At 35.7% G+C, this 72089-nt stretch overlaps 1 protein-coding gene across 1 annotated transcript; it reads right to left on the reverse strand.

Annotated features, from left to right (window-relative positions):
• Positions 1-21847: 21847 nt before the first annotated feature.
• EGY1 (Peptidase M50 family protein) lies at positions 21848-48804 on the reverse strand. Its single transcript, XM_086425650.1, has 10 exons — positions 48162-48804; positions 41919-42383; positions 41648-41788; positions 35604-35705; positions 35069-35280; positions 25729-25779; positions 25574-25643; positions 23206-23274; positions 22275-22325; positions 21848-22129 (listed from the first exon to the last, which is right to left on the reverse strand). Exons 1-10 carry the CDS (start codon positions 48501-48503, stop codon positions 21971-21973), a joined length of 1662 nt encoding a protein of 553 aa, XP_086281776.1. The 5' UTR covers positions 48504-48804; the 3' UTR covers positions 21848-21970.
• Between the last annotated feature and the right edge of the window lie 23285 nt (positions 48805-72089).

Genomic DNA, 72089 nt, shown 5'->3' on the forward strand with positions numbered 1-72089 from the left:
AAAAACAATTCTACTTAAAACAATTTGAATTAAAACACAATTCTACCTAAAACAATTCTAATTAAAACACAATTCTACCTAAAACAAGTCAAACTAAAACACAACTCTAATTAAAAGATCTCTAATTAAACACTAACTCTATCCAAATCAACCCCTAAAAACATCTATAAATAGAGGTGCTCACACCCTATTTTCGTATCAAATAATAAACCCTAAGATAAGTAGGTCTAGAAGCTCCCCTAGCCCCCCATAAACCCTAGTTTTGGAGCCCCAACTCCTTACCTAACATCCCCCCTTCAATTTTAGTCTAGAAAATGCCTAAAAGCCCTCCAAAAATACCCCTAAATCCGCAACAAACTTGAAGAGTTCAGATCCAAAAGCAAGGAGATACCTCGGTCTAGGAGATCCGAAGTCAAATCCGGAAACAGAACGAAGCAAGGGAGCACAGTACAAAGAGCCCTTTTTGTCAGATCTGAGGGAGTAAAGTCCTTGCATCGGAAAGGTATTTTTTTTATTTTCTATTTTTATCTAGGTTTTAGCAATGTAATTTACTTGGGAATTTAGTAGAGACCGGCTTTGGCCGGACGGGATTGGTGCCTAACACCTTCCAATCCCGAAACATGATCCCCGAATTCAGTTTTCTTGGTTTTAGATTAGTTTTTATCCGTTTAGAGTCATTGAACGGTTCCTAGACCGTAATAACTAGGTGGCGACTCCCAAACCTCAAGGGTCAAAAGCGGGTCCGCGCACCCCGCGGATCGAGGGCGCTTTCACCATCCAGAAGGGATTGTGTGGTGCTGGAGCCCAAGCAGCTCGAGGTATTGGCGCCCAAGGGGCTTGTGGTGCCTGTGGCTTTTGAACTGGTGCCTGGATAAAGAGAGGTTGGCTGGGTTGTATATTGTTGACTTGAGGCTCATCTCTTTTCTTGACTAACGGCACTGGTTTCTTCACTGTCGATGTCCCTGCTGCTGCGCTTAGGGCTGTGAAATCAAATATCAGACCGGTTCGGATCCCGTCCTCGACCCGGTCTGCCACTTGAACCAAATTGGAGAAAGTGCCCGTGGTATGCCCTACCAGATGGGTGTAGAATGAATGTCCTAATGTAGAGATAAACGTGGTGTTCATCTCTTGTTCTATCATGGCTGGCCGTACTTGGGAAGCTGACTCTCGCCACCTCTGGGCATATTCTTTCACTGTTTCTTTGTGTTTCCTCGTCATTCGTGCTATGTCATTTCTATCCAAACCAACATCTGTATTAAACCTGTAGTTGTGCCAAAACATTTCAGCCAAGTCCTGCCAGTTCTTGATAAGTGGTCCAACCCCAAGAACCATTTGAGTGCTGGCCCTGTTAAACTTCTCTGAAATAACTATAATAGCAATCTGTTGTCCTCGCTATATTGGCACATCGATCCACAATACAATTTGAGGTGTGACAAAGGGCACCCAACCCCGTTGTACTTTTCAAATTCCGGACACTTGAACTTAGCCGGCAACTGTGCATTTGGGTAAAAGCAAAGGTCCTTAAATCTTGTCCCTCCTAAAGTATTTGTACCCTTCATTCGTCTCATTTCTTCTTGGAGAGACTCGATTTGTTGGGCCATTTTGTCATCGGTTGAACTTTTGGCTTCGGGAACCCTGAAGTTACACTCATCGTCTGGGATCACCACCGGAGGTGGTTGATTCTGTGGGATGTAGAGTGGAGGGCCCTGGTATACTGGTACAGCAGGAGGCGGGGTGGCATGTTGATCTAGTCGTGTTTGTTCAGGAAGTTCAGGGTTTGACCCAGATGCTTGGTGTTGAGCTGCCTGTGCTTGTAGAAAATTAGTGCTACTCAAAACGGCCGTCAAGATTTGTTCCTACCTTTTCGTTGTTTCTAACAGCTTTGCTATCATAGCATTAGCCTCGGCCAGTTCATTCGTAACAGGCTGTGGGTCATCTGAGTTACTCATTGTTGATGAAGATGATCGAAGAAAGTATGGAGGCTTCTCGGGATGTTTGTACTTTTTCCGTTTGGCCACCTGTGGGTACAGAAGACCAAACGTTATTATCTTACTTATCAAAAAGGAAAATGCATGATGTTTTATTACGTCCGGTAATTATTAGGGATTGTACATAAAAGTGAAATTTAGTTAGGTGAATTTGAAAATGTGGTTTGCCAGCGCGGAGCTGGATCGTTAGGGAGAAAACATTTTGAAAAAGAAATATCATCAGCACGGAGCTGGCATCGACACGGAGTCGGTAAAGCATTTTGAAAAGAAATTACTTCAGCACGGAGCTGGCATCGACACGGAGTCGGTAAAGCATTTTGAAAAGAAATTACTTCAGCACGGAGCTGGCTTCGACACGGAGTCTGTAAAATAGTTGAAAAGAAATTACATCAGCACGGAGCTGGCATCGACACGGAGTCGGTAGAACATTTGAAAAGAAATTACATCAGTACGGAGCTGGTATCGACACGGAGTCGGTAGAACATTTGAAAAGAAATTACATCAGCACGGAGCTAGCATCGACACGGAGTCGGAAGAACATTTTGAAAAGAAATTTACATCAACACGGAGCTGGTATCGACACGGAGTCGATAAAACAGTTAAAAAGAAATTACATCAGCACGGAGCTAGTATCAACATGGAGTCGGTAGAACATTTGAAAAGAAATTACATCAACACGGAGTTGGCATCGACACTGAGTCAGTAGAACATTTGAAAAGAAATTACATCAGCACGGAGCTGGCATCGACACGGAGTCGGTAAAACAGTTAAAAAGAAATTACATCAGCACGGAGCTGGCATCGACACGGAGTCGGTAGAACATTTGAAAAGAAATTACGTCAGCACGAAGCTGGCATCGACACGGAGTCGGAAGAATATTTTGAAAAGAAATTTACATCAGCACGGAGCTGGCATCAACACGGAGTCGGTAAAACATTTTAAAAAGAAAATTACATCAGCACGGAGCTGGCATCGACACGGAGTCGGGAAAGCATTTTGAAAAAGTAATTTATGAGATAAATCGAGTTAGAATAACCCCTATTTTTGGTAGCCTCCAATTCAGTTCTCTGAAATCATCGTCGGCCAGGCAGATCCCCAAGGAAGAGGCGGCGCACAATAACACTCTTAAATCACCTTGTTCTCTGAATAGACGTAGTCTATCCCCCTCGTATCAACATGGTAAGATCTTTCTAGGCACCGACTTTGATCAAGGACTGCAATTGGTGCTTTTTTTGAAATCTGTTTTTTTTTTTTTTTTTTGTTGAAAAAGTTGAATGTATTAGAGTTGATTGATTAGTTGTTATCTTTGTTAGATCATAGATGGATCATGAACTTGATTCGATATGGGTTGTGGACCCGACTTGTAATGGATTTGGGTCGTGGACCCAATTCAGGTGGGTCTGGGTCATGGACCCAAACGAAACGGATCTGGGTCAGATCCAGTTGAAACGGATCTTGGTCGTGGACCCAGTTTGAAATGGATCTGGGTCGGATACCCAGTTTAAAATAGATCTGGGTCGTGGACCCAATTGGAAATGGATCTGGGTCGAGACCCAGTTTGACATGGATCTGGGTCGGGGACCTAGTTTGGTTGGATCTGAGTCGTGGACCCAGTTGGAAACGGATCTGGGTCGGGGACCCAATTGGAAACGGATCTGGGTCGTGGACCCAGTTGGAAATGGATCTGGGTCGGAGACCCAGTTTAAAATAGATCTGGGTCGGGGACCCAGTTTGAAATAGATCTGGGTCGTGAACCCAATTTGAAATGGATCTAGGTCGTGGACCCAATTGGACATGGATCTGGGTCGTGGACCCAGTTTGAAATGGATCTGGGTTGTGGATCCAAACGAAATGGATCTGGGTCGTGAACCCAATTGAAGTGGATTTGGATCTGGTTTGAAATGGATCTGGGTCGTGGACCCAGTTTGACATGGATCTGGGTCGTGGACCCAGTTGAAATGGATATGGACCGGACCTAGGTCGGAGACCCAGTTTAAAATGGATCTGGGTCGTGGACCCAGTTGGAATGGATCTGGTTCTAGGTTGTGGACCCAAATTGAACGGATCTGGGTCATTGACCCATTTTGAAGTGAATACTCCACGAAGGACAAGTTTGATTATGACCGAGATCGATAGTGAGCCACGTTAGGCAAAATCCGTTTGGAGCGGGATCGATTTTGAGTAGTAGGCCCTGAGTTTTACAGTAAAGTGATTCGTTTAGTCATTTTCAAGCTTTAAAACTCAAAATAAAAAAAAAACTCCAAGAAAGAAAGTTGTCAGGACTGACATAAGGAACAAAATGAGCAAAAAAAAATTTTTTTTTTAGGGTCCGTTTTTCAAGTACGGACCTACCAATTTTTGGCTGGTCCGTGCTTCAAAAACGGACCAGAACATCAATTTTTTTTTTTTTAATTTTTTTGGGTCCGTTTTTCAAGTACGGACCTAGCATTTTTTTGCTGGTCCGTGCTTTAAATACGGACCAGAACCTTGAAATTATTTTTTATTTTATTTTTTACACTGGTCCGTGCTTCATGCACGGACCTAAGAAAATTTGCCCAGTCCGTTTTCTAAGCACAGACTTAACAATATTTCTTGAGTCCGTGCTTCAAGCACGGACCAGAACCTTTTCTGGCCTTCCAACCTTGCTCTGTTTTTTATCCTCATCCCATTTTGGCCCTGAATTTCTGGATTTTGAGGCACATAGCCTCTGTTTTTTGGCTTGGGCCACAAAAATGTCACTTTTTTTTTTATGATGCACATGATAATGATAACATAAAAAATAAAAAAAAAATAGATTTCCCCCTTTTACCTAGGGGGACATATAGACGAGAACAAAATAAAAATCCTAAAATCTATACAACTTACCTTCGTGGGCTTAAAAAATTACATCACATATGAACATGGGATGGATACGGAATTGGTTTTGTAAGCCTTAGTGTCCTTTGTCTATTAATTACGCTTCGATGCATGCGGTTTGTAGGTGGTTTTTCGGCTACCCATTCTTCAAACCTCGATGTACACCGAAGTGTACATGTCTTAGGTTGGTGAATGGGGTGGATGTTCTCCTCCCAGCCACCCAAAATAGCGATCTCGAGGGCTTGAGAGTACCGGCATCCGGGGTTAGAAATTTAAAGAGGAGGAGGGGTGGCTTATGCATAGGGGTATGAATCGCATGTGCATGTGCGTGCATTTTTTGAAATGTATCCATCCTTACATCCTTTGTCCAAAAATAAAAAATAAAGCAAAAGGTACATGTAAATAAACATTGAACCATTCCCATATGAAACTTGTGAAATAAAAAAGAAAGAAAGAAACAAGGCAAACGTTAGTAGATAAACCAAAAGAAAACAAACAAAAAGAAAACAAACATTTTTTTTTTTTGAAAATACCGAATCAAGGAAGAGGGTCGGACCTAGTAGTATGTACTCCCCGGTGGAGTAGCCAAGCTATGGACATAGGATTTTCAATGTTTTGAGACATCCCTCCACTTTGGGGTGTTTTGGAGTGGCCACTATTCATTTTCGGAAATGAGTGTGAATGGTCACCCGAAGTTGTATTTTTGAAAAACATGTCATTTTGACATTTTTTTGATGACTCTCGTAGGATAAGGTGCATGGTCCAACCTTGATTCAAGGTAAGGGGGTCCATTTATGGAGTAGGGAAGGTGTTAGGCACCCTACTCCATCCACGTAATGTGGTAACCTCGGATTCGGTTTTTTTAAATAAAAATAAAATAAAATCGAAAAAGGATTCAATGTGTGCCCTCAAGTGTGAGAGGCTTCGATGTTGGTTCAAATCGTTGAGGGCACCCTTATGAAGAAGGGGCCCTTTGGTGATTTAAACCATAGTAGTGTGTGCAAATGTGTAGGAAAGGGGTGAGTAGAGGAGGGGAGTTGAGGGGGGTGTTCCTTTTGTCAAAACCCACCTTGACCTTCCTTGACTTCTTTTTCTTTGCTTGATTTGTTTGAGAGAAGGTTGAGATTTGAGAGTTGTGAGATGAGTTTAGAGTTTTTTTGTCAAATTTTCATTAGTTGTTGTAAGAGGAGAATGGAGGGATTTTTATAGAAGTTGGAGGGTTATTTTAGGGGTATAATGGGGTGAAGGATTGGGAAGTGGTAGAATGACATGGGGTTTAAGAGAAGGGTGAGTGTAATTTGATGGGGATTGAAGGGTATTTGTGTAAGAAGGTTAAATGGGTGAGTTTTGACCAAAATGGTTTGGATCCAACCCAACCCATTTGGGTTGAGTGTTTGGTGAGGTGAGTTTAAGATGGTAGTTGTGATTAAATGGTGTTTGGTTTAAGAGAATGGATGATTTAATGAGATGGTTGATGATATTTTGGGAGGGTGAGGGAGATGATGACATGTGTCAAAGTAGGTAGAAATGAAGGGTGGAGATGAGTTGATGGGAAAGGATGAGTGTTTGATTTGAGAGGATGGGTGTAGGTGTAAATTGTAGAGATGGATTTTGTAGGGAATGATGGGGGTAGATTAGGGGAGGGTGATAGATTATAAGTGTTTGATTTGAGAGAATGGATAGGATAGGTTAGGGTAGGGTTATGTGTTGAATTAATTTTTGGAAGGAAGTAATGAAGTTGGTTGGTTGATTAGATGAGGGAGGTGGAAGGGGGTAATGACATGTGTCATATTAGGTGATTGGTTGTGATGTTGGGCTTGGGTAATGTGTTGGATTAAAGAATGGTTGGATTTTAAGTTGTAGGTTGGGCTTTGGTGTTTTGATGGGTAGGGTTAATTTAGATGGGCTTAGGTGATGGGTTTAGTTTGGATTGGGTTGAATAGGCTTGGACTTGGGTTGAGTTGGGTTTAGAAGGATGGTAAGGGATTTGGTCCGTGGGCCACGTGAGAGGCCTTGGGCCATTTATTGAAAAATAAATGATAAAAGTCATTGGATTTTTGTAGGTTTAGGCTTCGGAGCCCATTTTGATTTTTACGATTTTGGGGCATTTTACGTCGAGGGCCCGATCAAATTTGGGTGTCTACAGTGCCAAAAGTATTTGAGCGGGCCCATTGCCTTATTTGAAGAACTTCGCATTATTTTTGTAGTGCGATATATAAGCAACAGAACGAGTAGGGGAGATATCGATGCGTTACTTAGCATGAGGTTGGGATCTGAGGAGAGCCTCAAAGAGTTCACAAGGAGATTCAGGGAGAAATCAATGTCCCTAGAGAGCTATGATGAGAGAACATCTGTGGAAGCATTCAAAAATTCTTTACATCCGGCTTAGGGTTGTACATGTTGCTAGTAAAGAAGGGGCCGGAGACATTAAGTGAGTTGTTTGAAAGAGCGAAAAAGTACATCCGCTTAAAAGATGATCCTCGGAGCTCGGCAGGGAAGAACAAGGTTATATATGCTATGGAAAAGCCCAGTAAGCAATACCAGCCATAACAATAAAGTAAGAAAAGGCCGCTTGAGTAGGATAGGAAGAGAAGAAGAGGAGGGACGTATTTCACTATGCTTCCCAGTGAAATCTTGCCCCTCATCATGTATGAACTGTATTTCGAGTGGCCCACGCCTCTCCCTCGAGATTAGATAAACCAAGGTGAAAGATACTGTGAGTATCATAAGGTACGAGTGCACACCATAAATAGATGCCAGGCTTTGAGAAGATTCTTGTAGAAGCTTGCAGAGTAAGGCAAATTAAGATATTTTCCCAGGAGATACCCACCTCTAGATCGGAATCGTAAGACAGACCAGTCGCCAGTCGAGGGGCAAGATGGAAGGGCAGTAGTGATACACGTTGTCCTTAGGGAAGATGGTGGAAAGCCCAGGCAGGTCAGAATTAGCAAAAGAGCAAAGAGAATGAGGACTGAACACTTGGCTCACATTTTTACACTAAGGAGTGGACCTATAGAATAGATAGAACCCTTTGGGAAGCAAACGGTCGCGTTCACCGAGAAAAACTTGGAAAGAGTAACAATACCCCATTACGATATGTTGGTCGTAACCTTATGAGTAGGCACCTTCACGCTTAAGAGGGTGTTGATCGACAGCGGTAGCACAGTGAATATTTTGTATGTTTCGGCCTTTTTGAAGATGGACCTCAGTAGGAACGTGCTCGCCCCGACTGGAGCATTATTGGTCGGGTTTTATAGAAGATCCAATTAGTCGTGGGGGGAGATCGTGTTGCCGGTGCAGGTAGGACCGGTAACTTTGATGACTAGGTTCGTGGTTGTTGAGGTGAGTTCCCCAGACAATGATATCCTAGGGAGGTGGTAGACACATGAGATGTGAGCAGTCCCATCCATATATTACCAGGTCTTTCGATTCCCTACACCACAGGGAATGTGGGATGTATGAGGCGACCAAGTAGTAGCTCAAGTATGCACATTGAGTAAGGAAGAGTCGTTCGAGGATAAAGAACAACAATAGTAGTTTCAGTGGGGGGAGGCCAAGCTTAGTAGACCCCCATGCTTAAAGGGCATTTAGATGATAGATATGGGAGAAGGGAAGCAAATCAGAGTAAGGGTCGAATTGGAACTGGACGAGTTGGTGGAATTAGCAGAATCCTTGAAGAGAAATCAGGACGTCTTCGCCTGGTCAATCAAGGAGATGCCAGGGATCAGCCTAGAGGTGATTTGTCACCATCTAAATGTAGAGCCAACTTTCAAGCCAGTTAAGTAGAAACCAAGGAGATTAGCACCATGGTTTAGAGAGACGGTGAATGATGAGGTGAGTAGGTTGATCAAGGCTGAGTTCATAAGAGAAATGTAATTCTTGGAGTGGATAACGAATATTATGGGGGTGTACAAGAAGAATGGGAAGGTCAGGGTCTGCATAAACTTCACAAACTTAAATAAAGCCTGTCCTAAGGATAGCTTCTCAATGCCAAGGATAGACCAGCTTGTACATGCTACTTCTGGCCATAAAAGATTGTCTTTCATGGACGGCTACTCTGGCTACAATCAGATACAGTTCAGCTCGGAAGATCAAGAAAAACCGCATTCATTTCAGAGTAAGGGCTCTATTGCTATAAGGTGATGCCCTTTGGTCTAAAGAATACAGGAGCTACGTATCAGATATTGGTGACAGAACTTTTCAGAGATTTGCTGGGCAGAACAGTAGAGGTGTACATAAATGACCTGCTAGTCAAGATCAAAAAGAAGGCAGACCACATTAGCAATTTGGAAGACCTTTTCTAGGATAAGGAAAGTGGAGAAGAAACTTAACCTGAAGAAATGCACTTTTGCATTATCTTTAGGGAAATTCTTGGTTTATCTAGTTAGGAAAAGAGGGATCGAAGCCAACCCAGATCAAATCAAAGAGTTAGTAGAGATGCCATCCCCGAGAACCCAAAAATAAGTTCAAAAGTTGGTAGGAAGAGTTGCTACACTAAACCGTTTTATAGCCGGATCTTCTGATAAGTATAGGCCCTTGTACTAGTTGATATAAAAAAATTCTAAGTTTGAATGAACAGAAGAATGTGAACAAGCTTTTTCAGAATTGAAAAGATACCTCGGCAAACCACCCATACTTTCCAAGCTAGAATTAGGGGAAGTATTAAAGTTGTATTTGGCTACTTCAGAACATGCGCTCAGTTCAGTTTTGGTCAGAACTGGAGTAGCAACAGAGCAGCCTGTCTATTTTATAAGAAAAACCCTTACGGATGTAGAAATGTCTTATTTGAAACTCAAAAAATTGGGGGTAGCCTTGGTTTATATGACACTACGCCTACGACCATACTTTCAAGCACATCGGGTTCATATCTTCACGGAGTTCCCTCTAAAGTCTGTATTGGGGAAGGTGAAAGGATCAGGCAGAATGGAGAAATGGGCAGTGTAGTTAGCAGAGTTTGGGCTCAAATTCAATCCTTGAGTTTCGTTGAAAGGCCAAGCGGTAGCCAACTTCTTGGTAGATTTCCCAGTAGAAGAGAAGACGGATCTGTTAGTAGAAGAGTTAGAGCAGGCATACGATGAACAAAGATTGCAAGGCGACCGGGGTTGGAAAGCATACATGGACGGATTGTCCAATCTTGAGGGCTCAGGGGTCGGAATTGTACTGATCACCCCATACGGGGCAAGAATAGAAAAGGCGGTTACATTGGGGTTCAAGGCGTCGAATAATTTGGCAGAATATGAGGCGATGCTAATCGGCCTCGAATCCTTAGTAGGTCTAGGAGTATATGAGGCCACCGTCTATAGTGACTCTCAATTGGTGGTAAATCACATCAATGGGACGTTCGAGGCTCGAGATTCCTGAATGCAACTTTAATTAGAAAACATTAGGACCGCCATGCACCGTGTAGAAGATATCAAGGTCGAACACATACCTCAGATAGATAATAGGCATGCGGATGCTCAGGCCTACATCACTTCGATACTGGCTGGACAACACAAGAGAGAATTACCGTTACCACGAATGTCCAGCAATAAACGAGCCTGAATTAACCAGTTTAGTAATAGTTATGGGAGACCAAGGATGGATGAGTCCAATCCTAGCCTATTTACAACAAGGAGAGCTGCCCAATGATTCAAAGGAGGCCAGGAGGGTCAATACTAGGGCAAAGAAGTACACAGTTCTAGATGGGACTCTATACAAGAAGTTTCTAAGGGGTCCACTCTTGCGTTGCTTACCCTTGGAAGAAGCGAAAGAAGTGTTAAGTGAAATCCACGGAAAAACTGTGGAAACCATTCAGGGGGGCAATCTTTGACGCATAAAGTATTTTCTCAAGGTTATTTCTGGCCCTATTTGTAGAAAGATGCCTCACTACATGTCAAGAACTGAGATAGCTGCCAAAGACATGGGAAGATAATTTGACAACCAACAGTACAGCTCCACTCCTTTGTCAGCCCGTGGCCATTTGTACAGTGGGGATAGACTTAGTAAACATGGTACCCAGGGCATCAGGCAATTTGACTTTCTTATTAGTAGCAATAGATTATTTTACTAAGTGGGCGGAAGCCTTCCCATCAGCTGGAATCTGACAACAAGAAGTCTAGAAGTTCCTTTGGGAGAATATTATTTATAGCTTTGGTTTGTCACATACTATAGTCTCCGACAATGGAAGGCAGTTCACAGGAAATCAGATAAAAAAATTATGCAATGAATATAGAATAAAATAATTATTTTTCACACCGCAGTACCCCCAGGGTAATGGGCAAGCCGAGGCTACAAACAAAGTGTTGCTAGACACTTTGAAGAAGAAGTTGGGGGGAGCGAAGGGCAGATGGACATCAGTTTTACATAGAGTCTTATGGGTTTACAGGACAACGGCCAGAACTTCTACAGGGATGTCCTCATTTACCATGGCCCATGGAACTAAAGTCGTGATACCTACAGAAAATAATTTTCCTACTGTGAAGACCATGTTTGTTCAATCTGGTAAGAATAACTAATAGTTGGTTGCATAACTGGACCTGTTAGAAGAAATGTGTGACGCGACATTGGTCAGATTAAAACACTACCACAAGAGGCTGTAGAACTATTTTAGTAAGAAAATTCACCCTCAACAGTTTCAGGAAGGAGATTTGATAATGGGAAGAGTATTCCAAAACACGGAGGAACAGAATAGTGGCAAGCTGGGCATAAATTGGGAAGGGCCATATAGAGTGGCACAAGTGGGTCACAAATGAGCATATCATTTAATCACAATGTCTGGTCAAAAGCTGCCTAGACAGTGGAATGCATATAATTTAAAAAGGCATTATCAATAAATATTTTGCCTTAGTCTTTTCAAATCTTTATGTAGGGATAAACTGAGAAGGGGGGTCCACTCGAGATTCGGGCCTACGTGGGTCTTTTCTGCCTTCATTGGAAGAGTAACAAACTGGTCGGGACACCAACTCTAACACGAGTAACAAAAGGACTCTGTGGATCCAGTTGAGATCCGGACCTACATGGGTCTTCTTTGCCTTCATTGGTAGGGTAAGAAGTTGGTCGGGGTCCTACTTTATAAAATCTCGAGTTTTTTATTCGTATCTGAGGAATAACAAATAGTAGAAGTTTGATAAAATTCTAAAAGTGGGACTCAGGGTAAAACTTTATGATTTTGTTCTGATCATTTTTAATGAAATCTAACCTCACCATTGAATTCAAAATGGTCAGAAAACATACTTTAACCTATAAGCACGCTAAATGCGAGTCCGAACAGAAAAGTTGTAAAATCATCGATTTTCGAGTCGGACCAAGCTAAAATAATGATTTTTTACTAAACTACGAATTCTTAAAATTTGGTCATACCATTAGTTTCGTAACGAAAAATTATAGAAAATAGACTATTTACTTATATTTTTTGGAGCACAAAAAGTTAAATTATTGTCAAAAATGAATTTCAATTTAAATTATCTGCCAGTTGGGTTCTGTGCACTGCTCGAACCCTATTTTGATATAAGTTTTGTAAAGTTTCAATTTAAATAATAAAAATGAATTTCAAAGTGTGAAAAAAGAATTTGATATCAAAAAATGAAGATTTGAGTAAATGAATTCGGAAAATGAATGATGTGTTTAAAAACGTAAAAAAGTGTAAGAATTAAAAAAAAATGGGGGGATGAAACGGTAAAATGTGAGAGTCACACCTGAGGGGTGATATCTGTATTTTACATTTTAATGTTGTATGTAGGTTGGTGAATGGATATCCAGGGCTAATGATATTGGTTGCATGTTTATTTACTTTCTGTAACACGAGGTGCAAGTTATGTTATGTTCTGTTATTTATTTTTGACCACGTGGCCACAGTTGCATAGTAGGAAACTAGATATCTATTCTCAACTCTGTAATGTTAATTTCTCATTTGTTTTCAAATAAAGGAAATGATATATATATGTAGCTATTTTGTAAACTGTTAAAGAACTTACGAATACCTAAAAGGAAAGTCTGTCATATCATCTAAAGTGATATACTATCCTGGGATGTATGGTAGGGACAACCAAACTCATACATGGTATGGGACTCATATGAAAGTGGAATCACAACTAGAATCCGGGTTTATTCTTTTCTATCTTTGCTAGTGAACTTGTAATGCAAAGGTGGTCGTATACAAATGGTTTGTATATTTGAGAATCACATGCACGCCTAATAGGCATAGACGAAGATGATTAATCAGTGATCACTAACAATCTATAGTAGTCGAACATTCTGACATATCGAAAAGAGATCCATTGCTTACGGTCACGTCAAATGACCAACCTAAATGACCAGCAACAAAATTAGGAACTAATACTTTATTATAAAACATCATGTCCCAACTGGAAGGGATCCAATTGTGAATTCCAACTCTCTAATTCCACTACTCCACCATCGTGTATTATGTATATGTTACCTTATTTTGATATATAAAATGAAATGCATGTTTAATGTTTCCATTTGATCAAGTAGATTGGTATAAAAAGAAAATGTTATAGTAAGTACTGCTGATCGATGTAACGTGAGTTTTAAAATATTTAGTTACTCATCCCTAGATATATGTACTAGTTAATCATAGTTTCTTCTGTAAAACTTTACATATTTTAAAATGATTTAGTATGTTTATTCGTTCATGTTAGGAGAGATTATTGGCAGAAATTGTTTGTTTCCCTATTGGATAACCATTGTTACTCACTCTTTCTTTCTCTATTATTTTAGTTTTAGTTTCGGAGCTTGGCGAGGCAGGTGTAGAACACGAGTGAAGACTATTTGGTAGGTCAGATAGACAACCAGAATCTGTTACCTGGTGAGTATTAGGGCTATACCCCCTAGTGGTGTTAATTCGTCCAGATAGTATTATAGATTTTGGTTTTGAGCATTAAAAATTTTGTTAGAGTAAGGAGTTTCTGTATAATCCTTTATATAAATTTCTTTTTTTGCACTCTAATTTATCATACGTTATTAAATGTATATAGGCTTCCGCTATTATTCTATTTGGTATGTACATATGTAAGATATAGTGTATGTCATTTATTAGGTGCAGGTATTTAGTGTTTTGGAATGCTAACATAAATAAAGGAGACTATGCGAAAAATTTGAAACGCCACCTAATGCTTCGAGATCTGACATGGGATTTTGTATTAACATTTGGCGAGGCGTCACATACTTTGTCATGAGTTTCAAGATCACTAAAGTAGAATCCAGCCTGGATTCGGGCCTATGTGAGTCTTTTTTTCCTTTAGTGGCAAAGGAAGAAACTGGTCGAGGCCTAACTTTGGCATGAGTAACAAAAGCACTGTGTGGATCCAACTGGGATCCGGACCTATATGAGTCTTCTCTGCCTTCATTGGCAAGGGAAAAATTTGTTTGGGGTCCTATTATACCATGAGTTCACTAGTAGGAAAAGTTAATCGAATGTTATAGCCGAAAGTTCAAGCAAAGTTAGAACCTTTTCCAAGGACAGTGACTCGAATAGCCATTTGCAGAGCTAGCCTAGTAAAGATTCTACCAAAAGTAGAACTTACTTTAGGTGGAACTTGGGGGGAAATATGATAAAAGTAACAAGCAGAGCTGATCATTAAAACAGACTAGTTGTTAAGGTAGGAAAAAAGGAGCTCGTTACTAGAGCAGAATAACAGTTTACGCGTAAACAATACGCAATGGACATCATGAAGAATCTATGAGTAGCGTGCATGAGCAGTTTTAACTAGCGTACATAATATTACTAGTGTAAGCATAATTCCAGTGGGAAGGGGAAAGGCGTAATATAGAAATGCGCTGAACTAGAAAGCAGACTAGCAGAATGTATGCGCAGCATAAAAATGGTAAAAGAGAAGATAAGGTAGAATTGCAAAAATGACAGCAAGTGCATAAATACAAAGTTTTTCCATTAATAGTCAAGAAAAAGTATAAAGGAGAAACCCCAGAGTTGGGATAGTACAGAAAGCATAGCATAACAGTAGAGAACAAGTCATTGTCCAGTAGGGGGATACTGAATAGTAGAAGGAAAAGTCTGAGGAATAATAGTTGGGGGGTTAGCTTCAGCAGTAGTACTTGAAGGGTCCACTGCTTCACCCTAACATTCGCTTGGGATGGATGACAAACTAGAAGGGAGAGTAAGAGGTGTACTACTGACCTGGACTGAAGAATCCATGACTAGAGTAGGATTCAATTCTAAGGTAGCGCCAGCCTCCAGGAGATCGCCAAGAGTCTGATCAAGGATAACAATGGGGTTTCATTTCTTATCCAACTAGAAGGGGGGAATATGCTTGAGGCATTTGGTCTAGGGAACATTCTTAACATGAGACACCAAAGGAGCGTCATCCAGGTCCCCTTCGTTATCCCCTTCCTCCTCTTCTTCATACTGAAGCCAAGTAGCCTCCAAGCCTTTGTGGTAGGCTTTTGTAGAAACCTCTTCTACCAATAGAGTATATTGGGCTTGCAATTGCCCCAGAAGTTTCTGGATTTCAGCCTTGTCCTCTTTAGCCTGAGCAACCCTGGTTGAATCGATACTTGTTCTTAGAAACCTCAGTTCAAGCTCCTATTGATGCACATTCTCTTGGAGCTCCGCTGCTCTGCGTCTCTTTGTTGCACCCTCTATTTGTATCTAGCCAGTTCTAGTTGAAGGACACCTTGGAGATATGCCAGCTTCCTATTAGAGGCCTCCAAGGTTAGGCTGGCCTTGGAGAATTGGACCAGATTAGCCTTCATCTCCTCTTTAGCCTCTCGAGAAAATTGGCTAGAAAACCAGCCTCACGCCACTTTAGGAAGGCTAGAGTTCCATGGACATGGGCCTACAAAGTAAGAGAAGAATGTTAGAACACAAAAGTTATGAAATAAATAACTGAGCAGGAAGAGCAAAAGTTACATAGTGAAAACCATGGGCAAAGCGACCAAAGCTCAGGTCAGCATTGACCCGGTCAACAACATCTCAATCCATGGGCAAAATAAACTGGGAGAATAGGGAAGTAGCGGTTATTGGGTCTTTCACCCCGCAACCTTTATTGTAGACGTGGCAAGGGGGCTGAAAAATGTTGCTCTCATTCCCATCTTGGAGGAAGGCCCCGCGTCCCATCCAAGCAAAAGCAGCCTCCTTCAAAGGAGTCTTGTAAAAAGAAGGGCATTCATGCTTGGACACTCTGGGGGAAGACTCCTCAAGCTCTTCCTGATCAAGCGGCGCCTCTTCCGTGGCTTAAGATCAGGAGCAGGGCTACCGTCCCTGGCGGTGGCAAAACTCTACCTTGCCTACATCTGAGTTCCTGTAGAAATAGTTGCAGCACTTGTAGTAACATCAGTAGCAACCGTAGTAGAAACAGAAGCAAAAATAGTAGCAAGGGCAATAGGCTCCCCATGCACCATAGCCAATTAACCAGCCTCTCTAGAAAAGTTGGAACCATAAGAAGTCTGGCTCCTCTTTTTTCTCCGCTTCTTGGCTGGGACAGTGGGTGGAGTAGCACTAGTGGCAAGGGAATGTGAGAACAAGAACTCTGAGATGTTGATGTCCACCGCGTCGGAAGACCTTGGTAGAATCCCAGAAGGAGGAGAATGCCACTCAAAATGGATCAAATGACCCAAACCTTGCTCACCGAATAACTGGGATCCCGTCGTCAGGGAAAAGGCTGATTGGAAACATAATCGAGACGGGATGGATCAAGACATTCCACGGTTTCGCCCAACCCGACCAGAGAGAGCACGTCGTGTAGGTGGCCGAGGAACGTCACCTAGCAGATATTCCACAACTGCCTTTTCCGCAGCCCAGGTTTGGAGATCCACTGGCACTGGCCTATAATCTTTGGATGTCCTACGTTGCTCTCTCCTAGCCTTAGCAGCCATAAGAGCAGAAGAACCTGTGAAAGAAGCAAAGAAGCCATTAAGAGAACAGAGCGAATTCTGAACATGGTGAAAAATATAACACAGCCAGACAACATTACCCTGGAAGGTCTGAGGGACTCTAAATCCCTCATGAGGAGTGCCCGAGGCGAATTCCCAGTCCCCAAAAATGTAGACGGGGTCTCTATGCCACCCTTTATCAAAACTAAGGAGAGATGGAATCAGGGCCACCGTTGCGCTCTTTGAGGACAATGAATAGTATCCTGGTCGTTGGGGTATGGCTTTCAGGTTGTACAGGGAAAGGAAGTTGTTGGGAATGCCCATCTTCTCCGCAGCCTCTACCAGATGGTAGAAGTTCTCGGACATTTGGCCAAGGGCCCGATTTATCTTAATTAGTACCTCTCTAAGGAAGGCAGAGAGAGGGAAACTAAGGCCAACCTTAATTTGGTCGACGAAGATAAGGATTTCTCTTGGGCGGCATTCGCCGGGGGTGTCAGAGTCCCTGTCAACCCGAATATGTACAGAGGTGGGAATATACAACCTTCGCCGAAGTTGGGCCGTAGTGATAGCCATGGAAAAGTTAAGTATAAAAAGGAAATGTACAGAGAAAGAAAAGATTACCTTGGTATAAAAAAAGTAATTGAAGCAATGAAGTAAAAAAGATAGTAGAGAGAGCCTTCGTGGAAACGCACAGAAACAAGTCTGCAAAGGTTTAGCACGATAATAAACGAAGAATGTACTAAGTCCCCAATATATAGAAAAGGGTGAAGGAGCATGTACGCCTGAGAGGATGGCCAGAGCCCAATTGAAGAGTCGCAAGATTGGGGGTAGTGTGAAATACATCAAGACACGTGGATGGGTACAGATGAAGAGCAATCCATCTAGGCCGTCAGAAAAGACTCGAAGTGATGTCGCATTAAATGCATCGATTCGAAAATAGCAAACGCAATTATGAAAGAGCTAGGCAGCCAATGTCTCGAGGAGACGAAGAAACCTTACACCTTTTCGAGAGGGGGTAATTGTAAAGGAAAATAATTGCATGCTAGATCTAGGCCATACACGTGTCCGAATTAACTAAGTGATACCAGACGCAAAATAGTATACGGAAGCGCAGTCTTGCTAGTGGAGCAGTTCAGAGCAGAAACCTTCCTAGCCTGGCTGGTAGGGTAGCACAACAATAAGCTAGATCAGACCTGCCAAGCAGGGCAAACCAGATCTTAAGAAAACCATAAAATTGTTGCGTGTATGCCAATCCTAGAGATCACGGAGGAGATCTTTGCAAATAAGTATAATCAATCTAGAAGATCCCGATTAGGTAAACAACTCCGTAGAGTTAGTAAAAAATCCATCGTTATTGCCTATGGAAGAGGAAATCCTAGGGACAGTCGAGGGGGGATAAATAACACAATAAGCACTATAGAGGAGATCCTTCTGGAAAAGTGAGCGTTTAACCAGTACTAAAAAAGATTCCTCTTCTTTTCTAACTTGAGCGTTAGAGTGATTTTGGCAGGTACTACGCTGCCGTGAGGAGGGAGGTGCTAAGGATGACTTCATATCAGTACGGATGGATTCATCGTAGCTGTTCACCGAATTCTGACCACACAAGTGTAATTATATATTTATAAGGGTGTTCTGATCATTTTGGGTGCATTATAAACATTAAGGGTATTTTGGTCATTTTACCATAATACAGTAGAATCCAGTAGCTATATCAAATAATAATTATCAAATTCTGGTAAACAGCACAATACTTTTACAAGACTATCAAACAAGTTTTTCAGTGTTTAAGTTTTTTACAGCTGTTTCTGACAGTTACTTCTTACAAAAGAATCTGACAACAAATTTTGGCAACGTTATCAAACAGGGCCTAAGTTTTTCAATTTCTTTAGGTTTCCTAAGCTAGTGTGCCTTAGTCTAGCATGTCATAAAGAAATTGACTCAACAATATAAGTAGAATAAGATGCATTTTCATTCATAACATTGAGTACAAATAATCCACCATTACAATACCCTTTTCCTAGAAATACCCCATTCTTTGTCAATATAAGTTTATTTGACTCAAAAACAAGTTTAATGTCAGCTTGGTTCAAAAAAGAACCGAACGCAAGATTCTTCTAATGGCGGGAACATGGAGGACATAAGTGAATGTCAACATAATCCCAAAAGTCAGCTTGATGGTTACTTCACCTTTTTCCAATAACTTGAGATGTCTTCGAGTCTCCTAAGTAGACCACTTTGTCATTTACAAGATTGTAGGAGGTAAACATCTCCCTCTTTCCACACACGTGGCACCAGTGTCAACAACCTACTCCTTAAAGTTTTCCACAAGACTGGCCTTTGAGATAATTGCGACTATGCTCTCATCATATGTCTCTGTCAAATTCACATGGTTCCCTTTTGATTTTTCCTTAGTCTTTCTGAATCTACATTCAGTTGCATGATGAACAGGCTTACCACACACGAAAAAATTGTATTTTGGCTTCTTGAAGTCAATGGTGTTTTTTGTTCATGGTTCCTCTTTTTTTAACGTCTTCTTGATAATCTCCTTCAACGAGATTGACTTTGGTGATAAATTGTTTCACCTTATCATTTTTCTCTCTTTGTCAACTAGTGTCTTCTATGTTGATGTGGACAATGAGATCTTCAAGAGATTTATCTTTCTTCTTCTACCATAAATTAGTCTTGTATTCATCACAACTTTCAGGAAGGTTCTCAATTAAAGATGACACAACAAACTGTTCAAGCAATTAAACGCCTTCATAGGTTAATTCTTGAATAATATTTTGAAATTCATTCACTTGATCCATAATTAACTTCTTATCAACAGTTAAAAACTCTAGAAATGTTTTGACTACATATCTTTCTTCTTCTACCACAAATTAGTTTTGTATTCATTCTAACTTTTAAGAAGTTTCTCAATTAAGGATGACACAACAAATTGTTCAGACAATTTAATGCCTTCATAGGTTAATTCGTGAAAAATATTATGAAATTCATTCACTTGGTCCATAATTAACTTCCCATCAATAATTAAAAGTTCTAGAAATGTTTTGACTATATATTTTTTGACACCCGCATTTTCTGTTATATACTCCTTTTCTAATGCCCCCCTCCCCCCCGGACAATTCTTTAGAAGTCATACACATTAAATATCATACAAAGTGTTTACAAGACAAGATAAAACATATTTCCTACAAATCCCATTTACTTTGACCTAGTTTTGCAGATCATGATTAATTTCTACAGATTTTTCTCCCTTGAAAGCGAACAGTACATTTAAGGCTTTAAGGAAGAAGAGCATCTTCTAGCTCCATCTTTGGTAAAGCTTCCAATTAAAGGGTTCTGGTTTCACATGTTCAAGGTCTAAAATCCATGTTTCAGGAGGTAAAAATAGAGACAGAATACATATAAATTTGGTTTTAAGATTGTTATATATTTTGGTTCTCGTTTCAGGTTATGTGTTTTGGAAACAATAGATTCTAAACCATAGAATAATGTAAAAAAACACAAAGAAATTATCAATAACTGAGGCACGAAGAAACCACTATCTTTAAAACCAAATTTGTGCCCTATTAGGATTGTTCCAAATTTTGAGCCCCTTTAAGATCTTTCCACAATGCAAAAAAGCTCCGACAATTGGTTTCCAAGATTCAACAGTTACATGCTAACCGTGCACTCAAAAATAACAAATATACAACAAATACGATCAGTCTAATATGAGCAACAAGATTCAAATAGAATGGTAGAGAGATCATAATGTTGTAAGTTCTCCAACTCCACTTTAAGGCACTCCCTCTCTTATTGGCTTTGAGCCTAACAATATGAGGCTTAAATCTAAGATTTGCACCCTCCCTCCCTGCATGCGCATCACATGCTCACACACATACTAAGATTTTCTGATGAGTTGGCCTCGAACACAATGAGCTGCAACCCCACGATGCCTTGTGTCCGCATGTGCATGCATGGCCCACTCCTTTTCTCACTCACATCTAAACAAAAAAGAGAAAGGTGTTCCTTATTTGTTGAATATTATTATTGCATTTATCCAATGTGAGACTAAAGATTTGAAGAGTTGTCTCGACAACTCTCACAAATAAGAAAACTAAGAGAATCTTTGACTTCCAACTTATATAAAAGGGAAAAAGCTTTCTTAGCTTATATTTCACTAATTAAGAAAATCTCTACATTTTACAAATAACACTCAAGAAGTCTTAAATTCAAACATTGCCCTTAACAAAATACATAAATAAAACTATGAATTTTACAACACCTACGACATGGGCATCCTCTTTGGGGTTAACAAGTAAAAGAGGAAAAAAAAAAACTGGAGGGTCATAATGGAAAAGAGGGGAGAGTTGAAAGGGTAATATTAAAAAAAGGACGATAGAAACCAAATAATAAACCTATAGGGGTATTCCTTCAAAGAGTGGAAAAAGAAAGAAAATAAGCATTCTTGGAAACGATGAGAAAAGGAAAAGATTATAAAGTCAAAAGTGATTCTTGAGATTCGTGGTAAGATTTAATCTCATCCACTACTTATGTGAGGGATAAAGGAGTAAAACCCACCAATGTATTTTATTATATAGATAAATAATAGATTAGTTTTACTAAGTAGGGATCAGGACAAAAATTGTGTTGGATCATCAATCGTAAAGAAAAAATTAAAAAAAAAAAAAAAAGGAACCTTGATCTGTCTCCTAAAAAATTCATTTAAAAACTCTAGACTCTTACCGTTTGCGTGCCATAGCAAAGGAGGTGACCCGCTAGCTCAAGAAACAAGTTCTGTTTTATGTTTTGGGGGGCCAGCTCCGCTATGGTACGAGGTAAATCCAAATACAAGTGCTCTGAATCTTTGCCTTGAGCAGAATTGAGGACAATTTGGCACTGCTCCATGATAATAACTATTGTGCGAAACAGAAGATATCACGATTGGGGAAGAGAACAGGGAAATTCCATATGACCCAACTATATCCAACGGATCACACCTACCAACAAAAAGTATTTTGTTGGTTTGACTCGTAATCATGTATAAAGTAGCCAACTGGATGAATTTTGCAAGGATTTTCCCCAAGGATCTGTTGTAGGAAAGGGATAATAAGACTCTTTGCCAGATCAATTGTTTGAATACCACAGCATAATCTTGTACACTACCAACACAATGGAAATTATACTTAAAAAAATAATTAAAAGAAGGATTGCCTAAACTGAACAAGACTTCATTTGGAACATTTAAATTTGAATTTAGTCTAAATTGGATGCCTGAAATAAACATTAGGCTATGCGAGTATTGTACATCAAAATGTAGTTACAACGCCAATACCCAACTCCTCTGCAAGCTCATCCCACAAAGGAAGGAGTGTCAGCACACCAAGAAAAATGACAATTGTTAAAGCGGTTCTCCTCCACGTTCCTACCTCAGAAACATCATTTAAGCAAGGTTTCTCTGGAGTCCTCTGTGTATGTGAAATTACAGGATTAAAACTATAAAATAACAATAAAGGATGGAAATTTGAAAAAGATAAAAGATAAAAAAAAAATTATTATTAGATTTTGCTTTCATCAGCTATTAATTTAATTTCCTTTATAGGTTTTGTGTACCTGACATATAAGCACATACAGCCCCCAAGGAAGTGACAGCGGTCCGCCAAGCTGAAAGGAGTGATGAACGTCAAGTTTTTGTGAATGTTAAATTTATGTGCCATAAATAGAAGTGCAGAATTTAAGGAAGAAATGAAATCACATTCAACCCCAAGATGTCCCTCCATGAGGAGGTGTGACATCTTACTAGTTTATATGTCCATGCAAGTGTTTTCTCTAGAATTCAGATAAGCGTGATTACTGACACATTATTAAGCACAAAACAATACATGGTAACTAAATTAAGAACTCAATGTTTAGAATTGTAATATCATTTATTTATTAAAATCAACTTTTTTTAACATCGTGCTATTCGAAGTAGAAATAGCGCTTGAATATTTTTCAGTTAATAAATTTACCAAGTAAAATCTGCTTTTAAAATTTGTTGACAGTTAGGATTTTGGGTCATTTGCAGAGCAAAATCATCTTCCCAGCAATTAAGAAGTCATCCCAGGTTGGTTATTTTAGAGATTCAGAGGGCAGGCTGGATCTTTTTTAAGTGCATTGTAATCATTTCATGGAAGATGTTTCAACATTTTCACTAGCAAAATGTAAGTGCACGAAGCCTAAGTGATGTAATTAGTTAGAATATTGATTCATATACAATATGGAATACAAACTATGTGTGGTGGTGTCAATCAGCACTAAATTGTCTCTAGCTTTCTATTACCCAATTCAAGAATTATAGCCTTGGATCAATGTAAAAAAATGAAGGTTTTACATTCGACAATTAAACTTGAGTATTCTCATCATAGAAGTAACGATATCTCTCTCTAATATGTTCACTTTAAAAACAAAATAATGACTGCAACTAGGATGCTGCAACTTTATTGAGATTTATTTATATTATAAACAATAAAAATAAATGATTCAGCAAAGTATGAAGGTATACCACTCCCAATCCAAGCAATGTGTAAGTTGTCAAGCCGAACCCAATCAATGCATTTTTTCCGAAAGCACCCTGTCCGAACACATATTGAAATGTTTCATAAGTTAGGCAACATTTATAAACTAGGAGATCCTGTGCTTCAGAAATCTATTTAAACCACTACAATTCACATGGGAAAACTCTTCCTCTGTCATTGAACTTGTACAGAACAGAACTTGAGGAAATCTTCTTCATTCAAAAAGTTAATAATTTCCATATTGTTACCTATGAGCAAGGTCCTAAATTTTGGTTTTTTGTTTCTATTTCGGCCAGCATGGAAATATAAATATTTTGATCAGTGTGGAAATCAATACAATTAATGGAAGAGTCAAGTGGGAGTGACCTCAAGATTGTACCTCATATCACACATCTTGACGTGAAAGTGTGTAGGAACCATAGATACTTTTTATCGAGATATGAGTCAAAAAGCATCTACGGATCCTACACACTTTCACGTCAAGGTGTGCGATGTGAGGTACAATCTTGAGGTCACTTCAGCATTACTCTTAATGGAATGATGGAAATGTCATGGAAATGATGAAAATCTTAGAGGAAATTTCATTGACACCACAAGAAATGATAAAATAAATGTGAAAAAATACTCATATATTATCCAACTACAATAATAACCATAGAGTGTGGAAATGAAGATCATTGCATTTCGCTACTTGTATGTGATAGCCCGACAACCAAATCAACTATATTCTATATGGACATAGATAATATTTTCATATTAACTACATATTGCTTGAGTCAACAAACAATTAAGTACTACATTCACTTTTTATTTATATTATTATTTCAAAATATCTATGAATAAATTACTAACATATATAATTAGAACATAGATGATTGTATAAACATAGTATATCCTAATATGTTTAAAATACATAAAAATAAGACAATATATAGACAATAATTAACCATAAACTATTTCTACTAACGAAGGAATATTAGTATCTACCAGAACTTTGTCAATTTTTTTAATCTTATAAATTTTATCCATATTTTAGAATATTTTTCAAAACAGAATCTTTCAATTGAATTTTACTGTTTATTGAATATTTCCATTGAAATCTCCTATTCTTATTAGGGGTGCAACTTGGTCTAGTTCAAACCAAGAACCGAACCAAACTGAGAGCTTTGGATTGGTTTGGTTTGGTTTATAATGAACTTTTGTTCGGTTCCAGGTTAATAAAATAGAGAACCAACCAATTTGGTTCAGTTCTTGGTTCATGTCTTGTAAGAACCGAACCAGACCGAGAACTAAATCCTTCTATTAATACAATTATAAATAAATATTATTAATCTATTTAATAAACTATACCCTTTTTTATGAATAAATTGATTGTTTTTTTTTATGGATAGATTAATGACATTTTTTTGGATGGATGGGATTAATGACTTTCTTTAATTGATGAAAAAACTATTCAGACTTTTTTTGTTAATGGATACATTAATGATTTTTTTATATTTATTGATGGATAGATTAATGATTCATTATATGAGATTTCATATTCATATCTATTTATTTTTATTAAAAATATGTTGATTCAATTAGATTTTAAGTTATTGGCAATCCATAAAACCGAACCAAAGCAAACCGACCTTAGCTCGGTTCGGTTTGCTTTGGTTCAGTTCTGGTTCTCATTTAATGGAACCGACTTAGGTCGGTTCAGTTCTGATTTGGCCTCAAACCGAACCAAGTTGCACCCCTAATTCTTATACATGAAATTTAAGTATCTCAGGTAAAACTCACTGTTCGCCAAAAATTTTCGCAAATGCCAAAATGAATAGTGATTTTCACCAAAATATATTCAAAAAGAAATTGTCAGTAAAATTTCATGCTGAATATTGTAGAAATGAAAATATTACGTGGAAATATCCGAAATTAAAAACTATGCTTATGAATCTTAATGTCATATACATGGAGTAATTCATAATTCACAGGAAAATAACAACGGGGCCAGGCAACTAAACAAATGAGAGGTTCTATTATCCAAAAACTAAATCTGTGTTATGTAAACGTTAGGAGGATGGCTTTCCAATCATTGCATTGATGAATCCTCAAGCAATCAAGCAGGTACTCCTTAGGATAGAGGTGTTACTTTCTCTCTTACTAGATTATTATGGGCCAAAATCAAAACCAACCCTACTGAAATTATAGTTTCTTCATGCTCGTTTGTTGCAAAATTTTGTGAAATGTTTGTGCCAACAATTCAACAGCTTCACCTCCACAATGTGTGGGGTCCATGATCCATTAGGCCTCCATTGTAATTACCATAATTTCTAGCTCAAACAACAGAAAGAAAAAAAAGAGAGTAAAGAATACCTGCACGGCTCTTCCACCATCAAGGCAACCCACAGGAAGCATATTAAAAGCTGACGTAGTTAAACCACACCTACACTCAAAATTACATAAGATACGCATTTTATTTAAAACATTTTCTATAGAAAATAAGATGTCAAAACAGTAGAATACTTCACCAGCCTGCAATTACAAGAGGATGGATTGAAACAGTAGCAGCATGCATGGCACTGCACATAAATATTAGCAAATGTTAATTCGATCAAGTTTTTCAATAAATGTCAAGTAAAATTTCGAAGGAAAGATAAATAGAAGGTATTACAAAGAACTTTATTTATAAGAATCTTGAGGTATATGCAAATTTGCACCGTTATTGCCCAAGATGACAAGAACATTACTGTGTCATCATTGAGATAGGTCTATAGCATATTTGGATCGAGGGGAATTGATCAAGTTGATCGCCTTGGCCAATTTCGGTGTGTGGCTGTCCAATGTTGCAGTCTGGCAACTATATCAAGAGCTGTAAGTAGTTACAGTTTCAAATTGAATCAACCCCTTGGAAATGTCAACTCAGAAATCATAAGATTTGCGCCAATGAAATCACAAGCTACTCTCTCCCTCTAACTCTCTTCTTCTTCCAAACCCTCCATCCACCCACCCCACTAGATCTAAGTCTAGAACCCTCTATCCAAGTCTGGCTGTTATCTTTCATCCTTCATGTCCTCTTTCATAGATTAGGGTTTAAGGTCAGGAAGGAAAAAAAAATACGGCTTTATGTAGGTTGTGAAGATGCTTGCAGCAAAAGCAAAAAAATAAAAATAAAAATACATAAATTGTTGAGGGTGAGGAAGAAGATTTGGATCACATTATAGGAGAGCAAGTCTGTTGCCTCCCTTCCTCCCTGTCCCTCCTGCAAGAGTAAACTCATGGACAGCCAAATGCAGAAATCACCAACTCGTGCCAAGTAACCTGCAACTGACGCATGAGTTGGAAGTAGTTCCTTCTATACACCCTTAAAGAATGAAAAAAACTTAGTATCCAACTAAAATTAAAGGTGACCTACAGATGGCAAGTCATACATATCTGGCACATGCCATAGGATGTGACATCTGACCCGACATTCAATGAGTCCCACTAGAATGTCCACAGAAAAAATATTAACTAATAGGAATCTATTGGCCTTTCTCTAATCTCTAGTCTTGTAATTATATTTTTTTTATGTCATTGAAAACATGGTGATAAATAGGGAGATTAGTTGATGGGGACATCAAATCTTTTACTTAAGTAGCTTAGGATTTGAAAATTAGGAGAGAGAGAGTTAAGAAAATTAGGTTTATTTATTTGGTATTTTAGTTTGACTAGGATGTTTGATTTATTTTCTTTATATAGATTGTATTAGGATTTTTTTTATATTAATGAATAATGAAGATTTTGATGAATAAAGAATGAATTTTCATGGAGTAAAGTGAGTTTTCTACCATTCTTGGTGTGATTCCAACAAAACCTTTGGTATGAATCCAAGGTTCTATCTTTCTATCCCTTCTCTTTTTTTCTTCTAATCTTTATTTTTTTTTCTTTTTTGATTATTTTCACTTAACTTTCTTGATTCTTGAATTCTTGATTCTTGATTCTTGACTTTTGATTTTTAATTCATGAAACCCCTTTCTTGATTCGTGATTCTAGATTCTTGATTCTTAAAACCTCCAAACCTCAACTCCTAATCCTTCCCCATTTTCTTTAGCCCTTATTTTAGTAATCACTTACCCTACGAACCTTAACTTTTAATCCTTCTTTATCCTACAATAATTGAAATACAATTTTCATTTTAGCTTTTGGGTTTACCCTATCCTAACCCAAATCATTAACCCAATCTCAAATCCTTGATCCTTAACCTAATCCCCAACCAGATTTTCCAAAACCTTTATATTTTCTTATCTCCCCTCATCTTCCTGTATCAGATTTGGTATCAGAGCCTAGGTTAAGGTAAAAAAAAAAATAACAGATTGCGTTGATAGGAGATTGACTCAGCAGAGATGTTCTCAGAGGAGCTAAAAAAATATCTTGTCAAAATTACGCCGAATGCGCCACTCTTGGGCATATTTTTGCATTGTTCGTGACATTATAAAAGAAAGCGAAAAGCACAGGCAATTAAATGATCCATGGTATGAGTTCATACAATAAAACTTCTGCTCCAAGTACAATCATTTTGGGCACTTTAAATTGGCGTGCTCAAATAGGGATAATGAAGCAAATGTGACAAAAATCCATGCACCTAAACTCAAGGTGAGTAATGAAGAAATTTATGAGCCCAATCTAAGCGAATGAGATTGATGAATGTGAGACATCATTATTGGTTCCTGAAGAAAAATCCAAGTATGAAGAATCTGAACAATTGACACATGAAATTGTGGAGCCACTACATCCTTTGATTTTAACACCGATTTTACCCCACAGAAAAGCAAAGGTAGATGATATTTGGGATAAACCAATGAGTTACATTATACATGGAGCATTTCTGAGAGCCAGCTTCAGTTCTTGCTAGAAAATAAGAGTTCAACAAATTTTTACCTTATTTAATGAAGAGTAGAGGATGCATTAGTTGAGAAGCAAGTCAGGATCAGATTACATGTGGATTATAGGGACTTCATTTGTTGGGGAATTACAACAATTTTATTTTTCCAGTGGCGAAATCTTCCTAGCTGAGGAGAATTGATGGGGACATCAAAATCTTGAAGAGTAGATTTTAGTTTTTATTTAGTTTTCTATTTTAGGACTTTAATTTTATGTTTTTGGGGCTTATTTTCATATTTTATTGTCCCATAGTCTTAGTATAATATTTAGGGCAGTTTACTAACTTTAGTTTATATTTTATTTAAGTTTATTAGGATTTGAAAATTAGGAGAGAGAAAGTGGCAAAAATTAGGTTAATTTATTTGGTATTTTAGTTTGACTAGGATTCTTGATTTATTTTCTTTATAAAAATTACATTAAGTTTTTTTTTTTATTTATTATTAATAAACAACAAAGATTTTGATGAATAAAGAATGAATTTCTTTCATGGAGTGAAGTGAGTTCTCCACCATTCTTAGTGTGATTCCAAGAAATCTTTGGTGTAATTCCAAAGTTCTATTCTATCCGTTCTCTTTTGTTCTTTTACCCTTTATTTTATTATTTTCTCTTAACTTTCTTGATTCTTGAATTCGTGATTCGTGATTCTTGACTTTTGATTTTTGATTCTTGAAACCTCTTTCTTGATTCTTGATTCTAGATTCTTAATTCTTAAATATTGATTCTAGATTTATGATTCTTGAAACCTACAAACCTCAACCCTTAGGCCGTCCCCATTTTCTTAAACCCTTATTTCATTAATCTATTTTTCAAATCTTCACCCTTAGCCCTTTACCCTACGAACTTTAACCTTTAACCCTTCTTTATCCTACAATAATTGAAATAAAATGTTCATTTTACCTCTTGGGTTTACCATATCCTAACCAAAATCGTAAACCCAATCTCAAATCCTTAATCCTTAACCCAATCCCCAACAAATTTTCCTAAACCCCCCCATATTTTCTTATCTCCCCTAATTGTCCTGCATAAAATTTGGTATCAGAGTCTAAGTTAAGGCAAAAAACAAATTAGCATATCACATTGATGGGCAATGGACTCAACAAAGATGTACTTAAAGGAGCTAAACAAATTTGTTGTTAGAACTACGTCGAACGCGCCACTCTTGGATATATTTTTGCGTTGTCCGTGACCGTATTATAAAGGAAAGCAAAGAGCACATGCACTTAAGTGATCCATGGTATGAGTTCAAACAACAAAACTTGTGATCCAAGTGCAATATTTGGACACTTTAAATCAAACTGCTCAAACAGGGATAATGAAGCACATGTGACGAAAATCCATGCACCTAAACTCAAGGCAAGTAATGAAGAAATTCATAAACCTAATCTAAGTGAGAGTTAGATTGACAAGTGTGAGATATCATTATTGGTTCGTGAAGAAAAATCCAAGTCTGAAGATTCTGAACAATTGATAGATGAAATTCTGGAGCCACTATATCCTTTAATTTTAACACCGATTTTGTTCCACAGAAAAGGTAGGTGATATTTTGGATAAACCAATGAGTTACATTATACATTGAGCATTTCAAAGTATCAGCTTTAATTGTTTTCAAAATATAAGAGTTCAACAGATTTTTACTAGATTTGATGATATATATTAGAACGTGGAGGGTGGGTGCATTGGTTGAGAAACAAGTCAGGATAAGATTACATGTGGATTAGAGGGACTTCATTTGCAGGGAAATTACAACAATTTTATTTTACTAATGGAAAATCTTCCCAGTAAAGGAAAATTAATGGGGACATCAAATCTTGAAGAGTCAATTTTAGTTTTTATTTAGTATTCTTTTTTAAGGCTTTAATTTCATGTTTTATAGGCCCATGGTTTTAAAATAATATTTAGAGACAATTTACTAACTTTAGTTTATCTTTTATTTAAGTTTTTTAGGGTATTGAAAATTAGGCAAGAAAAACATACGAAAATTAGGTGTATTTATTTGATATTTTAGTTTGACTAGGATTCTTGATTTATTTTATTTATATAGATTGTATTAGGATTTTTTTATTAATGAATAACGAAGATTTTGATGAATAAAGAATGAGTTTCTTTCATGGAGTGAAGTGAGTTCTCCACCATTCTTAGTGTGATTCCAAGAAACCTTTCATGTGATTCTAAGGCTCTATCTTTCTATCCCTTCTCTATTTTTCTTTTATCTTTTCTTTATTTTTTTATTTTTTTCTCTTAACTTTTGATTTTTTATTCTTGAAACCCTTTTCTTGAATCCTGATTATTAAATCTTGATTAATGAATCTAGATTCTTGATTCTTAAAATCTCCAAACTTCTACTCTTAACCCTTCTCCATTTTCTTTAACCCTTATTTCATTAATCGCTTTTCCAAATTTTAATCCTTAATCATTTTCTTATCCTACGAACCTTAACCTTTAACCCTTCTTTATCCTACAATAATTAAAATAAAATTTCCATTTTAGCTTTTGGGTTTACCCTATCCTAATCCAAATCATAAACCAATCTTAAATCCTTAATCCTTAACCCAATCCCCAACCAGATTTTGTTAACCCCCATATTTTCTTATCTCCCTTCATCGCTCTGCATCAGGTTTGGTGTCAGAGCATAAGTTAAGGCAAAAAACAAATTAGTAGATCGCATTCATGGGAGATGAACTCAACAGAGATGTTCTCAAAGGAGCTAAAAAAATATGTTGTTAGAACTACGTCGAACGCAGCAGCACTCTAGGGTATATTTTGCATTGTTCGTAACCGTGTTATAAAGGAAAGTCTAGAGTACAGGCAATAAAGTAATTCATGGTATGAATTTAGACAACAAAACTTGTGCTCTAAGTGCAATCATTTTAAATACTTTAAATTGGAGTGCTCAAACAGGGATAATGAAGCAAATGTGACAAAAATCCATGCACTTAAACTCAAGGTAAGTAATGAAGAAATTTATGAACCGATCTAAGCGAAGTGAGATTGACAAGTGTGAGACATCATTATTGATTCTTGAAAAAAATTCAACTCTAAAGAATCTAAACAATTAACACATGAAATTGTGGAACCACTACATCCTTTGATTTTAACATCGATTTTGTCTTACAGAAAAGAAAAGGTAGATGATATTTGGGATAAACTAATGAGTTACATTATACATAGAGCATTTCAGAATGCCAACTTCATTTCTTGCTAGAAAATAAGAGTTCAACGGATTTTACTTGATTTGATGATATGTATTGGAGTGTTGAGGGTGCATTGGTTGCGCAACAAGTCAGGATCCGATTACATGTGGATTATAGGGACTTCATTTGCTAGGGAATTACTACAATTTTATTTTGCCAATGGCAAAATCGTCCTAGAAGAAGACAATTTATGGGGACATCAAATCTGCAGAGTAGATTTTAGTTTTTATTTAGTTTTATGTTTTAGAACTTTAATTTTATGTTTTGGGGACTTATTTTCATGTTTCATTGACCCATATTCTTAATATAATATTTAGGGGCAGTTTACTAACTTTAGTTTATCTCTTATTTAAATTTATTAGGGTTTGAAAATTAGGAAAGAGAAAATTACGAAAATTAGGTTAATTTATTTGGTATTTTAGTTTGATTAGGATTCATAATTTATTTTCTTTATATAGATTGTATTAGGGTTTTTTTTTTATTAATGAACAACGAAGATTTTGATGAATAAAGAATGAGTTTCTTTCATGGAGTGAAATGAGTTCTCTACCATTCTTGGTGTGATTCTAAAAAAACCTTTTGTATGAATCCAATGTTCTATCTTTCTATCCCTTCTCTTTTTTTCTTTTAATCTTTTTTTTTTTTCGTTTTTCATTATTTTCTCTTAACTTTCTTCATTCTTGAATTCTTAATTTTTGATTCTTGAGTTTTGATTTTTAACTCTTGAAACCCTTTTTTGATTCGTGTTTCTTAATTCTTGATTCTTGATTCTTGAAACCTACAAATCTCAATCCTTAATCCTTCCCCATTTTCTTCAACGCTTATTTCAATGATCTCTTTTAAATCTTACCCTTTCAAGTCTAATCCTTTATCCTTCATTTCTTTTAAACCCTTATTCATCTCTTTATTAATCCAATCTTCTACTTTAACTAATCCTTCCTTACTTACTAACAACCTTTAAACTTAACTTTTACCCTATCCTACAATAATTGACATAAAATTTTCATTTTACCTTTTGGGTTTACCCAATCCTAACCCAAATTGTAAATCCAAACTCAAATCCTTAATTCTTAGCTTAATCCCGAACTAAATTTTCCTAAATCCCCATATTTTCTTATCTCCCCTCATTGTCTTGCATCAGATTTGGTATCAGAGCCTAGGTTAAGGCGAAAAAAAAACATTAGTAGATTGCGTTCATAGAAGATGGACTAAACAGAGATGTTCTCAGAGGAGCCAAAAAAATATATTGACAGAACTACATCAAACGCGCCACTCTTAGGCATATTTTTGTATTGTTCGTGACCATATTATAAAGGAAATCGAAGAGCACAGGCAATTAAGAGATTCATGGTATGAGTTCAGACAACAAAACTTGTGCTCAAGTGCAATCATTTTGGACACTTTAAATCGAAATGCTCAAACAGGGATAATGAAGCAAATGTAACGAAAATCCATACATCTAAACTCAAGGCAAGTAAAGAAATTTATGAGCCCAACCTAAGCAAGAATAAGATTGACAAGTTTAAGACATCATTATTGGTTCTTGAAGAAAAATCCAAGTTTGAAGAATTTGAACAATAGACACAAGAAATTGTGGAGCCACTACATCCTTTGATTTTAACACCGATTTTATCCCATGGGAAGAAAAAAAAGATAGCTGATATTTTGGATAAACTAATGAGTTACATTATCCATAGAGTATTTCAGAGTGTCAACTTCAGTTCTTGCCAGAAAATAAGAGTTCAACGGATTTTTACTTGATTTGATGATATATATTGGAGCGTGGACAATGCATTGGTTGAGAAGCAAGTCAAGATTAGATTACGTGTGAATTATAGGGACTTCATTGCTGGAAAATTGCTATAATTTTACTTTGCCAATGGCGAAATCTTCCCAGGATAAGAGAATTGATGGGGACATTAAATCTTGAAGAGTAGATTTTAGTTTTTATTTAGTTTTCTTTTTTAGGACTTTAATTTTATGTTTTTGGGGCTTATTTTCATATTTTACTGGTCCATGGTCTTAATATAATATTTAGGGGCAGATTACTAAGTTTAGTTTATCTTTTATTCAAGTTTTTTAGAATTTGAAAATTAGGAGAAAGAAAATTACGAAAATTAGGTTTATTTATTTGATATCTTAATTTAACTGGGATTTTTACTTTATTTTCTGTATATAGATTGTATTAGGATTTTATTTATTAATAAACAACGAAAATTTTGATGAATAAAGAATGAGTTTCTTTCAGGAGTGAAGTGAGTTCTCAACCATTCTTGGTGTGATTCCAAGAAAACTTTTGGTATGAATCCAAGGTTCTATCTTTCTATCCCTTTTTTTTTTTTTTTCTTCTAATATTTTTTTTCTTTTCTAATTATTTTTTCTAACTTTCTTGATTCTTGCTTTCTTGAAACCTACAAACCTCACCCTTAATCCTTTCCCATTTTCTTTAACCCTTATTTCATTAATATTTTTTCCAAATCTTAACCCTTAATCATTTCTTTACCTTACGAACCTTAACCTTTAACTCTTTTCTATCCTACAATAATTGAAATAAAAAATTATTTTACCTTTTGTGTCTACCCATCCTAACCCAAATTGTAAACCCAATCTTAAATCATTAATCCTTAACCCAATCCCCAACCAGATTTCCTAAACCCCCAATATTTACTTATCTCCCCCCATCGTCCTGCATCAGAAAAAAAAAATACCCATAAAAACTCAACCTAACCTTCCCTACTCTAACCACATCATTCCTTACCACCCAAAACCCTAATCACCTTTTATTTTTTTAGCCTATAATTTCTCTAAACATTGTTAACTTGCTACCCCCATAAATCAACACGGCTTATTTTGCTATTTTAGCATTAACATTGAGCCTAGAAATCTGTTTTGAACATCTAACTGAAACCCTAAGTTAAAGGAAAACTTGTCTTCTATTAGAACCTATTGTTAGTACTTGAATATTTATTTGTGGAATCGTAACGAACTATAGTACTATTTTGATTATCGCTTGGATTCTCTTGCATATCCATAAATGTATGAGCTAATGATTTATATTTGCATTGCTTATGTTATTTCAGTCTGATCTCAGATTTATCATCCTAGGGTAACATTCACGTCCCTTCATCATTAGTTGATCGTGAAACACTTTCCTTCCTAACATTGTAAGATTTTAAGCCTCACTAAGGGTCGTTTTGCTGAAATGCTAATCCATTTCAGCAATCCAACAACACAAAAAGTCACCTAGGCTAAAAAAAAACAATTTCTTTTGAAATTGATCCAAGTTTTTGAAAATGAACGGCTACCGAACTGACTGCCACATAACTCCCTAACTAAAAATTAAAATTCAACGGTGAAAAATAATTTCTTTTGAAAATTTTATTTTTCGAAGTTCATAGAATTTTGTCCTCTACAAGCTGAAGCATCGATCATGTTTTTTGGATGCCACAAGGTGACCCGAAGGACCCTTAGTAAGGGCGAAATCCTTTCTAGCTTATTAAGGCTAGTCAAACTCTAGTTGATCCACTGAGTCATTGATTTCACTCTCTCATATGAGAGACTCATCAAGTGGTCGTTCTAACCCATGTACTCCACATGTGTAGTAATGCTCTTTGGTAGTCTGTCTTTATACAGTAGATTTCATGTTATGGTTGAGATTGAATGAAACCTTTCGCACATAATATATATAAAACCTGGAAAGGAATGGTAGGAGTCCCCAATTAGAATTATAACTAATATCGAGAAAGGGGACACGTACGTATAACCAAGAGTGGCTCTGCTGATGAGACCAAGAAGCAAAGAACCTTGGAATAGCAAGCTGGGTACCTGCACCAAATCTTCTGCAGCATCTGGTTTTAAAGATAGCAGCAGCCCAACACAGAACATTGAAAAAGAAAGTGCAGCACCAGCAAAAGGGCCTGCAACTGAGATGTCAACCTTTGTCCTTCGATCAGGAAGAATGGATTTAAACTACAGAGTAAACAGTGAAAAATGAGAAACACAATGTCTACCGATCAAAAAAGGAAACACGATTATGAAAAATACAAGCTGTACTTTAAATTGGATTATACAATATAGTCTCCATTTCACTAGATGAATAACAAGTCATGAGGTACTCTTGTCTCAGCCCATCTCAAAGCATTGGCTTGGTTAGGAGATAAATCGAAACTATCTTGACCAAGGCAATCCCAAAGCATTAATTCAGGATCATTGTTTTGTTACTGTCTTGGCGGAAACCGAGACAATACAAAACTGTGAACTATGGTCCCTATTAATGAGTTCTTTAATCTTACCTGAGTGATTGCACCAAAGCTCCCAAGCGTAATGTTAGGAATGAAGTAAGGAATGCTTAGTTTTACTTTCTTTGGAAAAGCAGCTAGAAAATGCCCAATCTCCTGTAAGCAGAAAATGCAAATAATAATAATAATAATAATGATAATAAGACAAAAAAAAGTTTGTCCCAAAAGACTTGGAATTTGCCTAAATTAACAAGCATAGGATGCCAAATATAAAGTTGAGAGAGAACAGGATTCATGCAGCCAACCTCACATGATGAGATAAGGGCTATGATTTTGATGATTTTAAAATTGTCAAGTCGGACAAAATGGTGTGTACGTGGATCTTATTGCTAATGAGGCAAAACAGTAAAAACTCCAGCTTCTCTTCAGATCTTGTCATATTAAATATATATAGTCAAACAGGGTTATTGCTCCAAATTCCATCTCAGGATTAGAAATGCAGCAGCGATAAGAAAAATAAACATAGCAAGTCCAAGAATCATGGATGAGATTAATTTAGTATATTTCCTTCATACTGTGGTCAACTTAACAGCTGTATCTGACATGGTTGTAGCCCATTTCTATTGAAAATAAATAATATTAAGATTTTTTTTTACACAGACAAAATTAAAAGGGGGTTAGAGCTAGTGCAGACAACCTCACATTGTTGAGAAAATGCATATGATGATGATGGTGATTTTGAAATTAACCAAGTCATATAAAATAATGTGTAAATGGACCAATCATTAATGAAGTACAAATCAATGAAAGCTCCATTTTTTTTTTTTTTAAGTTGAAAGTTCCAATTTCCAGTCAGGTATAATCATATTTATTAGGAAATTAAGGTTTATGGGTGCTGGTCCAAAGTTTATAGATTAGGATGGGAATTGGAGTTTACCATATTGAAAACTTAGGGTGAAAGAAGGGAAAGCTGGGGAGAAACAAAAATATACTAGTACTTGCTTATTTATGTTGTCCAAATAAGTCTTCAATCAATCTTCAAGCTTCACACAATGACTAATCAACCATGATAGCACAAACAAATAATAAGGAACTTGTAGAGAAAGGGAAAAAGAGAGAAAAACCCTAGAATCACTCTACAGTTCCTAGAAATCACTTCTAAGGTTTGAGAATCACTCACCAAGGTTGCTTAGGCAACCAAAATTCAGAATTCATTTATTTGCCTCCAAAAAGAAAACAAAACAGAGGACTTAAATGGTTCTGTAAAACAGACATCCAAACCTAATAGACAAAATTACAGATTGCTCCCAAACTACTAATGTGACGAAAAGTGACCAAAAAAGATTTATAACTGCAAAATGACTTGACGAAACCGCCTTGAAACATTAAATGCACATAAAAAAAGACTCAAAGAGCATCATATAATCATTGGACCCCCAACTAAAATGTAAAATAGACCAAAAAAAAACTACTGTAGACAAGAAAAAAGGCCATGAAGAACTAAGAAAAATATCATAAGACCCATCTTTATGCCACATCAAGGCCTGTAGATTTGCCTTCTTTCTCCTAGTACAGGTTTCAAAGGTTGTTTAGGATCTCAATCATCTCAACCTGACTTAAAAGAACTTGACCCCGTCGTGTTAAGGCGTGATGTTATTTATACCCATCAGGATTAAGCTACTAAAACTCTTTGGTTGCAATATAAGTACATTCTAAAAATGGACAACTTTTCCATTTCATATGGAACTTCTTATAACCACCACTAGCAATAGAAATCACATTCTCATCTTAAAAAATTTCAGTAACATCATACGCTGTAGGTGTAAGAGGTGAAATAGGAGGATGCATCTAAGTACTATCATGGTGCTCATGGGAAACAGTAAGATCCTCCACATTAGAGATAGGATGGATACCCATGTGATTTTGAAGATCTAGAACATAAGAATTAGAGTTAATCTCCTCTAGATTCTTAAAAGGGCCTACACTATTGGAATGAGGTTTCTTATAGATTACCTTAGGAAATAGTTCAGGCCAAATATGCACCATAACCATGTAACCCTTTTGGAAATCAACCAAGTGGCGTTGCAAATCCACTTTAGTGGTGTAAGCATCGTTGCTAAGAGCGATCCCCTTGCAAACATCATCATGTATATAATGCGTGTAGCTAGCAAATCCCTCCTCAGTGTTGACTTATGTATCTAGTGGTAAAGGGGCAAAGTTGATAGGTCATCTAAAATGCATGCTTGCAACCACCTCAAGCAGAGTACATCTTTCGACTGAACTGTCATAAACAAATTCAGTTATAGGTTTTTATCTCACCTATAAACATGATCACTAAGCAAACATCTCAATAAATCACCCAAGCTCATATTGACCACCTCAGTTTGGCCTTCTATGTGAAGATTGAAGGAAGAAGAGAACTTTAGCTTGGTCTTTAACAACTTCCATAAACTCCTCCAAAAGTAGCTCATAAAAGAGTGGCCACATGTAAAGCATCAAAAGCCTTGCTATATGGAACCATCTTAGAAAACCAATCTCCTACCACATAAATAAAATTGCGGCCATTTATAGTCTTTGGATAACCAAGTACAAAATCTATAGAGAGATCTTGCCAAGGTTCATGTGGAATTGGTAATGTGTTGGACACATTGAACTGTCATTTCCTCATTAAATCAGTGATAAGGGCCATGATATTGCTGAAATTTCTAATGAACCTCCTGTAGAAAGTAGTTAGGCCATGTAAACTGCATACTTCATGGAGGTTAATATGAATTGGCCATTCTTGAATAGCTTTCACCTTTTTGGGATCATCTTATGTACCCTTGAAAAATACAACAAATTCAAGACATACAACAATGGACGTCATGAAAGCATACTTGTTCAAGTTTACAAAAAGTTTTTCATGGCATAAAATTTTCATAACTTGGTGAAGGTGGGTAATGTGCACATCGGAGGAGTGGCTATATTTAAGTATATCATCAAAATAAACAACAAGGAATTGTCCAATAAAAGGTTGAAGTACTTGAGTTGTCACTCATGAAGGTACTAAGAGCATTAGTAAGGTCAAAAGACATGATAAGCCGCTCATATAGACCATCTTTTTTCTTGAAAGTCATCTACCATTCGTCTCCTGGTCTTGACACGTATCTAATGGTAACCACTTCTGAATCAATCTTGGAGAAAATATAAGAATCTACCGTCATATCAAGCATGTCAATCAATCTTGAAATTGGAAAACAATACTTGATTGTGATCATGTTGAAGACCCTACTATCGGCACAAATTCTCTAGCTTCCATCCATCTTCAGGGTGAGTGAGCAGGCACTACACAGAAAACTCATGTCTAAGCAGTTCATTGACCTAACACTTCAATTCAGCACGATCAGTCGAATTCATATGATGCGCTGGTAAGTTTGGCAACTGAGAACCCGAAACAAGAACAATATCATGTTGAACATCCTACATAAGAAGCCACTCATCTAGTAAACTCCTCCGAGACAACATCAGAGAAGTCAGCTAGTGATTGGGTGACCTCTGGAGAAATATCTAGAAGTGGGGCGATAATTGGTTCTTTCACTCCTTTCAATCCAGATTCCTTTCAGCCTCAAATTGCTTTTCGTAGCAGATGGAGAGCTTCCCTCCTCAATTCAGTTGGCTTCTTAGGACTCTTGCTATGGCTTTTAAGATCTTTAGCTGGCATGGGCTTAATAATAACTCGATTCTCATCAAACAAAAAGTAATAAGCATTTCTTTTCCATAATGATAAACATTTTTGTCACAGTCATGGGCGGCCAAGGAGAATGTTCACACTCACGAGTATAATGTCACACCAAATAGAATTAACATAAGCACCATAAGAAATATTAAGTAGGCTCTTAGAGTTACCAGTATGGATGACTTATCTACCCACGCAATCCTGTAAGGATGAGATGGGATTGGACTGTGAGTTTGAAGTCTTTCAATTATAGACTGAAGCCATGTTCATATTGCTCCCTCCGTCAATAATAAATTTGCAATACATCTCACCACTCGTAACTAGTGTGTGAAAAACAGACGTAAGAAGCCAATCTTCTTTTCTTCTTTCGGAGTTGTAAGAATGCGTCGAACGAGACAAACATTAGCGTTGTCCCCCTCATCTTCTTCTAACTTGACATATTCAGTTGTCCCCAACTCCCACGTATAGGTTCTTGAAAAGGCATTGGAATGCAAAATGACTTTTAGCATCACACCTGAAGCAGCTGATTTAGTGCTGCCCTTCTTGTTTGCATCTGTAGCTACTCCCTTTTCTACATCGGCCCTTTATTAAGGCTAAGACCCACCAAGCTTGTACGTGTTAGCATTAGGCAATGCTGGCCTATATGTATTCTGCCCATCAAATGGATTGCCTTATGTTCTTCTCAACCAACAATGTCATTTGGAATGCATCTTCCAAATCATAAACCCTCCAAGTAGCCATCTCTTTTCTGATTTCATCCCTCAATCCATTTTTAAAACAAGCAAGTTTTTGCCTTTCATCCTTAATAATTTTGCAATGAATAGCTAACCTTTTTTGCACGGGTGGTTCTCACAGGTGCTCTATGCATTGCATTAAATCGTTGTCTCACAAGATTATCAATTGATATGTAAATCACTTGCTCAGTATCTAAGCCTCCAGCATCGAGTCTTACGCCATTGGTTCCTTCACTAAGGTTGGGACCAATCAGATGGCCTTGAGGCTTTGTAACTTGAAACTCAAGTTCATTTACTTCTTAGCCGGCTTGAAAAGAAACTCTTCTCACTAAGATTCAGTCAATCTTCTATAAAAGTCCTCCCACTACAGGTTATCAAGTACCAACCTTGGCTCAGATAAAAATTGATGTAGGACTAATTAGGGAAATAGCTCTAACCTAAAATATTGTGGATAAAGGGTAAAAAGGTTGGGATTGATTAGAAAATGCAAATACGATGTTTAGATTGGTAATTAGGGTTATTGGTGTTGGTTCAAAGTTTATAGATTAGAATTAGGGTGAAAGAAGGGAAAGTTGGGAAGAAACAAAAATATACTAATACTTGATTTATCTTGCAAAATCAGTCCAAATAAAGTTCCAATCAATCTTCATGCTTCACAAAATAAATAATGCAGCAATGGCAGCACAAATAAATATTAAGGAACTTGTAGAGAAAGGGAAAAAAGATTTTAAAAAAAAAAACCCAACATCACTCTATGTTACGGATCCTAGAAATCACTTCTAAGGTTTGGGAATCATTTACCAAGATTGCTTATGCAGTCAAAATTGAGAATTCATTCACTAGCCCCCCAAAAGGAAACAAAACAGAGTATTTATAAGGTTCTATAAAGTGAGTGTCCAAACCTAACAGGAAAAAATACATACTTGCCCCTAACTTCTAAAGTGACAAAAGGTGACCAAAAAAGACTTCTAACTCCCTAACGGCTTGACCAAACTCATTGAAACTTTAAATGAGCATAAAATAATTGTTGGACCCCACAACTAAAATGTAAATGGACAAAAATACCACAGATTGTTGTAGATAAGAAGAAAATCATGAAGAACTAAAAACAATATCACAAGACCTATCTTCAAGCCACATCAATGCTTATTGATTAACCTTCTTCCTCCTAGAAAATATCTTCAAAGGCTGTTTAGTATCCTTACCACATGATTATGCCCCATTGGACTCCATACAAGCAATTTGACATTTATTTACAAGATTTAGAAGTCATAGAATGTGTATAGATCAAATTGGTATATTCTATTTATATGATGAAATGAGTTTATAATGCATATCCTCTAATGAATTTGTTAGAAGGTCCTTGTCTGGTATGACATTTAGAGTAGTGTAACTAATTTAAAGCAATTAGAGATGTAGTAACAAACGGGGGATGATAAATAGAATAGAGCAGTCAACAATGATGAGAACAAGATCACCGAAGAATCATCATGGTTTCTACATATGATCGAAGCCAAAATAAAATATTTTTTATGAATACCTTTACAGATGGTCGACAATAGTCCCCCATCCCCGTGCCTCCAAAAGAAAAATTAAGTAAACAAATTATTCTATCAAAACCCAATAAAAAAGAAAGAAATGAACATTACATGAAATAGCTGGACCCCCAAGACGCCATATGCCAATGGTAAAGCAGACTCTACAAATGGGAATAACACCTGCATATCAGGTGGTTCTATGGCATTTGGATCTGTGAAGTACTTCACCACTTCTGGTGGAAGCCTATTTATCTGCTTGAAAGAACAAAAAAAAAATGCACATGCTTCATAAATGATAAAGAATTTATTTCAGATACTTATCAAAAAAATATATATTTAAAGATCCATATAAGTAAATTATTGACAAAGTATGTCAGCATACCTGAGATGCAATTCCAAGCTCAACACTGGATCCAATGGTAAGAAGAAAAAGCAGGAGAGCAATGACATATTGCCAAAGTGTAGTGGGGCCTGGTTCTGAAACTTCTTTTCGCAGCAAACCAAAGCTCACTCGTGGCCCACCGCGTGGATCTGGTTCCTCTGAATTGGGCTCCTCCACCATAAACAGGTTATATTTGTCACCCGTAACTTCAACCAGTAGTCGCTGGAGTTTTGCAAACACATCCTCTCTCTTACCCCTTAAATTTCCAAGGAAAAGTACACCCTCGCCGAGATCTCCAAATGGCTCTTCTTTGGTCACCCAGAAAGTTGTATAACCAAAAAGCTTTTCTTTAATCAACTTCACATCGGAAGGATCAACCTTCTCAGGTCCAAGAAGTTCCAACAGTTTAAAGGAATCAGCTTGCAAGTTATTGTATGATAGTCCCATCGGCGAAATCATCGGTGGCTGAAACAGAATAAAGTTCCAAAAATGTCAACGAAAAACCACTAAGACACTATATATTATAAAAAAATCACACAAATTAAGGTTTAAATGCCGATCGTTGATGTTGCTTGAGATATTTTATTCATGAGAAGTGAACTTGAAATGCTCTAAAAATCTTATAAGAGAATAAGAAAAAAGTGTTTTGGAGAGCAACACAATTCAACTCATTCAATTAGACCCAATTCATGTGATCCTAAACACAATTTTCTAGTTTTCTGACCATCAATTCATACGAACAACCATCTAAGAATTAAAAACAAAAATTATATCACCATTCAAGACTTAGGATATGTGGAGGGATAAAATCCTCTCCTATCTGGACCGTTCATTTCGCACCAATCAATGAAAATCTTGAGACAAACACGTGGCAACATTTGGGAGAAACTCTATCTAATTAGGGAACAATCCCAATTTCGAAGGATTCTTCCCCTTTAGATAATACTAAATTTGGATATGAGTAAATGTGAAAATTGTAACCTAACTAGGTTTTTTTCTAGATGTTAGGATTTTTTCTATATACAAGGTTAAAGGCCATTGTAAAAGAGGGGGAGACCGAGGAGAGGAGATCACGAAACAGGAGATTCATTATAATGGAATGGCTCCCCGAACCCTAGACGTAGGCCCGTTTACCGAACCAAGTAAAAAACCCTCGCATTATGTATTTTTTTCATGTTTTCTTTTATATTTTGTGGGTTTATTGAGGTGTATCACAATAAACACCTCTACAATTGGCGTCGTCCATGAGAATCGTACAAGAAACCACGCGGAGTGATCGAGGTCTCAATCAAAAGTTAGGGGATCTGATCTTGTCGAGGCATAGATCTGCGAATCATAGATTGATTTAAGAGGTATCGGAGGATTTAAGATCTAGTGTGTTAAAGTTGTCGCCAAAAATTGCAAGTCCAAGATCTGTGAACATCGTGCAAGAACTATGTGCAAGCGAACACAAATGTGAGAGGCGCAAGTAAGCATGTGTGAAGGCAATGTTGCAATACAGGGCAAAGTATGGAGAAGTTGCTTGTGTTTGTTTGGCGTGTGGAAGAAGGCTATTGTCGCATAAAAACATGTGGATGAAAATTAAGAGGAAAAGGAAGCAGCATCATAAATAGGTGTAGATAAATAAAAACGAAAAGTTTGGGGTATTGGACCAAAACATCATTATTCGATGTGTTGTATGTTTTCAAAAGTAATCAACAAAGATCCATGGTGGAAGGTTGAGCAATGGAGTTAAGAGGATGGCCCATGACAACCGTGTATGATACAGATAGCGTGTGGAGGAAGTTTGTTGCACACGTGTGCGGTATAAGCAAGGTTGGCAACAACTTCTTGTGCGTGTGCAGTACAGGTAACATGTGGAAGAAGTACCCTAACACTATATGGATAAGGGTGTTAAAAAAATCCTAAAATGGACGGGTACACGACAACATGGAAGGAGTACACACAGCAAAGGTACACCACAGGGGAAGTATGGTACGCCACAAGCTAGCATTATGGGAAGGATGGAGCACACCACAAGGAATATTGTCAAGTATTCTTTACCTTAAAAAAAATTTATTTTGGTGCATGGCTGGTACACCAACTCTTGATATATTTTGAAACTCACACTATTGGAAAAGGAAACAAAATAGTGAAAGGAATTGATTTGGATGTGTGACTCATACATCAGTTTTAATGTGCACAAGTTTAACCCATTTTTTGAAAAATAAAGCATGATGATAAAAGGTAACAAATTAAGTGTATTACTTCACATCAATTTGTGATGTGTATTTTGCGAAAGCTTATTGGAAGTTAAACATTAAAGAGGTATAAAAAGAAAATTTTGGTGCATAGTCCATGCATCCTTATTGATGTATGGGATTACTTTCTTTTAAAAATAACAAAAGAAGGTATTTAATAGAATAAAGGGAGTTGGGGTGACTCGGATGTGTGGCCTATACCTCAAGTTTGATGTGCACCAAACCCATATCTTTGAACATGGATAAATATAAAAATGACAGAGGATCAACTATAATACCTAGTAATTATATTTGTAATGTCCAAAAAATAATAATAATAATAAGATCAAGTCAACCATTGTTGACTCAAGTCAAGTCGTCCTGGTCAAGCTTTGGTCAACCATTTTTTACTATGTCAAACTAACCAAAGTCCATTTTGGTTAGAAGATTCTAAAAGAATTAGATTTTTGGTAAATATCTAGATATTTTGGTAATTTCTATAGATTTGTGTTTTAGTTGATCTGTATTTTAACTTCTTCACACGTTGAAAGAAAGAAGGAAAGGAAAAGAGAAGAATAAATAGGTAGGCCCTTTCAATTCTTTGTGATAATCTTAGGAATATTTTAAGAAAATAATTTCTGAAATTTGTAGTTGTAAAACATAATTTGTTTTATGGTTCTAAAATAGTTCTAATTTTGTATTTCTAAAACAAATTGTTTTTGTAGTTACATCCAAAAGCATGCGGATGAATTATTCATACAAAAAAAAAACTATCGAAGTTGTTGTTCTTGCATTTTATTACATCTTTTTTATGCTATAATGGAATACATATGAAGTTACTATTTTTACATGTTTTGCACATATTTATACGTATTTTATAAATACAAAATATATATATATATAATAATTAAAGAAGTTGCTGATTTTTGTATGTTTACAATATACTTGATAGTATATTTACAAAAAATAACTAACTAAATATTTTTGTATTTTTATGTTTTACATGTATTTTAGTATTTCAAAAGTATGAATATAATTTATTTAAAAAAGAAAAGCTTGCCATTTTTTTTCACATCTTACATATGTTCTATTATTTTCAAAAGCACGCATGGAATTTAATTTCAAATAAAACTTGCTGACTTTTATATGTTGAAATTTTCAAATTAAAAATTTGAGCAAGAAAAGCAATTTATTTGAATGAAATGTGAGAATGTGTTCTCCATTGGAGTGCATGTCGTTTAGAATACCCAGTTAGTGAGATGCATCAGCGTATGCCATATAAGCCACAAAGGAGGTGATGTTTCAGTCATAGACTGTGCAAAACACGAATGAGATAAATGCTTTGGCTTATATCGAGTAAGGCACGAGCGAGAGATGCTTTGGTTTATTGCCGTGTAAGACACGAAGGAAAGAGATGCTTAGGCTAATAGTCATATAAGGCACGAAAGAATGAAAAAGAAAGAAAAAAAAAGGTAATGATTTGCAACTTCAATGTTTATGTTTCTAGTTATATTATGATTATCAAAAGTTGAATAATTTACGAAAATCTAAAATGTTTAAATTACATATAGAGTGCTATTATTTAGAATTGTAAGATTCCCCTACTGGATAACTCTCAAGTTACTCACCCCTACGACATCAAAAATTTTAGTTTAAATGATCCTTCCAAGGAGGCTCAGTACCAAGACTTCATAGATGATCAGTCCAAACTTCTAGGAGAGGAGCATGGGTACTACTAATGAGTCTTGAACTAGAATTAGGTTTAAATCTTATACTGTCGTTTTCTTATGTAACTATGAACACAATATTATGTCGTTACTGTGTTATGTATGTCAAGTGTTGCAGACGTTTGAGGATACATATCTATTTTGTTATATCATGCCTCTGGATTCAACTTGGGAATAATGGGGATTCGGGTTGAGTTTTTAGGACGTGACAACGTGGTATCGAAGCATAGCATTAGGTCCATATGAGACATAAGCACGTTCAGTCTTAAGAGTGTAAAAACAAAACCTTCCACATCAGGAGTTAGGATCAGAGGTAGTGTATAAAAAGAATGGAAAGTAAGTTGTGAAGTCTTACAACAACTCTTCTATTTAGGATTAACGAGACAGGTATGATTAAAATCATTACGAAAATTGTGTGTGAACAAACTAAATATACCGAAATAGAGGTTGCGATTCATTGATAAATAGTATCACCTCTACAACATTTAACCTTATCATTTTGTCCTACTCAGAATACTATGAAAGGACGGAGAAGTCAAAATATAGGCCCATCATCTGGCCAAAACTCAGATGATAGATTGAACCGAATACTTGAGGCAATTGCAGCTCTGGCAGAAAGCCAAGCAAAGTTGGTTGGGGAGGTGGCAGAGCTTGGGGAAAATCAGAATCACCAACTCCTTAGGATGCAACACCACCACCACCACCTCATGTGCCAGGGCCTCCAATTTACCCATATCCAGCCCCCGTACCCCAAATGTATAACCAACCAGGAATGCTCCTTTAGAACTACAACAGACTTCATCCGCCAACATACAATGGATCAACTGATCCAGTTGTAGCCGAGGAGTGGTTAATGAGAATAGAAGAACTCCTAATAGCATTGCAATGTTCTGATGCACAAAAGGTCATACTAGCATCATTTAATCTAGAAGGAGAAGCAAGTCGAAAATGATACGAGACTTACAAGAAAGTATACCGCTTACTTAGACTCAATTTCAAGAAATCTTTGTGGAGAAATGTCCCGGAGAGTGCCAAGGACAAGAAACGTATGCAATTTTTGAATCTCATACAGGGTAACGAGTTGATATTAAGGAACCAAGCTAATTTCACCCAACTAGCAAGATATGCACAAGACTTGATATCCACTGAGGTGATAAAAGCAAAGAGGTTCATTAAGGGACTTCAACCATTCGTCAGGAGCAAAGTTGCAGGATTTGACATAACTACATATGCAAATGTGGTGAATAGAACCTTTAGGATAGAAAAAGAAGAAGAGCAGATACAACTAACTCGGGGACCGATAAGTCGCCCGATGAGTGGATCATTATTAGACAGAAGGTCTTAAATCATTCTAAGATCCAAGCCCGACCTTGGGGTTGGCTGGTCATTTTGTTTATTAAAGTCTTAGATCAGTCTGCGATCCAAACCCGACATAGGATGTTGGTCGGTTCTTCTATTATTTATCTAAGTCCTGGTTCATTCTGAGAGTCAAGTCCAACTTTCAAGATAATCAATTCTATGTTGAAGCCTCGACTTATTATAGGAGTTCAACCAAGTGGAAGATCATATTTGCACAAAACAGAGAATATGATAACTTCAAAAGCTTAGGAATCATACTAGTTCGGAAATAAAAAATGGTGCTCATTCAGGAAGGATTGTTAGAAGCTATAGAGTTCTCAAAGACAGATCTCGGTACTTCAATCTCCATCATCAAGAGAGGACTATTGTGGAGGGATAAAATCATCTCCCATCTGGACCATTCATTTCGCACCAATCAATAGGAATCTCGAAGAAGGCACGTTACAACATTTTGGAGAAAATCTATCTAATTAGGGAAAAATTTCAATTTGGGAGGATTCTTCCATTTAGATAAATACTAAATTTGGATAGGAGTAAATGTGAAAATTGTACTCTAACTAGGATTAGGGTTTCTTTTGTAGGTTTTAGAATTTTTTCTACATAAAAGGTTAAAGGCCAATTTAAAAGAGGGTGAGACAGGGAAGAGAGGGGAAGACCGAGGAGATTCATTATCGTGGAATGGCTCCCCAAGCCCGTGGCGATAGGCACATTTGCCGAACCATGTAAAAAACCCTGCATTATGTATTTTTTTTTCCTGCTTTTCTGCTATTTTGTGGGTTTAATCATGTGATCTTGTTCCAAATCGTTATCTCTAGGTGTATCACAAAAATCACCTCTAAAGGATCTGTTTTGGAAACACTTATAAATATGTTTGTGTCCTGTTTATGCAATAACCGAGATCCAAACAGGCCTTGAATTGAAAGAAAGAAAGAAATTACCCTAGAAGAAATAGAAGGTGGCGTCCGCTCAGGCTTTAAATCATCACCGTTTCTCTCTTGGGCCTCTTCTGATGATGAAGTCTTCGTCGTAGAATTCGAACCTTTCAACATCTTATCCTCTCCATCATTTCCATTATTACTGAAACACGTAAATCTATCTATACCCCGCCATGAAATCTCTCTTCTTGTTGTTGTTGTTGTTCTTCCTCTACACAAAAAACAGAGATTCTTCAACTTATCACTTTCCAACAATCGAATTCTCTCACTGAACGCTCTGTTAATAGGATATGAACCAAATCTGAAGTCCAAAGTTGTGTAAGAACAGCTATTGAGAGTTCCCATCGAATCGAAAAAATAAAATCCCTGCAAATTGCCCAAAATCAAATGGGATTTCAAGGAGATTATAATTTCAATATAGCATTTGCAGATTGAAAATTTTTCGTACTAAAAGGGGAAATTTTAGGTTCAAATCATTGAGGTTTAAAAGACTGTAAAGAGATGAGAGTTTAAAATCAGTGAATTTCGATTGTGAGCTCGTGGACTGGTTCTGCGTTTAGAATTTGGATTGGTATGGAATATGGATGTGGCCGTGGCAGCATATCTTCTTCGCTATGCTAAATTCTAAAATATCTTTGGATTTTGTTTACGTGTGCCATCACGGCACACGTTAAAGAGCAATAAATACACCTTTGAATTGGAACTAGTGAAACAAATTGTTTTGAGGGCATTTCGGTACAGATTCCAATTTCCCAGGTGTATTTATTGCACTTTAAGGGCACACGTTAACAACACCTCATATCTTTTATTAATTATATACGCCTCCCCAAGAATGGGATAAGGTCGAACTCGAAATTTGATCTGTATCTTCATAAACAAATAGGACTTATTTTTAACGGATCAAATTTTTAAATTCGAGTTCTTATAAGAACAATATTGAATAGAATAGACCTTGTTGTGATTGACACCATACATGCTAAAAGAACTTTTAGTGTAAAAATTCCACAAGTATAACATAATGGCTAAAAAGAGGGCTCTTTTTTTTTTTTGAAGGGTTGGGATTGTAGACTCGGGGAAGTGTACTCAAATGTTCACACACAATCCTGAATATGTAAATACTAAATATAATATTTCGAGATTCATGTTATACTTTTAGGATACTTTTTTATCTTGGCCCTTGGATTTCACATGTACACAATTAGGATTGTGAGTGGACATTTGAGTTCCCTTTCCATGTCTCTATTGATCCCAACCCTTTTTTAATAATACTCCAAGAAGTGTCATTTGCTATAGTAATTAATGTGTTTGAACAAAAATACCCCCACTTACTTAGTAAACCGTTAGGTAACTTTCCTAAAAATTACAACTTCCTCCCTCCCAACCTTTTATACGATCAAATGAAGGAGAGATCTCTCTACCAAAACTCATCAAATAACTATTGGAGTTCAAAAACAAGCTTTTAGCTTTGAAGAACGATCTCGATTCTTGTATATATGGCATCTTTCATGTTCGATACACAATCCATTGGAGCTTTCATCTGACGATTATCACTTTTTTCCTCTCTTTCTTTCATATATGTTTTAAAAAAATAATTATTATCTACCTTGTCATATTACCCCTCCAAACCTACATAAATGAAAAATTGTAGCAAAAAAATTCAATGATTTCACGAATATTTTAGGGCATAATTCCTAAGTTTAACCTATTGTCAAGTCTTGACACTAGAGTTGAGTCTCGTTATCTATCATCGAACCTCAACAAATAACTATAATAAAATGTTTTTGTAAATAAAAATGGTCCACAACATCGAATCTCAACGATGAATATTAAGTAGGGGTACGACAATAGTACCGTAGAAGTCAAAAATCATTTGAAAATTAATAAAACTTTATGTAAGTAAAATATAAGTTCTACAGTGTCAAACCTGGATGATACATGATGTCGTCATTGTCATCTCATCAGAAATTATATTTTTATCCTCTTCTTAGTTTGTGGGCAAGTAAGGGATTGAACCCAAGAAAAAGAGAGGATGTTACCAAGTTAGCAAGAATGAAGTTAATCTAACTTACAAATTTTAAAATTGATTTTGTATTTTTGTGAAACAAATTGAGAGTAAATGTTATTGGGCATTAAAACAATAGAAAAAAAATTATACTAAGAAAATAAAAGAGAAAAAGTCATTAGTGATTAGAGTAACATAAGATTAGCAAATAAAACTATGTTTGAGTTTATCCTTATTGCAGTCAACCTCAAAGGCTTAGTATGAGCTACTTGGGACGGAAGATATGGCATAAAACTTTGAAAAATACTATAGTTAGGATTCATTCACTCACGAATATGTGAAATCCCTATCACTAAATATCTAGTTTAAGCATGTTATATATTGATCTCATCAAAGCATAAAATATCAAAGTTAAGCATATGAGGTGTAAAAAGATTCATCTAAAGCTTGGATCCATTAAAGTTGGATAAAACTTTGAAGTGAATCCTATAAACAACATAAATAATATAGAAAAATAAAGAAATAACACAGAGTTAAAACTTGCTCTTAGGCTTCCTCATTTCACTAATGGAGGGAGTCTAGCCTATGGTCATTATAAGGATACAAGAATAAGTAAAAGAAATAACATTTATATTCATGATAATCAAAATACACTATCTCCTTAAGAAATTACAAAAGTTACTAAATAAAACCTAACTATAAAATGAAAATTACAAAGAAAATGTCAAGGGTATTGGAGGAAGAAGAGAAAAAGGGACAATGACCTAAGGACTTTTTTCTAATTGAAAAAATGATTTATTTATAGACTTGAGGTGTTTTGAAAGGATCTAAAAATAGTCGTCATCACTCTTACGTATAATCTCACGTGCGGAGCAAACTGAAAAATTTCTAGGATTATCCAACCAAGGTGGACTGCCCTACATTGATAGTTGACTTTGTCACATTGATATGAAAATATCCAGATCTCCATTTTTACCTAATTACTTGATTAGACTTCCTGATTGGAGTGCAATCTTGATTGATTGATTTGGTATTCATTTGGATGAGTTGATCATTGACATGTACAGTGAACACACGCGATCAATTTTTCGATAATTATATTTATTTTGTGCAATTAAGCCTAATTAACATGGAATATCATGAAATGTGATAAATTGATGTTTAATATACTTATTTACCTAATCTAATGAAATAAGGACAGAAATCGAGTTAAATGCCAGGGAAAAATGCAGATAAATCAATGTTTTGAGACACTGATCACACCCCCAAACTTATCTTTTTCTAGTTCTTTAGAAGCTACTTTCACATGCATCTCAATTGCATTTAACGAATGTAACAAGCTCTTAAACTACTGGGTTACCCTTAGTGAACGAGTTTTACTTGTGAGGGTTAGTAGAGAATATACCCACAAAATTCAAAATAACTTTTGAAGTAATAATAGTCAAAATCAACACTTATATCTAAAAGCACAAGTTCTTTTAAAATTTGTCAATCAATTGGAAGTAATATCTGGTATGAAGTCTCAACTCTTATTTCTCTATGATAAAACTTAGACTTAAATTGACCTTTTAAGATATAATGATCATAACTTATAAACTTTAGAGATTCGGTTTCTTAGAGTAAAGTTTAACATTTTAACTAATACAAAATAATTGGATCAACTTAGGGTATAATTATAAACTTAGCATCCTGTCTAGGGTAGTGAGAAGTGTGGATGTTCACTTTAATACCTCTAAGGATTTTATCTATGATATTCTAGTGTACTCACGTTTTTACACTTGATGGTTTTCACCCTACTAAAATTCTAAAATTTTCAATTTTGATTCTTTTGAATCTTTATTTTTCTTCGCTTCGAGGGATCTTTTCCACTTCTTTTTCACTAATTTTCTTTAAAAAAATAGGCAACGCTTTTCAAGGTATGCAGTCTAATTCAATGGTTGTTGTTCAAGACATATTCAACCTAGTTATGTTTTTCTTCTAATCAACCAACCAAATGAACAAGGAAGTCAAAGTTCATCAAACCTCGATTTTTCCTTATATTCAATTCAACCTAGACTCTTGGTAACCTTATTAGAAGTAACTATAAATAAAAGGTAACTTTGCTCTAACTTTTGCCTAAGAGAAACACGAATGGAGATTCCAAATCAAAGATTGATTCCGTATTTTTAATTAAAGGCTAAAAAATACAAGCTAAAATCTTTGAACACAATACAACAAAGTTGCCAAAATATTTTTCAAAATTTTTTAAATTTTTATAATTTTTATTTTTGAATATAAAATAAAAGAAAATAGGTGGAAATATGACCCTAAATCCCCAAACTTAAACATAATATTGTCTTTAATATTTTAATATGCATATATAAATGCAAAACTGAAATTGACAAAAGGAAATGAAGTGGGTTGGATAACACTTGAAAATGATTCTACAATCATGTGATATTAACACAATGTCTCCTAAAATGAGACTACACACCACTCACTATTGTCGCAATGTCGATTGTATATGTCGTATTAATTGTAGTCATGTTGTATGATGCCAGAAGCACCACGAAAGATATTATGACCATAACCTAGGTAATTGGTTCTTAAGCTATGTTAGGAAAACACACACCAGTGTTTTCAACCTACATTGTATAAACTAACACAAGACAAATTAATTACAAAAAAGAAAAGGATTTCTAAAAAATACTGTAAAAAGAAGTTATTTTTGAAACACAACATAAATAATACATAATTTAGATAAACAAAAACAACTACTTAACAAAGCAAATTCTACTCACATACTACAAATAAACTCCAAATGAAACATCTAATCAAGCGTTTAATCCCTTCAAGATTTACCTCTAGTAGTGGTTGTCTCAAATTCTTGCACTCTTTCGCGTTGTTCAGCCACATCGAGTCATCACTTTAATGCCTTCTACCTTTTATATAGTTTACCCATCCCCTTGAATTTCTTTTTTTAAATGCCTTTTGCATGAGACATGGTTTGCCATCATCTAAGAAGGATGTGTCTTCAAAATCTAAGCTAAACAATATAGCTTTGCTCGCTCCAGCCTCATTAAACTCTTGTCCTTAGCGTTCATAAGCATGATGGCTTCCGTGCTGCTCAAAGTGCTCTAATATCGACTGCCACAAACCCGAGGCATATTCTGCAAAAAATAATGCACCCTTGAATTCTAAAAGTTGGGTCCTCTCACCTTGGGGTGCTAGCACTTCTATTGCACTCCCATATGCCTCTCAAGAATTTGACAGACTAAATGTGGAAAAATCAATGAGCGACCCTTCTTAGGTTTGATGTAGGCATAGATCAAAGTGTTTAAGATGAAACGGGACATGCAAAAAGTAAGATCATTGGTCTGAATCGTGTGCACGATGTACATGTGCTTTGCGAAAAGTAAAGTATTGTTTTGCATCCCGAAGATGTTTGATACGACCCATCGCCAACAAAGATACTGATTAGCGCAAAATCTCTTTAATTATAAACCTTCACTCCTTTTGCTAATGCGTTGTGAATCAAGACCCAATCATGTGATAAAGAATTTAAATGGATGACGTGTCTAGCAAGTTCCATCATCGACCTCCGCAATTCCTAACATCGCATTGATATCTTCAAAACCAATGACAAACATGGCCACGAAACTCAATGGTAAGCGACGGAATGACGGGATTGCCCGAAATAATGGAAGTGTAAAATTGTGTCACTAATTCCTTGTAATAAACTTTGAAATCGGTGTAGAGGAAATTGCTCCATCCTTATTCGACGATGGTCTCACAAAATCATGATCCGTTGATGCCTTAAAAGTATGAACCGAAAATAGACTCCTTAAAAATTATTCTTTTGGAAGAATCCATGGTTCGTACTACAATCATGAGGAAAAAATGATTGACTATGGAAAATCTAGTGATTATTGGTGATTAGATGATTGCGATGCAGTTAATGTTAAATGTGATGAATCTACAAAAGTAGTAACTGCAATTTGATGCTGAATACGTTGATCACTTTAGATTTGCACAAAGATGACTGAGGAAGAAGATCTACAAATTGGATTCTTAATGACTATAAATTTGGACAAATTTGGAAATGTTGATGGAAAAGAATAGTTAGAGATTAGGGCTTATTATTTGATTTAAGGGTTAATGAAAAATTTATAAAGTACCCTTGAGTCTAAAAAGTTCCTCAAATGCTAAGAAAAAGAATCCTAAAATGAAATAAACACTAATTAAACTAAACGAAATAGTCTAAAATATTAAAAGAAAAGAAAAACTAAGAAAAAATATAAAATCCTACAGTTTTGGATGGGAAGGTAACTAAGAATATCGTTAAATGTGATAAAAGATCAACTCATCACTTTCTAACATGTAGAGATTGGGTCATCAGGTATGTTGTCTTAATTCATCGGTAACTATTTGAAGAGGGCCAGCAAGGGGGAAACCTATCGATAGGTAGACCATTCCTTTCTACTAAGTTTTGTGCAACACTAAACATATGAAACCAATTATGATTTTTCTTATAGAACTTACCACTTTGGTTCCGGATGAAAACTTTATTAATCTTGATAAATCAGTTCATCGATGAAAAGAACTTCCTCTAAGGGTACACACTCGAGATACGGTTTGAGACGTTGGCCATTCATTTTGAAAATGGATCCGTCCTTAGGATTAAGGACTTCAACAAAATCATGGTGATAGACTGTTTAGATGATAAAAGGGTCAATCCAATGAGACTTAAGTTTCCCTAGAAAAATGTAGAGTCTGTTGTTGTATAACAAAACTTTTTGACTAGGCTCAAAATTTCACTGATAAATGTGCTTATCATGGTAAAATTGTGTACGCTCTTTGTAGCGTTTAACACAATCATAAGAGTCATTTCTAGTCTCTTCTAATTCGTCAAGTTGTAATTTGCAATGTTTACTGACTTTATTTAAATCAAAGTTGAGGTGTTTGATTGCCCAATATACTTAATGCTCAAGTTTTACAAGGAAATGACAGGCCTTACCAAAAAACTAACTGGTAGGGAGACATCCCTATTGATGTTTTGAAAGTAGTTCAGTAGACTTATAATGAATCATTTAATTTTAAATACCAATCTTTTCATGAAGGATTGACTGTTTTCTCCAAAATGGTCCTAATTTCCCTATTAGAAATCTCTACCTATCCACATGTTTGTGGATGACATGATGTTACAATTTTATGAATTATGAGATATTTCCTCATCAATGATGCAAAGATTTTACTGTAGAAATATGAGCCACCATCATTTATGATAATTCGTGGAGTATCGAATCTTGATAAGATAGTCTCCTTGACAAAGTTGATCACTGCCTTGTGATCGTTCGTTTTACGCGTTACAACTTCTACCCATTTGGATACGTAATCAATAGTAATGAGGATATATTGGTAACCCTAGGAGATAGGAAAGGGTCCCATCAAATTTGTACTCCAAACGTAAAAAATCTCGATGATTAGAATAGAATTCTGAGGCAATTTCATTTCTCTTGGAAAATTTACAAGATTTGCTAAACTCGTGGGCATCTTGAAAAATGGAAGGTTAGAAGAAATCACACTGCAAGATTTTTGCAGCGATTTTCTTACTACTGAAGTGCCCTTTACAAGCATGATTATGACAAAACTTTAAGATATTGGCTTACTCATAAGTTGGAACACAACGTCTAATGATCTGATCAGGATAGTACTTAAATAAGTATGGTTCGTCCAAGAAATAATATCATTTGACTTTCGAAAAAAGATGAAATTTTTATTGCCAGTCATTAGGACTAGGAATTAACATGTAACTAGGTAGTTGATAATGTCAGCATACCACGGAATATTGAAATTGGAGATTTGCATAAGTTGCTCATTAAGAAATGAGTAAAGATTTCTCATATGACTTAGTAACAATCCTATATAGGTGATCAGTTACGACATTTTCTGCACCCTTTTGTCTTGGATCTTGAGATCAAACTCTTGCAAGAGTAGTATCTAATGGATTAACCTTGCTTTAGCATCGTTCTTATATAGAAAGTATTTCAATACAACATGGTTTGTGTAGACCACGACTTTCGATCCTATTAAGTAGGGACAAAATTTATCAACAACATAGACTATTGCTAGCATTTCTTTTCTGTTGTAGAGTAGTTAAGCTGAGCATCATTGAGGGTTTTATTGGCATACTGAAAACTGTGAGGATGTTTATCAATTTACTGACCCAAAATAACGTCTATCGCATAATTCAAAGTGTCGCACATAAGCTCAAATGGACTGTTTCAATTTGAAGGTTGAATGATGAGTGTTGAGGTTAACTCGAACTTAAGCTTGTTAAACGTAAAAAATCATGACTCTAAGAAGTTGAAAGAAACATCCTTACCTAAAAGTTCATATAAATGCTTCAAGATCTTCTTGAAATCTTTAATAAATCGACGGTAGAAATTTGCATGACTTAGAATGACTTAATTTCTTTGACAGTTCTACGAGGTGGTAACTTTTCAATTAAACCTACCTTCGCTTTATTTACTTCAATCCCTCTAGCAAAAATAATGCTAGCATAATTTTGAACGTTACCATAAAATGACATTTTTTTGAATTGAGTACTAGATTGACTTCTTTACAGCGCATGAGGACCAAAGTCAAGTAATTGAGTCATTCATCAAAATTTGATCCGAATATTGAAAAATTGTCCATAAACACTTTGAGATATTTTTCTATCATGTCGTAGAATATACTCATCATGCACTATTGAAACGTAGTTGGTGCATTGCACAACCTAAAGGACATGCGGTGATATGCAAAAGTTCCAAAGGAACAAGTAAAAGTTTTTTTTTCTTAATCGGTGGGAGCACTGTATTTGATTGTATCTGGAGTAACTATTTAAGAAGTAATAGTGAAAATGTCTTGCTAGACGTTCTAAAATTTGGTCAATGAAAAGTAACGAAAAGTGATATTTAGGAGTCATTGAGTTAAGTTTCCTATAATTGATACACACTTTCTATTTGATTTGGACTCGAGTGAGAATTAACTCGTTATCCTAGTTCACTACAATAATCATACCAGATTTCTTATGAGCAACTTGAATGAGACTCACCCAATGACTGTAGGAAATTGTGTAAATAATACCCACATTTAATAGTTTCATTACTTCACTCCGGACTACATCTTTTATGACAGAATTTAGTCATTTTTGAAGTTATAAGGAAGTCTTAGCGAAATCCTCTAGACGAATGTAGTGCATTATTACAGATGAACCAATTCCCTTAATGTCAACTATGGTCCAACCCATAGTCTCTTGATATTTTCTCAAAACTATTAAAAACTTTTTCTCCTGGACTACACTAAGGTGAGAAGAAATTATCACAGGCAAAATTTGATTTTTACCAAGAAATACGTATCTCAAAGTCTTTGAGAGCACTTTGAGTTTTAATTTGGAATGCTTAATTTGGGAATGAACGAAAGTAGAAGTACGAACATGAAGATTTTTTATTTTTTCATACCAACTCGTAGAGTCTACGTAAGGAACAGATTCAATCAAAGCATTGACTTCACTTATGGACTCTTTTATGTCAAAATCCTAATCAAAATGGGCCAAACATATTTTTACAGGATCAAAATACCATAAATCTTGACATGTTTGATTGACTAGCGTATCTAATATGTTTACTTCCTCCACATCATCATCTACATCAATTCCTTAGAAGTTGTGAAAGACATTCAATTGGACTTTTATATCCCTGAATGCCAAAGTTATTATTCTATTTCTATAATGAATAACTACGTCATAAGTTACTAAAAATGGATGTCTTATGATTATAAGAACATGACTATGTGGATTGATAACTAGCTCTTTGTCTAAGACAAAAAAGTCAACTGGGAAAAGGATCCTTAAATTTTACCATCATATTTTCAATTATACATTTTAAAACATTGATGGACCTATCGACTAAGCTCAATGTGATATCGATGGATTTTAAAATCTCTATACTTAGTTGTTTATAAACCGAGTAAGCTAAAAGATTCATACTCGCCCCTAAGTCTAAGAGACATTTTTCAATCATTTGATCTTCAATGTGAATGAAAATTATCGGACATCTAGGATCTTTAAATTTTGGTGCAACCATTTACTGAGGTCAAATCCTTAAGGAATTTTACATAAATAAGTATTTGCTTAGTGACATCTAAAATGGAATTGATGTGCACATTTTAGATAACTTTGAGGACACCATCAAATTGCTTATTCTTCTTATTATCTCTAAAATGATGGGAAAATAGAACTTTTAGAATCAATTAAACGATGGAAAGTTTCTCTAAATCTTTCTCCTTCTTCTTAGGAGATTTTACAATTTCTTCTACTTAAATTTTGTCCTTCTCTAGGACATCATCTTCCTCATCAATAAGCTAGACCTTGTTATCTACCTTCTTTCTTAACCTTAAGGTGTGGATAGGTTGGATGGAGTCTTGTGGATTTCTAGAATAATTTCCTACCTTGTATTGACCCTTCAATCTGTTGGGAACCGTAGGTTGACCTCTAAGATTAAGAATAGTTTGACTAGGGAATTGCTATTTTTCTCTCCCTCTAAGAAAAATAGCTAATTGACCCAACTGAAGTTCCATCTTAGCTATGGACTGAACAATGACCTAATTAATCTGAATTTGGTTTTGATTAATCTGCTGTAAAGTTTGGATGAGCTGTTGTTGCTGCTTCATCAATTCTACCATCATAGATACTAAAGATGATTATTTTTGACTAGGTGAATTATAATTGGATATGAAATTTTGAATTATGGCTTTACATTCAGTAGATTGTCAATATTGATATGGTACTTGTGGAATAATGGCTTGGTTCATGGAAAGATCGGCTTGCTTAGAATAACTTCTATTATAACCTAGCGAGCTACTAGATTGAATAGGTTCGTTTTGCTTGTATGAGAAATTTGGATTAAACCTATTATCTGGATAACACATTTGGTTATATGAATTCTGAGTGGACTTCTTAAAAGTACTGTAGCTATTAACAATATTGGCCTATTTGGTCTTAATGTATGACAAGTTGGGACAACATTCAACCAAAATGGTCTTTACTATCACACAAGAAACATAAAGAAGTTCGCTCAACTGAAACTTGTGAAATTGAGTGAGAATCATAATGAAGGTTAGATGCTAAGATGCTGGAAGTATGTAACTTCTTTGTAAGATTGGGCATATCACTCACTAAATTGAACATGACATTCTTGAGATTAGGGTTTACCTTTATCTCATACATTCATGGCTTCTTAATGGAGATCTTCTCTATCAAAATCTCCATTATTAGTACTCTAATATTGAACACTCTCAGCTAGCTCAATTAGAAAATCATACGCTTGATGGGAGTCTGGTTCATGAATTGACTTTTATGCATAGACTCAACTAAGGTATGTTGATTCATTGTTAATCCTTGATATAAGTATTGCACGAACTGTGCTTTATCAATGCCATGGTGTAGGCATTTGACTAATAAATAATTGAATCTCTCTCAAGTTTTGGAGAATTCTTCATCCGGGCACCCTCTAAAATTTATAATTGCATCCTTCATTTTTTTAATTTTGGCTACGGGATAAAATTTGACCATGAATTTCTTGGATAGAACATCCCATGAATTTATGGATTTGAGAGCTAGGGAGTTCTACCACACAACTGCGTGATTCTCTAAGAATAATGAAAATAACATAAGTTTAATACTCACCTCATCTAAATTTTGGTTTCTAAAGATTTGACATATGGTCAAGAATCGATTGAGGTGGGTGTAAGGTTGTTCACACTCTAAACCGTGAAACTTAAGGAGCATGTTTGTGATGGTTGCATTAATTTTAAATTGAGGTGCATTATTTAATGATAACACAGTGCACGTAGGTGGGGTAATGGAGGCATGAGTGAAAATATTATTGAGAATTCGCTCTCAATCACCCATCATATTTAATAAGGGTTTTTTACAAATTCTATTGATGGTATACTCGATTTCATGATCAAATGATTCTAATGTGTTACTCCTAGATCGTTTACTAAGCATGCAATTCACAAAGTATTTCAAATAATCATGAAAGAAAAGACTGGTCCGAAATAAGTTTCCTAACTCTAGACAACTCCTAACTGATTAGAAATTACGCAACTAGTCTTCCAACTTGATTCTATGAAATCAAATTCATATCATTCAGATCTCTAAATCAGAAATGGCGCACAGTACATGAGCAAAGACACTCTTAAATTACCTTCTTTTCTTAAATAGACTGAGTCTATTCCCTTAAAAGGATAAAATCATACTGATGCCAAATATGATCAAGAAATTTAATCGGTACAAGTTGAAGTGGATTTCTCTTATTGAGCTCGTAGGCTACATAGTCAAGTCTAATTGATTTTAATTAATTTAATTAGATGACGAGTGAATTAATTTTTCTAATTAGAATAAGAAATTGGTAATAACCTATAATCTTTATCTTATGGTGCCATCCCTAGAAGAGGGATGTTTTTTACTAATCTTAATTAACTAATCTAAGTGTGTGCAAAGTGAAAAATAACAAACAAATGCAATAAGTAACCCACTAGCAATGAGAGGCGAGGGTATTTCAAAATTACCTCCAGTGCTAGACGGGATGAAAACATGTTGAGTTGACTTAGGCCACCAACTCCGATTTTGGTATGCGAACCTAAGGAGCTGTGATAGTATCGTCCAACCGTCGTCCTTCCCTAGTCTATAACAGCCTAAGCCTTCTTGAATAATTAATTAATTAATGAAATTTTTATAACGTTCCTAATACAAATACATCTAAAACAGAAAAGAAACCTAACTAAAAGATAAAACTAAAGAAAAACTCAGCAAAATAGAATGAATCTTGGATATAATGGACCACACTTGATCTTCTTGTCCAAAGATTTCTCCAACCTACAAAAGAAATAGAGTGTTAGAAATTTAGCAAAATAGAAATAAAAAAAAATAGAAATTATACCTACTGCTGCAATCTAGAAGACAATTCAATATATGTATCAAAATTAGAGATATCAATTCTCTAGAATCAGTGTGGCGTAGTCAAAGTTCACTGCATCACATTGAAATCTCACGATTTGGGTTTGAATTTTTTTCACAGATCTTAGATTTTCTCCCTCGTTGCAATGAGAACAAACTTTTTTGAATTTCTGAAAAAATTTATATTGGCAAAAAATATAAACATAAATGAAATAAATAAAATAACAAAAATTAACTTCAAACAACTTAGAACAACTACACCTTTCCCCCGCAACGGAGTCAAAATTTTGATGTCGTCAATGTCATCTTATCATAAATTATATTTTTTTACTTTCTTTTGGTTGTGTGCAAGTAAGGGATATAACCAAGAAAAATGGGGGATGTTACCAAATTAGCAAGAATGAAGTTAGTCTAAGTTAAAAAAATTTAAACTATTTTTGTATTTTTGTGAAACAAATGGAGAGTAAATGTTATTTGGAATTAAAATAATTGAAAAGAAATTATACTAAGAAAACAAAAGAGATAAAGCCATTAGTAATTAGAGTAACCTAGGATTGCAAATAAAATGATATTTGAGTTTATCTTTCTTTGCAGTCAACCTCAAGGGCTTGGTGTGAGCTCCTTGGGTTGGAAGATATGACATGAAGCTTTGAAAAATAGTATAGTTAAAATCCTCCACCCATTAATGTGTGAAGTCCTTACTACCAAAATCTAATTTAAGTATGTTCTATCTTGATCTCATTTAAGCATAAAAGATCTAAGTTAAGCATATGAGGTGTAGAGATTCATCTAAAGCTTTGATCTATTAGAGTTTGATAAAATCTTGAAATAAATCCTATAAACATCATAAATAACATAGAAAAATAAAAAAAATAACAAAGAGTTAAAGCTTGTTCTTAGGTTTCCTCTTCTCACTAATGGAGGGAGTCTAACTTTGTGGTCATTGTAAGGATATAAGAAGTAAAAGAAACAACATTTGTATTCTGGCAATCAAAATACACATCTCCTTGAGAAATTATAGAAGTTGGTGAAATAAAACTTAACTACAAAATGAAAATTACAGAGAAAATGCCAAGGGCATTAAGGAAAAAGAGAGAGGGGACAAGGGCCAAGGACTCATTCCTAATTGAAAAAATGATCTATTTATAGACTTGAGGTGCTCTGAAAGGATCCAAAAAATAGTCGCCATCACTCTTCGTATAATCTCATGTGCGGAGCAAACTAGAGAATTTCTAAGGCGATCCAACCGTGGTAGACTGTTCCACATTGATAGTTGACTGTGTTATATTAAACTGGAAACATTTAGATCTCTATTTTTACCCTGGTTTCTTGATTGGACTTCTTGATTGGAGTGCACTCTTGATTGATTGATTTGGTGTTCATTTAGATGAGTTGATCATTGACATATATATTGAACACACGCAATCAGTTTTTCGATAATTATATTTATTTTGTACAATTAAGCCTAATTAACATGGAATATCATGAAATGTGATAAATTGAGGCCCAACATACTTATTTACTTAATCTAATGGAATAATAATGGAAATCCAATTAAATCCCCATTGAAGGTTGATGTTATTATACATATTCTACTATCAAGGTTCGACGTCGGGTAAATTTTAGGAACATTACCTTAAAGTTTTTGCAAAATTGAGTTTTTGACTACTTTTCCCCATTTATGTAACTTTAGGGGAGAAATATATAAACAATAGCTTGATTCATGGAAGAACCAACTTGTTTAGTAAAATTTCTCTTGTAACCTGGCGGATCATTAGACTGCATAAGCTCATTTTATTTTTATGAGAAATTAGAATGGAACCTATTATCTGAGTGATACATCTGGCTAAATGAATTTAGAGTTGGCTTTTTGAAAGCACTATAGCCATTAACAACATTGGCATGTTTCGACCTTAATGTAAGGCAAGTTGGGACAACACTCGACTAAATGGTTGTTATCGTCACACAAAGCACATAAAGTACTTGGCTCGATTGATACTTGTGAAACTGAGTGAGAATCAAAGTGAGGTTTAGATGCTGAGATGGTAAAAACATCTAACTTCTTCGTAAGACTATTCATATCATCCACTAAATTGGTTATGAAATTCTTGAGATTTAGGTCTGCCTTCATCTCATATATGCCAGACTTCTTCACTGGATCGTCTCGATCAAACTCTCTGTGAATATGTTCCAATTTTGAGCACTCTCAACTAACTTTACAAGAAAATCATACTTTTGGTTGAGAGTCTGGTTCATGAATTGAACTTTATACATAGACTCAACTAAGATACATTGATTTATGATTAATCTTTTATAAAAACTCTACACCAACTATGATTTATTAATGCCATGGTGTAGACCTTTGACTAACAAATTGTTAAATCTTTCCCAAGTTTAGGAAAACTTTTAACAAAATAACTTCTAAAATTCTTAATGATCATTCTCTTAATTTTGGTCACAGGAAAAAATTTAGCCATGAATATTTTGGATAAAATATCTCATGAAACTATGGACTTAGGAGTTAAGGAATTTAACCATGCAACTGTGTGATCTTCCAAGGATAACGAGAACAATATAAGTTTGATTCGCTTCATCTAGATTCTGATTCCTAAAAGTTTGAATAATAGTCAAGAATCAAATAAGGTGGGTATAAGGTTGTTCACGTTCTAAACCATGGAACTTAGGGAAGCATTTTAATGGTGGTTTCCCTAATGAACGGCATTATTTAAAGGTAAAACAATGCAAGTAGGTGGGGTAGTCGAATTTAGAGTGAAAAATTTATTGAGAATTCGCTCACAACACCCACTATAATTAATGATGGTTTCCTACGAATTCTACTAATGGTACATTAAATTTTAGGATCAAGAGGTTCCAATAAGTCACTTCTCAAACGTCAACCAACATGCAAATCACATAGTCAATTAAATAACAAAAAGAAAATATGGACTTAGATGGTTGCCTAACTCTAGATAGTTCCTAACTGGGTAAAAATAACGCAACTAACCTTCTGACTCGATTCTATGAAATCAAATTTGACCAGTTGGATCTCCAGATTAGAAGTGGCACACAATAAATGAGAAATGAAAATTTTATTTTAACGACAACACTTGAGGTCCTTTTTTCTTATTGAGCTCGTGGACCCTATAATCAAGTCTAATTAATTTTATTAATTTAATTGGTTGACTAGTGAGTTAATTATCTTAATTAGAGTAAGAAATTGATAATGACTTTCAATCCTTATGTTATTGGATCGTCCTTATAAGAGGAGGTGTTCATTACTAATTAAATGAAATATCTAAGTGTGTGCAAATTAGAAAATAACAAATAAAGATAAGGAGTAACAATTACCTCCCGTACTAGATAGGAGAAGATGGGTTGAGTCAATTAGGCCACCAAATCTAGATCTACTGTATGAACCTACGGAGCCGTTATGTTATCGTCCAACCGTTGTCCTTTCCTAATCTATTACAATCCAAACCTTCTCGGGTAATTATAAACTAAAAGAAATTAAAGGAAATTAAATATATTTAAAAATATTAAAGGAAAGAAAAAAAATTTAGATTTGCTCTTGGAATCTTGGATAATTCTTTAAGTTTTTTCCTCCGAAGATGCTCAAACCTACAAAAAGAAATAAAAATTCATAATTAAATCAAATAGAAAAATTAAAATGAAAACAAAGGCTACTGTTACAATCCAAGGATTACAAGAGAGTTATTGTAAAATCCAGAGGAATAAACTCCTTAATTTCACTATAGCATGATGATGTCAACACTTTTGGTCATGAAATTTATACAATAACCTTTTGTTGGTTCACTGATTGTAACAGATTTTTTTAATTTTTTTTTTATCAAAATAAACTAAAAATAGAAAAGTGAAATGAAACAAATTTACTCAAAATCGAAACTACTACACCTTTTCCTAGTAGCGACTCCAAAATTCTGATGCATATAGAAATAATTTAAAATTTATAACTAAACTTATAAGGAAAGTAAGGGTCAAACACTAGGGAAAATAGGGTAGAATCATGCCAAGAATATGAAATTGAGTCAAACCAAAACTATAAACTATTTTGAGTTTTTCTTTTCATTTGAGGGAAACTAATCATGCGGTTGACTTCTTTGCCTAATTAGGTGCTTGTGGTGATGCTTTCTTTGTAATTGAGTATGGTTGTTCTATTCCTCAAGAGCTCATGAATATTTTGAGTGATGATGTATCCTATAATTACATTCATGAGCATTGAATAAAAAGGGAGGGGTTCCTCTAACCCCAACTTACCGACAAAATTTTTTTTTTTTTGAGATTGTAGGGTCACAAAAAGAAAATAAAATGTTGTTGGAAATTAAATTAATAGAAAAGAAATTAAGAAAAAAAAAGAGAAAAATACTACTATAGATGGATCCGCCTAAAGAAACTTAATCCAACCTAATCTAGTTTTAACTCAATCCTAAGGGCTTGATGTTATAATGGAGATCGAGTTGCTGTTTCCAAGTCTTCTCAAGAACCATTGCAAGGAATTGGCGGTCCGATGACTAGGGCAAGGACAAAGAAGATGGAAGAGGCATTGCAAGGCTTGATTGTGGAAGTCCAACACAAAGAGGCTATTCTAGAAGATTCTAAGGCTAATTTTGGAGATATCAAAGTTTCATCAAGGATGGTCAACTATCTTTTTATGCAAGAGATCAATTTGGAAGATCAATTTGAATGCCAGGGTTAATTGGGAATTGTTATGTTCTAATTGTCCTTAGTTTTGAATTCTTTATTTCCTAAGGACTAATTAGACTTTCTTTATTTTTTCAAGGACTAATTAGAATTAATCTTGATCTAATTTGTCTATAAAAGGGCACCTCATTTTGTAATTGGGACACAATTGATAATTTACATCTTATGAGATTTTGAAGTTTATTCAAAGAAACTTTAGTATTTGATTCATGCTTTCTTTATGGGTTCTTTATGAGTTTTCATTCGAGTTCTTGAAGAAAAGACATGACTCCTCGATTTATCAAGGAAGTGATCAATCCTTGTGGTGTCGTTAGATTGAGGTTTCAAGGACCTAGTTTCCTTGGGGTTTTAGTCGGATCAACATTTTAATTTGTTTTAAAACCATCTAGAACGTTTGAAGCCTAGAAGAGATCATCAAGAGAAGGTCTTAATTCAAGAAGGTTCATATCATTTGGTATCAGAGCATCAAGATTGCTGGAAAATACATCAAGATTGAAGTAATCCTTTGAAGATTTGGTTCGGGTGACATTCGAATTGGAGATCAAACGTGGTATATTGTGCTTCCCAACAAAATTCATATCAATTCAAAGTCAACGATGGCTAGAAACCAGGTTTTTATTATTTCAAAACATTCTTGATACATTCTTGTTGGAAACCATGAATATTCATTGAATTTCGTAGTTGTTCTTACATAGTTCTTTGTGAGTTCTGCATTTTCTTTGCAGTATTTTCTTTGTGAATTCTGAAATTTTTCTTGCTAAAATTACAAATTGTGATCGATCATCAACATTCAATCTAAGATATATGATCATCTTTGTTTTTAAAAGATTCAGATTATTTTAATTTCGTGTACAAGAACAAACCAAAGTTGCTGTCCACAACTTGATTTGTTGCTGAAACACAGCCCCAACAACCATGTTTTGCTGTGTTGTTCATTGAAAAAAAAATAAAAAAAAATAAATAATAAAAATAAATTTCTGGAATTCAGCCACCACGTGTTATTGGTTATTCTATTTTGCTGAAATTGGAAATCAATGTTCGATCTTCAACATTCTTTCTAATTCCTTATATGTACATCTGCAAATTGAGCTTCTTGAAATTTCAGCCATAACAGAATACTCGATTGTGATTCTTGATTTCTGAAGTTTTCGTTTGGAGAATTGTCTTGGACATAGTGTTGATCTTTAATGGTCTTTAATGGTCACTCATTGAAAAATCTTTCACTTACATCACCATTGATGTTGCTGTAATTAAACTTGAAATATTTCTTGTTGCTGGAAATTCAACAAAAAAAACACAGCCAACGTTGCTGTATTAAGAACACACGTTCTTGTTGCTGGAAATTCAACAAACACAGCCAACGTTGCTGTATTGAGAACAAACGTTCTTGTTGCTGGAAATTCAACAAACCACAGCCAACGTTGCTGTATTGAGAACAAATGTTCTTGTTGCTGGAAATTCAACAAACACAGCCAACGTTGCTGTACTGAAATCTTTCTAAGATTTACATCTGTGAATCGAAATTCTTGAACATTCTTGGATTTTTTTTTTTTTTTTTTTTGTATATTTTTTTATCTTACATACTAAAGAACAACTCACTGATGTCATTGTAGGATTTCTTATTGATTTACCATGTTTTATCGCTGATTTTTTTATTTATTTATTTATTTTTTTTTGCTGGAAACTTAGAATCACGTTTCTGTTGTTGGAGTTGCTGTATCTAGTTCATATAGAACGAATTGTTGTTAGTTACATTAAATTGGTGTAATGTTTCTGTTTTTTTTAAATTGCTGGAAATTCAACAAACACAGCCAACGTTTCTGTTTTTTTTTTTTTCACCTTGTTTTAAGTTTGTCTGCCAAACATTATAACTGAGAAAATTCAGAAACGAATTTCTGAATTCTTTTGACTGAAAATAGATCTGAATTAATAGATCTTCAGATTTTAATTTCTGCATTTTCTGAATTTATGTCTCTTAGTGTTTTTGGGCTGTATTCTTTGGGCTGAAAACAGACTGATTGGTCGACTTTCTTGACTGTCTTTAAGGAACAAAACCATTGTTGAATTTTGTTTCTATTATGAACCATACACAAATTTTCTTTTGTTGTATGAACATCGAATGCTGAATGTTTGTGGTTATTGAACTCTAACTTCTGATTAAGTACCTTAAAGGCTGATTTATTGTTTCTTTTTGCTGGGTTTGGTTTAAAAAAAAAAAACAAAAAAAAAAAGGATTTATTAGTTGCTGTTTGTAGTTACAGAAATTCGATAAATTGGAGTTGTTAACTTCAAACGGCCATAACTTTTGATCCGGATATCGGAACGACTATTAGTGCATATCAAATCGAAGCTTTTTTCGAGATCTACAAGTTGAACATGCATAGCCTTGTTCCACACCGTTTCGACCTTCAATTCCATCATTTTCATCACTTTCTGGGACTTATAAGATTGTTGCATATTTTTTTTTTGTTGTTTTCGTTTATTTTAACTTACAGGGTTTCAACCATGAGTAAGGAAGGGGGAGAACCACATGAGATCGACTTAAAATTATTCATCAAGGCCGTTCATGATCAATTTAAATTGTTGAATTCAAGGTTGGATAATATGGAATCCTCTAATGAATCTAAACCATATCGAAGACATGAGTTCGACGGAGAAGAAGATATTCATTCCGAAGCGGAGAGAGTACATTATCGACGGGATAAGAAAGTAGATTTCAAAGAAGATAACAATTTGGGTAGCATAAAGATGACGATTCCGACCTTTCACGGAAAGAATGATCCTGAATTATATTTGGAGTGGGAAAGAAAAGTTGAGCACGTTTTTGATTGTCACAATTATTCCGAGGATAAAAAAATAAAGCTAGCCGCAGTGGAATTTACAAACTATGCCAGTATATGGTGGGATCAATTGGTGATCAATAGGCGTAGAAATGGTGAGAGACCTATTCGATCATGGGATGAGATGAAGTCAATGATGCGTAAACGATTTATTCCTAGCCATTACTATCGAGATTTGTATATTAAATTGCAAGGGTTGGTTCAAGGTTCCATGAGTGTAGAGGATTATTATAAAGAAATGGAGATTGCCATGATTAGAGCAAGCATAGAGGAAGATAGAGAAGCAACCATGGCTAGATTCATTGCCGGATTGAATAAAGAGATTGCTGATGTGGTTGAGTTGCACCATTATGTGGAGATGGAAGAGTTACTGCACAAAGCCATTAAAGTAGAAAAGCAAATCAAGTCTAGAAGGTTCAGATCTGGATCATCTTCTAATAATCCGTGGAGACCGAATTGGAAGGACAACAAAATTCCTTTCAAACCAAAAGAAGACGCAAAGTCTAAGCCTTTGGTTTCTATTCCTAAAGATAGACCTGAAACAAAGCCTCTTATTAAGTGACGTCAGATTAAGTGTTTTAGGTGCCAAGGATTTGGACATATTGCTTCTGAATGCCCAAACAAAAGGGTTATGGTTGTATTGGCAAACGGAGACATTGAAAGTGCTAGTTCAAGTGACAACGAGATGCCTCCATTAGAGGATTGTTCTGATGTTGAAGTAGAAGAGCTGTGCATGGTGATTTACTTGTCACCAGGAGAGCTTTGAGTATACAGCCTAAGGATGAAGGAGATGAGGAGCAACGTGAGCATATTTTTCACACAAGATGCCACGTGAAGGATAAAGTCTGTACATTGATTATTGATAGTGGGAGTTGTACCAATGTTGCTAGTACCTTGTTGGTAGAGAATTGAATTTGAAATGGCAGAAACATCCTAAACCTTATAAGCTACAATGGCTGAATGATTGTGGAGAAGTGAAGGTAAACAAGCAAGTTCGGGTTCCTTTCTCAATAGGCAAGTATGTGGATGAGGTTATTTGTGATGTGGCACCGATGCATGCTGGTCATATATTGCTCGGTCGACCGTGGCAATTTGATAGGAGAGTGTCGCATGATGGGTATAAAAATCGTTATTCTTTTGTAATGAACAATCGGAAAATTGTATTGGCTCCTCTCAAACCTTTGCAAGCTTATGAGGACCAGGTTAGGATAGCAAGTGAGTGCAAAAAGAGAGAGAAACAAAGGTGTGAGCAAAAAGGAGAGCAAAGTGAGCAACCTGGAGAGAAGAATAAAGTACTGAGTGTACTTGCTGACAAATATGATGTTAAAAGTGTAATGATAGCAAGGCCACAAGTTCTAGTTCTTATGTACAAAGATGTTTATTTTTCTACTGACGATCTTAACTCATCTTTGCCTAGTGTTGTCTTGTCTTTATTGCAGGATTTTGAGGATCTTTTTCCCGAGGAGATTCCACATGGTTTACCTCCTTTAAGAGGAATTGAGCACCAAATAGACTTCATACCTGGTTCTGCTATACCAAATAGACCTGCTTATAGAGCTAATCCCGAGGAAACAAAGGAGATACAGAGGCAAGTGGATGAACTGTTGCAGAAGGGATTTGTAAGGGAAAGTCTCAGCCCATGTTCGGTTCCTGTTCTCTTAGTACCAAAGAAAGATGGAACATGGCGTATGTGTGTGGATTGTCGAGCTATTAATAAAATAATGGTAAAATATAGGCATCCTATCCCTAGGTTAGATGATATGTTTGATGAATTGCATGGCTCTCGTTTGTTTTCTAAAATTGATCTAAGGAATGGGTATTATCAAATTCACATGAAAGAGGGAGATGAATGGAAAACTGCATTTAAAACTAGATATGGGTTGTATGAATGGTTAGTAATGCCTTTCGGTTTAACTAACGCCCCTAGTACATTCATGAGATTAATGAACTATGTCTTGCGTGCTTTCATGGGAAAATTTGTGGTAGTTTACTTTGATGATATTTTAGTCTATAGCAAAAATGTTGATGACCATGTGAAGCATTTGCATGCTATGTTTAGTGTGTTAAGAGAACACCAATTATATGTTAATCTTAAGAAATGCACATTTTGTATGGAATTTGTTGTGTTTCTTGGATTTGTGGTTAGTTCGCAGGGAATTAGTGTTGATGAGGAAAAGGTAAGGGCAATAAAGGATTGGCCTACACCTAAGAATGCGAACGAGGTAAGAAGTTTTCATGGTTTAGCAAGTTTTTATCGAAGGTTTGTTAAAGATTTTAGTTCTATTGCTGCACCTTTGAATGAACTTGTTAAAAAGAATGTTGTTTTTAATTGGGTTAATGTGCATGATCAGGCTTTCCAAACTTTGAAAGATAAGTTAACTAATGCACCTTTGTTGTGTTTGCCTAACTTTGATAAAGCTTTTGAAATAGAGTGTGATGCATCCGGGATTGGAGTAGGAGCTGTTTTGATGCAGGATTCTAAGCCAATAGCTTATTTTAGTGAAAAGCTAAGTGGGGCAGCATTGAATTATCCTACTTATGACAAAGAGCTTTATGCACTAGTGAGAACTCTTCGAACATGGCAACATTATTTATGGCCAAGGGAATTTATCATTCATTCTGATCATGAAAGCTTGAAATTCCTGAAGACCCAAGGTAAGCTTAATAAAAGACATGCTAAATGGTTGGAGTTTATAGAAACATTTCCTTATGTAATTAAATATAAACGTGGGAAGGAAAATGTTGTGGCCGATGCATTATCAAGAAGGTACGTATTACTTACTTCATTGCAAACTAAACTACTTGGTTTTGAATTAATTAAAGATTTGTATGCCAATGATTCTGATTTCAGCCAAGTATGGAATGCATGTGCTAAGTGTGCATTTGGTGACTTTTATAGGCATGAAGGATTTCTTTTCAAGAAAGATAAATTGTGCGTGCCAAATTGTTCTGTTCGTGAATTACTTGTAAGGGAAAGTCATGGGGGAGGTTTAATGGGTCACTTTGGTGTCCTAAAAACTTTAGATATCTTACGTGAGCATTTTTATTGGCCCCATATAAAGCATGATGTTCAATCTGTTTGTGACAAGTGCATTACATGTAGGCAAGCAAAGTCTAAAATTCGACCGCATGGCTTGTATACCCCTTTGCCTGTACCTAATCAGCCTTGGACTGATATTTCTATGGATTTTGTTTTAGGATTGCCAAGGACTCAAAATGGTAAAGATAGTATATTTGTTGTTGTTGATAGGTTTAGTAAGATGGCCCATTTTATTGCATGTACTAAAACCAATGACGCAACACATATTGCTGAATTGTTTTTCAAGGAGGTAGTTCGATTGCATGGGCTACCTAAATCAATTGTTAGTGACAGAGATGTTAAGTTC

This window comes from Akebia trifoliata, chromosome 15 (genome assembly GCF_017979445.1).
Source record: "Akebia trifoliata isolate Shusen 1 chromosome 15, ASM1797944v1, whole genome shotgun sequence".
Classification (NCBI taxonomy): domain Eukaryota; kingdom Viridiplantae; phylum Streptophyta; class Magnoliopsida; order Ranunculales; family Lardizabalaceae; genus Akebia; species Akebia trifoliata.

Excerpts from the sequence above, each read along its gene's own strand:
- EGY1 (XM_086425650.1), bottom strand. The coding sequence starts at position 48,503 with ATGGGAACTCTCAATAGCTGTTCTTACACAACTTTGGACTTCAGATTT. Across the intron at positions 42,384-48,161 it reads CACCTTCTATTTCTTCTAGG|CCACCGATGATTTCGCCGAT; the intron begins GTAATTTCTTTC and ends ATTCTGTTTCAG. Across the intron at positions 25,780-35,068 it reads AGAGCCACTCTTGGTTATAC|TGCCATGCATGCTGCTACTG; the intron begins GTACGTGTCCCC and ends ATTTATGTGCAG.